The 72,089-nt window shown below is 40.1% G+C and overlaps 1 protein-coding gene and 1 pseudogene across 1 annotated transcript; one reads left to right on the top strand and one right to left on the bottom strand.

The window, feature by feature from the left end:
- Window positions 1-6,929: 6,929 nt before the first annotated feature.
- Window positions 6,930-14,651, top strand: PGRMC1 (progesterone receptor membrane component 1). Its single transcript, XM_008156834.3, has 3 exons — window positions 6,930-7,348; window positions 10,641-10,796; window positions 13,384-14,651. The coding sequence occupies exons 1-3, from the start codon at window positions 7,024-7,026 to the stop codon at window positions 13,485-13,487; spliced, it is 585 nt and encodes a 194-aa protein (XP_008155056.1). The 5' UTR covers window positions 6,930-7,023; the 3' UTR covers window positions 13,488-14,651.
- A 5,101-nt stretch (window positions 14,652-19,752) lies between these two features.
- Window positions 19,753-27,586, bottom strand: LOC129149384 (A-kinase anchor protein 17B-like; annotated as a pseudogene).
- Between the last annotated feature and the right edge of the window lie 44,503 nt (window positions 27,587-72,089).

The following is a 72,089-nucleotide window of genomic DNA, read 5'->3' on the forward strand; positions in this document are numbered from 1 at the left end:
GGAAAGACCTTTATGTCCTTGTATTGGCCATTCATTGCCTGCAGGTTGCCTTGAGAAGGAGGTTTGACTTTGGGCTCTCTTCAACCCAGTGCAATCTCAGGAAGAATATTCTTGGTTGCAAGCTCTCAGCCACTAACACTTTCAGCAATCGGGGAGCAGGGGAAATGAGTGAGTGCTTGTGTCTAGATAGTCCACTACAGTGATAAACCATGTTAAAAACTCTGGACTTGATTTCATTGACAATATGGAGTTATTAAAGGGTCTCCCCAGAATGGGGCATGCTGTTTGGCATCTCAGTGCCTTTGCTCGGATTGCTTCCTATACCTCTGTATTTCTTACCTAAATTGGAATCACTTGGGCTGCTTGTACACTTGCTGGAACTGAAAATAAAATAGCCTAATAGTGAACAGCAAAGAGTTTTAGTGGTTGGGATAATTAAGGTCTAGTCTCTTAGCAAGTTTATTATAATACAATGTTGTTGTCTATATTCACCGTACTGTGCCTAGTCTCTAGGGCTAATTTACTATTTATTGCAAGTTCATACCTTTAAACAACATACGTTCTGTTTCCCCATCCCCATCTCCAATTCCACCCATGAGTGAGATCATACAGTATTTGTCTTTCTCTTGTCTGACTTATCTCACTTAGCATAGATCCATGGCACTTAATAAGTGTTCAAACAATGACAGCTATTACTAAAGATGAAGATTCTCAAGCTTTGCTTTAGACTTAATGCATCAGAATCTTTGGGGGCTGATCCTAGGAATAGACATTTTAATAAGTACCCTCTCCCTCCACCCCAATTATTTTGATATTCACCAAAGTTTGAGAAACATTGGTTTCCCTAGAAAACTCATCCCTTCTTTGTCTACCTGGTGAACATTTTAAAGACTCAGCTCAAAGTCACCTCCTGTGTGAACCTTCCTAGATCAGACCTCCCATGTTTCCTTTTAGTACCTTCCCTTGATGACGTGCAGACCTCAACCACAGTTACATTTTGACTGTCTAACACCTCTTGCTAGATGGTGAGCTCCTTCCTTGAGGGACAAGACTTTGCATCCCTAGCATCTGCCACAGAGCATAGCATAGAACAAGATTCAATAGAGGATGGTCAAATGGATGTGAATGGACAGCCCCCTTTTGAGTCTCTTTAAAATCTCATTACCAAGAATTATCTACTCTAGTTTCTGAAATTGAAAATATGGAATCCATATACTTTTATTACTAAAGACATGGCAATTTTATATTTTTAAAATATTTTAAATTTTCTTTTTAGATAGAGAAGAAGGGACAGAGAGAGAGATAAACATCAACGCGAGAGCACCCTCATTACCAGGGATGGAACCAAAAACCTGGGCATGTGCCCTGACTGGGAATTGAAATGGCATCGAAATGGACACCCAACCAACTGAGCCACAACAGCTAGGGCAGCAACTTTAGAGTTTTGTTTTGTATATTTTAAAAATTTGAACTCTCTTTAGCTGTATGTCCTTCAGAATTTTTCTGTGGATGTATATTTAAAATAATGGGTTTTCATATTCAAATCAATTCAAGTCCACAAATATTTATTGAGCACTATTCTAAGTAGAGGGGGATACAGCTGTGAGAGAAATAGACAAAAATCTCTGTTCTCTTGTAACTTATATTCAAGTTGGAGGAGATAACCCACAGGTGAATAAATGATATTGTATATTAGGAAGCAGTAAATGTGATAGCGAAAAACAAAGCCAGGGAAAGGGATGGAGAATTGAAGGAGGGTGTTTTGAAATTTGAAAGCAGTGAAGACATGATCCATGAGGATATCTGGGGAAGAGCATTCCAGCAAAAGGAATCACAGACACAGATGAATTGGAATGTGCCTGATTGATTGAGGACCAGCAAGGAGGCCACTGTGGCTGGAGTAGAGTGATGAAGGAAGGAAGTGGGAAACAGAGGCCCTAAATTCCTAAAGGTAAGGGTAGGGTGGGGCAGTACAAATTCTGTAGAGCCTTGCTGGCCACTATAAAGACTTTGGGCTCTTACTCTGAGTGAGATGGGAACATTTTTGTATAGTTACATTGCTTTCAGTTTTTTGCTGCTATATATTATGTTTTGTGGTTTTTCCATACAAATCTGAGTACTTCACTAGGAAAAATTTCTAGAAGTTAGATTCCTTGGTCACAGGTTATGAATAATTTGAAGCTCTTGATGTATATTGCTAAAAGCATTTTCTAGAAGTTCTGTATCCATTTATAATATACTTTAATTCAACAAATATTTATTAATCTCCTAATACATGGCAGACGTGGTCTAAGGGCTTAAATACATTGGTGAACAGAATGAATCTTTCATTCTAGAAATTTTACTCTCACCAGTATTTTGTCAGGGTGCTCCTCCTGCTACATGCTTGCCAACACCAAGTATTGCCATTCTTAAAAAGCTTTAAGAAACAAAAGGCCAAAAAAATACTCCATTGATATGAATAATGACAAATGGTATGTTGTTAATATGTTCCTTTGGATTTATATGATTACTGGTGAGGTTTAATTACTTCCCACATTTTCTAGCTAATCAGCCAATTGGCTTATTTCTCTTTAAAAGCCCTTAAGAACCTTTGAATATAATTTAAAGGAGGCAGGAAGTTCAAAAACATTAGGAGACTTAACATATATCTTGGGAAATAAGTAATCCTCAGGTCAAGTACATAGGCTTTGCAAATTGATTTGAAGCTAAAGAGCATGTAAAATGCAACTCTCATGTTCTGAAGGACTCGTCAGGAGCACCTTGCTCTCTTCCAGAGAACTTGAGAACTGCCACTCTGGAAGAGACCTTTCCATCTAATATAGTGACGTAAGGCAGAATGGTGGGATGCTTTTCTTGGGCAATCTCAGCATCCCAGTGTTGTTTAATGTAAAATCTGGTTTGAAAGCATTTATATTTTCAAGCTGTATCACTTCTCAAGGTTTTAAATTGCAGACATTTCCTACCTTCTGTGTGAAGCGGGATGTCCTTTCCTCTTACTCCTCCAAGGGACTACAGACTGTAGCAGAATGGACTCTGGACTGTGATAAATGAAAATTATAAATCTCTCCAGCCTGCTATAAAAAGATTTCCCCCTTTAAAAAATTGAGATGTAATTTTAAGTGACATGTAACATTGTGCAAGTTTAAGGTGTACAACCTATTGATTTGATAAATTTATATTGCAATTTGGTTGACATTGTAGTCAGCTAACACCTCTTGTCAGTGTTACATAATTATTTCTTCTACTGGTGGAAGCAATTCAGATCTAATCTCTTAGCATGCTTAATATTCATAATAGTTTTGTTGTCTATATTCACTGTACCATATATTAGAGCTCCAGGACTTATTTATCTACTAGTTGTAAGTTTGTACCCTTAAGCAACATCTTTCCAGTTCTCCCACCCCTTATCCCCTGGTAACCACCATTCCACTCTGTGGTCTTTTTTCCTGTTCTTTTTAAAAATGTTTTATTGATTTCAGAGAGAGTAAGGAAGAGGGAGAGAGAAATAGAAACATCAATGATGAGAATCATTGATTGGCTATCTCCTGCATGCCCTACATTGGGGATCAAGTCTACAACCTGGGCATGTGCCCTGACAAAGAATCGAACTGTGACCTCCCAGTTCATAGGTGGATGCTCAACTACTGAACCATGCCAGGCCACTCTGTGGTCTTTTGAGTTATTATTGTTGATGTTATTAGATTCCACATATAAGAAATATCACATAGTATTTGTCTTTCTCTGTCTGACATATCTCTCACTTTTAATAGTGGTTGCATTTGAGAAGAGAGAATCAAGGGTGAGCAGAGGGGCTTTAATTTGTATTTTGTATTTTTCTAGAGTTTGAATTTTACTACCTTAGAAATAAATGAGTATGACTTTTAAAAATTCCAAAAGGGGTTATATGGGTGGGAGCTAAATGGCTTGTTCTACTTCTTCTTCTTCTTCTTCTTCTTTTTTTTTTTTACTTTATGTCTATCTTTGTTAGAATAAAAACTGATAATTGTTTATTATTTTAAGAATTTCCCAATTTGGTAAAACAAAAATGTGTGTGTGTGTGTGTGTGTGTGTGTGAGAGAGAGAGAGAGAGAGAGAGAGAGAGAGAGAGAGAGAGAGAGAGAGATGTCTGCAGGAATATAAACCAAACTGCTAATGCGTGGGCCAGATTTAAAGATTGTTTGGGGAGTGGGAGGGAGAGATGAGTTTCATGCTTTAAACACATATGTATTGTTTAAGTTTGTTATAATGAACATGTATTACCATTCTACAGTTTTTCAGAAAAGAAATAATAAACTATTCCCCTGAAGTTAAAAGTGACATATGCTCATTGTGGAAAATGTTGAAAAGTATAAATAAGAAATTAACAATCACAACAGTTAGCATTTTAGCATGTTTCCTTTCAGGCTTCCTTCTATGATTTTTTTTTTACATAGCTGAGTTTATACTGTATATAGTTTTGTATCCTGTTTTGCTCTTTTAAGATTAAAAAGTAATTCTCCCATGCCATAATAATATTTGGATGGCTGTATCATACACCATTTTATGGTTTTGTCACAATTCAAGCCAATTAATTATCTATTTCTTAAAGTTGAACACTCAGGTTCTTTCCAGTTTTTCCATATTAAAAATGATTCTCTAGTGAGCATCTTAGTAACAAAATCTTTGTTGCATTTCTGAATATTTCCTTGGAGTGGATTCCTTGAGGTGGAATTACTGGATCAAAGAATAGCTTTCTAGAAGTGGAATTAATGGATAGAAAATATTTTCATGGATAACAAAAGGTTATACTAATTTTTACTCCCCCCAATAGTGTGACAAGAATATCACCACTCTCTTGCCAGCATTGTATATCATCCTTGTTTTTCTTTTATCTCACCTATGGGAAAGTTGTCAGTGACAGTGGTATCTCCATTTTTCATTGCTATCGAGACTAAACATTTCTCATATGCTTATTCACCATTGTTATCCCCTCTCTGGGAAATACTTATTTCTATTTTTGCCCACTTATTGACTAGAATCTCCTGGATTTTCTTATCAATTAAAATGAGCTCTTAAAAGAGATCTACATTTTGTCATATTGATTGCAAACAAAAATATTTTTCACAAGTTTGTTGGTTTGTAAAAATGTCTTGGCCATACAGGTGTTTTTTTTTTTTTTAAGGTAATTAGATCCTAAGTGCAGCCTTGAGTTTGAGCCTGTTTCCCTTTGCTTAAATTGAAGAGCTTTTTAAAATATATTTTTATTGCTTTCAGAGAGGAAGGGAGAGAGAGATGGAACATCAATGATGAGAGAGAATCATTGATCAGCTGCCTCCTGCACGCCCCCCACCGGGAAATCAAGCCCACAACCCAGGCATGTGCCCTGACAGGGAATCCAAATGTCACCTCCTGGTTAATGGGTCAACGCTCAATCACTGAGCCAAGCCGGCTGGGCTGATTAAATTGCAACGTTTTGACAAAAGATCTGAGGGTCATTTCAGATAATCCTAAATTTAGATCTGGGGGTTGGGGATGGGGAGGATGATTGGGCCGATTTAGAGATCCTTAAGCTCACATGAACTTTTAAATGATTTAAGAAGATGAGGGGTGGGGGTAGGGATAGAAACAGTTTGTGCCAGAAACTTTGAGAATTCTGAGGTAAGAAGCCAATTGTCTCAAGGTTCCTGCGTGTTGGGAGGGGGAGTAAATGATGAGCAATCGAACAGAATTCCTGATGGAAAAGTACAGCTCTGGGCTGCAGATGTGGGCATGGCTTGGTTTTAATTATTTGGCCCCCTCTATCCTTTCCGTTCCCCTCCCCCTGCCACAATAAAGAAGGTCAGAAAAGACCAAAGGGTATAGGCAGCTTCCATAAGGCCTTCTCCAGTGTAGCCGGTTAGCACATCAAAGGCTAGATGAAATACCCAGAAAAAAAGAAGGAACCAAACCTAGGATCATTCCAAACGCCAGCCTTCGTCTGGGCTTCAATACAGGGTTATTGTGACTTGCCAAGGGTAGCTCGACAGAGCTCAAATAGAAGAACGCTGCCAGACACAGAAACTTTCCTCATTATTCTAAGCGCCCCCCCCCCCCCCCCGACTTCCAACCACACAAAAGAGCAGCGACAGAACGTTGTTTACTGATGATGCCTTGGGACTGAGCAAATTAGTGATTGTAAAAGGGTTTAGGTTTTCAGAGTAAATCTGGTGATCGATCTGTTTTCCCAGATATTGGGAGGGTTGTCAGCAGGGGGGCTGTGCAGACTTCAGCTATCCTGGGGGTACTTGCCCCACAGTATCTGGGGGGAGGATTGGGAAAAGGCCGTCAAAGAGAGCAAACGGGGGTTCCCAAAGTGAAAATGGGTTGGCTGGGTCTTGAAGGTGCAAAAAGGAGCTCAAGGAGTGAGGTTCCTGTCTCCTATAAGAAAGCCTCGTGGTGGTCCAGGAGGATGGCTGGGGAAAAAAAATGAGGCTTCGGAATAGAAGGCAGGGGAGAAGCCCAAAGCTAGGAAATGGAGTCGGTGTTTGGCGTGCATCAGGTGGTGGGAGGGGGGGGACGGGAGGGACGGGGGGAGAGGTGGGAGGGGGCGCCCTCAGACAGAGCCCAGTAGAGCCAAGACTCTCCGAGGGGGTCGGTGTGTCAGGAGCTAGCAGGGAGCTCGGGAGGACTGCACGCTGCATCCCGGTGAGCCCGAGGATGGTGTGAGGATGGCATCAGGGGGGCTCCCGAGCCTCGCAGGTGGAACTGAGGAGTGGGCTCAGCTATCTCAGCCGTGGAGGATGCTGGATGCCACTGGGGGAGGGGATCCACGATCCACAGGAAGATGCGGGGCCTGAGCAGCGCGCATCCGCAGCTTTGAGACAGACAAGGCTGGGACACTCCGCCCACTTCGGCCCCGCCCCCTCCCCGCCTGGCCCCGCCTCCTCCCCTGCCTAGTCCTTGTTCGCCTAGCCCAGCGCGCCACTAGCTCTCCGAGAGGGTGGAGAAAGCCTCAAGTTCCGGAGCTTTCCCAAGTCCGGCCCGACATTTGCTCCAGCGATCATGGCTGCCGAGGAAGTGGTGGCGACCGGCGCCGACCCGAGCGAGCTGGAGAGCGGGCTGCTGAACGAGATTTTCACGTCGCCCCTCAACCTGCTGCTGCTCGGCCTCTGCATCTTCCTGCTGTACAAGATCGTGCGCGGGGACCAGCCGGCGGCCAGCGGCGACAGCGACGACGACGAGCCGCCCCCGCTGCCCCGCCTTAAGCGGCGCGACTTCACCCCCGCCGAGCTGCGATGCTTCGACGGCGTCCAGGACCCGCGCATACTCATGGCCATCAACGGCAAGGTGTTCGACGTGACCAAAGGCCGCAAGTTCTATGGGCCCGGTAAGGCGGTCGGCCCCCGGGACGTGGAAACAAAAGAAGGGGGCCCGGCACGGGGATGAACCCGGGAGGGGCGAGGGGAAAGCGGGGCGCCCCCCGAGAGGCATGGCGACCGAGTCAGTGAGGGCGGGCAGGCGGAGAGGCGGGCGGTGGGGGCTGAGCGGCTTCCCCCGGCTCGGGGGTGGGGGTCGAGAGGTGCTCTAGGGCTGCGGGCCTGTGGGGGCCAGATTCCCCGCCCCTGCCAACGCCCGGGTGGGGGTGTGTGGAGAGTCTGACGCGCTTAAGCTGGCGGGGGGGGGGGGTGAAATGGCGGGGGGGGGCGCTGGAAAGGGTGTGGGGGGACACAGCAGAACGCAGTGTTAGGGGAGTTTTGAAGGTATTGGATTTGGGGATTCCTGGAAGGAGGGGATGGTGTTGTCTTAAGGGTGGCATGGGGGATGGGGGAGTGGGGCAGTGGGAGGAGGGACGCCCAGCCTTGGAGAGAACGTGAAGGCCCTTGATGCCAGGAGTAGCCATGGTGGAATGTGAGGGTGTGGGAGAAGGAAAGGGAGATGGGATTAGCAGCAGGTAGAAGCTTCGTGCGTGGGGGTGTGATGTGAGTGTGCGCTGTGTGTGCATAGTCAGTGTATGTGGCTTGTCGGGAGTATGTGGGTGTGTGTGTGCGCGCGTGCGGACACGGAATATGGCATGTGTCAGGTATGTTTGTGCATGTGTTTGGTATGTGTGTGCACGCTGTGTTTAGCGGACAGGGAAAAGCTGGAAGATGAACAAGGGAGGTTCGTTAGGAAGAAGAGAGCTGGGTGAGGGAGGAATAAAGGCCAAATGTGGCGGACAATGGGAATGTAGTAAGATGAGAAGGTAATACCGTAGTCTATAGCAAGAGAGAAAGGACTAGAAGCCAAAAAAATTAAAAATGGAGTGAGGGAGAAGTGGGAGGATCCTGAGAAACAAAGGGGGTAGGGCTATGAAGGCTACTGGGTATGGGGATTCAGGAAAAGCCAACCAGAAGAGAAATGAGGGTGGAAGACTGCAGAGCTGTTGTAAGGGGCAGGCTTGAAGGGGCCTTAGAGGTGAGGCTTTTCAAGCCCAGTTGGATCAGAATCACCTGATGAGCTTGAGGAAAAATATGGATTTCTGACCTAATCACCATAACAATGAAAGATCCCCAGGAATCTGCATTTAACATGCTACTTCTCCAGGCCAATTCAAGATTCAGCCTGGTTTTATAATAAAGAATACATATTTGCAGTGGAGGAAGAAGAGATTTCAGCTCCTCCAACATGGACTCCTCTAAAACCAGGGAGCTCTGATATACACACTGACCACACTCTCTTTCCTGCTGCCCTGGAGAGAGAAGAGTATAGAAGGCAGTAATCTGGCCATCTCCACTCCCACTTTGTTTTACTCTCCCAGTTCAACTAATCAAAATCAGATGTGTTAAAATTCTTAAGGAACTCTCCCATTTAGCAGTTTTTCCTTGTGGATCATTTAGATCTACTTTCTGCAGACGTGTAACTATCAAAATAATTTGAAGACCACACCTATATTATTTGTCACTTCTGGTGGCACACCTAGAGGCATTATCAATAAACACAATCATGTAAATAACTGTTATTACTGAGCTGCACCATAAAGCAGTCAAAACACATGCATGTGGGGCATCATCATATGATTTTAGTTTGCAAAGTCGAGAGGAATGTAGGCCTGTGCAGAAAGCACAAAACTAGGAGTCGAGCAACCTGGGTTCGAGCGCTGGTTGGGTCATTGACCAGCTGTGTGACCCAGTGTCAAGCACTGTTCTCTCTGGGCCTTAGTTGTCCCTCTTTAAAATGATGGCCCCTGTGAGATCTCTACATCTCTATCCTGCACTGTCATCCTGTAAGTCCATGAATATGTGACATTGTGTGGAAAGGATACTTCATATTACAAAGGATTCCTAGGAATTATTCATTCTAGTGCCTCTTCTATGCATGGCACTTTTGTAGGTGCTGGGACTATGGCAGTGAACACACACACACAAAAACACTCTCACAAATCTCTGCTCATGGAGCTTACATTCTAGTTAATACACATTCTTCCAAGTCCTTTAATGCTCCTCTCAGACTGTGGTTAAGTATTCTGTGAATTTCTGAAATGGTGAGGTCCAAACCAGTACAATTGGCCTATTTTTAAGCACTAGGTGCTACTATTCCCATTAGAAAGCTATGAAGGTTTTTTTTGTGTGTGTGTTTTTTTACCTTCTCTGGTGGAAATAGTAGCATATAATCATGATTTAAAATAAACATTTTCTTTAGAATCTTATTTGCATTTCAAAGTTGACCATAAATTTCACCTAATTTGTAAAAAAGAAAAAATCCTGGTGGATTGAGGTTTCAGCTGACCAGGCCATATTGAAACTTGACCCATACTTCTATAAACTTTAATGTCAGGTTTGCTACTCAATCAACCTTGTGGAAATACATTGTTTAAAGTACACTGGATTCTTTTCATTTATTTGTACAATATTTAAACAAGTCTAAATATGCATTTTAAGTACCTACACAATGATTCACTACTCTCTTAGATGGAATTATTTTGAGGTATTGATTCCGCCTCTATTTTCCATGAAAGTTTTAGGATTTTTAATCTTCCTTCAAACCCAGAAAAAACAGAGTGACAGATTATCTCTGTTCTATTGCATCTTTATTGACAGTGAAGATTATGTAACATGTGGATAGATTTCTAAACCACTGATAATCTCATAAAAGAATTTATCCTGCAGATGCCACATGTTAAATGTTTAATACATTCTTGCAACCAAAGATCTCTGTCGACATTTATAAGGAAATGTTCTCATTTACTAAAACCTTAGTGTTTATTATCTTAAGAAACCATAACTTTCACCGGTGTAGCTCTGGTGCCTAGAACAGAGCCAGGCTCCGTTTTCAATCTCTTAAAGCTGAATTATGACCTGTGTATTATCTTTTATTAGTCCCTCCCAGCCCCCCTGCCCCCCCCGAAGGTCATCATTTATAGCTTTTTTATTAGCTATTTGAAAATAACAGGAAATGAATGATAATGTATAATATTTTGATTGTTTTAGTTATTTAAATAAGTTTAATAACAACAGGCCTTGTAGTATCCACTACATAATGATCAAAGTATCAACATCACTTACAATTTCCAAATGAAATTGGATATTCCAAAAAGGGGCTTTCTATGTTGATGGGTAAGGAAGCCATTTTCTGTGTATGAACCACAGAGAAATTGACTGTCTAATAAAGATTCTGTCTTTGGTTTTGTTTTGTTTTTAAAGAGGGGCCATATGGGGTGTTTGCCGGAAGAGATGCATCCAGGGGCCTCGCCACATTTTGCCTGGATAAGGAAGCTCTGAAGGATGAGTATGATGACCTTTCTGACCTCACTCCTGCCCAGCAGGAGACCCTGAGTGACTGGGACTCTCAGTTCACTTGTAAGCATTTTTTTTTTTAAGTTGTGGCTGGATCAAATTTCGACCAGTAATGGGATTCACAGCAGTCCAATAGTTATTACTAAATAACCTGAAACTTGGGAGCATTTTGATAGGCTCCTGAATCTTGGACGGATCAAGTTCATGGCTTGAAGTAAATGCAGTAGTGCTGAGTCACTTGCCATGACTGCATACCAATTTTTAGCTTGTTCTCTATGGAATCTCGGGTTTCTGGTTTTTTTAGTTTTTGAAAGGTTTGCACAGATTCCACACTACGATTTGGTGACTGATATGAGGGGAAAGGAGAGCGGCCATCATAGCTACAGAAAGAGGGGTTTTCATAAGCCCTCTCTTGTAGAACTTGCTGTTTAAAAGCAACCCACATTTCTGCTGAAGAATAGGAGACTTGTATTCTATAAAACAGCTTCTCTTTGAATCTAACTGAGCCTAAATATAGGCCTCATCTACAAATAAATGATGCTTATAATGTGCCCAGCAACAATGGTGTCTGCATTTTTAAAAAGAAAAAAAAGGAGACACTTGTTTCCTGGCTTCTGCTATGGGCTGAGGTCTTTGGGGGAGAAGTAAGTTTGGAGGTTAAGTTCAAATTTTGAGCACTGAGAAATTGGTTTTTGTCAAACCTAAGTGTTTAAAGATACCTTTAGCAATATTTCATTGCTAAGAATTTGATAGTAATCTTTCCCAGCTTTGAAACAGTATATAAAGACCATGATCATTTCTTTAAGGAAAATTTTTTTCATTTAAAATGTGATTTCCTATTTGCTGTTCCCTATAATCAGCTAAATATTACTGATTGTATTGCTTTTTCCCCCTAAATCCAACCGTTTTCTTTAAAACTAATGCTGACTTCAGCGAGAGTTCTTAGTTAATAATTAGTCAGATAAGGCTCTACCTTTAGAGTTTGGATCCCAGTCAGATTAAGCATAGCTTTCAAAAGGCTAGAGGCAAGTCTTTTTACTTGGAAAACATAATTCAGCTATCTAACATAGTCCCTCATTTTTTGCATCCTCAAGATGCCTTTGTAACAATAGGTTCTTCTATATGAAACCAATGAGCTGTAATTTATAACTTACAAAGCTCTATTTTGTAGGGCTTGCCTTCATCAGTGGAGTAAAAAAGTGTGGTTCCCATCCCCCCTTAAACTAAGCTTAGTCCCAATTGTTGTTGTGAAAGTTCAGCTATACTCAGGGTTGCTGTGGATTCCCCTTAAGGCATGTTTCTCAAGCACCCGCAGCTTTTATTTGTCTTGCACAGTCCAAGAACCCTAGGGACCTTTATAATATGTTCAGATAGGGAAGTTCCAGTTGATCCTGGTGATTATTTCACACAAAAGCAGCTCAGATTACCTGGTTAGACAGGTTGGTACTCCTTTAATTCCTACCCATATTCGGAAAGAGGAGGCTCAGTCCTCTTGGCCTCTGACATTGAGATGATTAACCCTGTGTTAGCTTGGCCACAAGGAACCAGCCATTATGGTGGTGGTTTGCTGACTCTATCTCATCCCAAGTCTTTTGCATTCCAGTTTATCCTCTTAAATCTGTTTTCTCCAACATCTCCAGTGCTATGCCTCCTTTACCACTTGCTTTAACATTGTATAGCTTTTTCCTCCTTTTGGGGAAAATTTTCGTCTCCTGCTCTCATCTCCATCCACTAGATATTATCATTCATTCCCTGCACTGTCAAACAACCAGTGGTTGTTCCTAAGCACTGCTTCATTTCCTCTCTGTACCTCCTTATTCCCTACAATATGCTTCCTATCCCCACAATTTGATTGAACTTTATCAGAGGTTTCCAAGGACCTACTTACCAATACTAATTTATCCAGTCTTTGTAATAAATCCATCATGTTCCCCTCCAGAGTCCCCATTTCGGTTCATAGAATCTCCAATTTTTACTTCATTAACTCACATTTACAGTTATCCTTTAAATTACCATATGTTCTTCCCTTTCCCCTCCCACACCAATACCCCCCTACTCCTGACTCTTGATCCTGTGCATGCTTGCCGGCCTCTTGGTCACCCTGTTTCTGGTCTCTCCTCTACTGTCATCTCCCCTCAACATGACAGTGATACCACTGTTGCCAAAGCACTATTTTACCTTGTCAGACCTTTGTCATAAACCTTCAGTGCCCTTTGCCACATATAGGATAAGTCCAAACTCATCAGGCTGGCTTTCCACATCCTTTATACTATTTCCCCACACTGCTTAGACAACCTTGCTCCTACTCTACTCCTGCCAACTTGGTCTCTTTATTGCTTCCCAGGTATGTTCAGTCTCACCTGCATGCTTTTGTATGTGGTGTTCTCATTTTCTGGAAATCCCTACCCAAATCCTCCTGTACATTTTCTAAAGCATATTCTAACTAATTCATAAGGAGCCTTCTAAACATTTGTACATTCATTTGTATACTCATTGCACACTCTGTCAGACGTTGCTGTCTGTTTTATATTTGTCTTCTGAACAAAACTCTAAGAAGCCCAACACATTGCTAAGTAGATTGTAGGCCTCTAACCAATACTTTAACATGAAATGTGGTAGTGATTTGACCATTTGTGTTTTTTCTATCCAGTCAAGTATCATCACGTGGGCAAACTGCTGAAGGAGGGGGAGGAGCCCACTGTGTACTCAGATGAGGAAGAACCAAAAGATGAGAATGCTCGGAAAAACGATTAAAGCATTCATGGATGCATATCTATTTTTGTATTTTGCAGAATCATTTGTAACATTCCAGTCTGTCTTTAAAATGTGGTGATTTCAATATTTAGAAAAGTTTTGAACTTGCTGTAAATTTTTTTAATTAACATCACTAGTGACACTGAAAAAATTAACTTCTTAGAGTGCATGATGTTTGTGTGTCATAAATGCAGACAGTGAACTGCAGTGCTGTAATACAAATGTTAGTACTGTTTTTCTTCTATCTGTAGTGAGTACAGGCTGAATTTAAATTTGTTATTCCTAAAAGATAGGTAAGACTTGGGTATTTCCCCCAAACACGTAGAAATGCAAAATGTGCAGAGTCCTTCAAGCACTAAGAACAAAGGATCAACTTTTAGTCATGATGTTCTCTAAAGACAGCAAATTCCTTATTTCTCAATTGACGTAACTGCATGAATTCCATCTCTAAAGCAAATCTGCAGTGTCCCAAAGGTTTTGATCTTTATTCAAGAGAGCTGTCCAGTGAGAAAATGAAATCTCAAAGCTGGTCTTAGTTGGAAGAAATACATTAATTGTTTCTAGACGGCATCATTGTCCTCCTTCAGACACTTGGACACCCTCACTAACTGTTCTCTACAGTGAGGATTAAAACATGATCTGAATATTCAAAAGGAAGCTTTGGGGAAAATCATCTGGCTTGCCTAAAAATATAAATACATGAAGAACATTATAGGGCTATCTTTCTAATCTCCATGTTCATGGTGGAGCAATGGTTATTTGACATGAGGGGCATGTAGATCAGATGTTTGCTCTACTAAGAGCCTTCACACACCCCTGAATAATGAGAAAACAGTGCACATCACTAGCCAAGTGGTTTTTGAAGTAAAGTATATTCATAAAGTGGTAACAGTTAACTCTTTTGTCACAAAACTAGAGCCACTGCAAGAGTAGTAGTCAAGTGTCAAGGTCTTTGATATTGGTCTTATGGTTAACAATAAACTTAGCTAAGTAGACTGTACAGTTGTATGACTTTGTGTTATGTGAACAACTAGTGAAGTTTTAAACTCTTGTAATTGTAGTTGAATAGTATTTTCCTTGTATTTTCTTGTGAACCATGTTTAATGGTTTTACCTCAAATCAAAATGAAGTGCTTTAGTCAGTTAATAAAATGGTTTTACCCAATATAGTGTGGTGGGTTGTTTTATTTAAAAAAAAAAAAAACAAATATAAGGAACCAGATTAATCACTTTACTTTAGCTTAAATATCAAGAGTTTCACTTTTGAGTGATTTTTTTTTTTTTTTGTATTTCAGAAGGAACAAATAAAGGGGCAAAACTTCATAGAATCCTCCCACCACATACCAAATATCAGCTGTTAAAATAGTGGATTGAATTGATTTTTCGTGATTTGTAAATTCTGCCTCTTTAAATAAGAACTTTCTAAACTCAAAGGCAGACCTCTGCCTTAGGTCTATATATAGCAAGGATATAAAGGGATAATTTTATTGAAGGGATTGCTACCAAATGCCAAGGCAGACTTTTGAGGTTTTTTTAATCGATTTTTTTGTTCTTATTTATGAATTCATCAGTCACTCCTTGTATGTGCCCAGACTAGGGATCAAACCGGCAACCTTGGGGTATTGGGATGATGCTCTAACCCACTGAGCTATCCAACCAGGCAGAGTTTTGTTTTAATGTACCATCTGATCAGTTAAGTAGTCAAGAATCCTTAGAGTAGCAAAGTTCATTCACTTCATGTCAAAAAGGGGATATTAGATTTGCATATACACTGAGTGGCCAGATTATTATGATCTCTGAATGCATAATAATCTGGCCACTCAGTGTATATTCTATATAATAAAAGGCTAATATTCAAATTGTCCCCTCAACCAGGAGTTCGACCAGCAGGCAGGCCAGCCAACCGCCCATGTCTCCTCCCCCTGGCCAGGCCGGGCCCCACCCATGCACGAATTCATGCACCAGGCCTCATATATATATATATATATACACACACACACACACATACACACTGAGGGGCCAGATTATTATGCGTTCAGAGATCATAATAATCTGGCCACTCAGTGTATAATCAGTTGTATAAACATACACAACTGATTACTCTGAATATTAGTGTTTTGGCCTTTTAATGTTTAATGTTGACAGTTTTCTTATAAGAGATGTACTCCCTGAATGAAAGAAGGTTCACAGCTTTGCATGTTTTTGTTATTAAACCATATTATTACCTGGTTTTTTATTTAAATGTGCCCTTTTCCCCAACTAGATTTCATACAACAAATAATCAAGTTGCCTGTTTTGTGCCAAGCAACCTGTTTTACCACTGTATGTTTTGGAGAAGGGAGTGGGAGACGAACTTGGGCCACCTTTGCAGCCTGAAATCCCATTTAGATGTTAAGATTAGGCTACTTATTTTACAAAATTAAATGGGTTTGTCTAATGCCAGGTTAAAGCTTCAATCCCAAGTAGCCTTATTTCCCTCCATTCAGAACTAAATCAACATTGTATTAACTACATGTAAAAAGATATTATTGTAAGTTAGGACTTGAATCTAAAGACATTACACATCCAGTTCACATATTCATAAGCCATTTTATGTAAAAGGCAATTCAAGAAGATGAGGGAACCACTATGGGCCAGTGGGGAAAGTGTCAGGTGAACATGTTTGCTCTCCACCTGCTTTTGTCCAACTCCTACAGAAACACTGTTCTCACAATCAGCATCTCTGGGTCTAAAGCAACATTTCCTAAGTGTTTTCAGTATCTACACAAATTTGTGACCTCTACATAGTGTCACATTTACCTTACCTCAGAGGGCAAATTCAAGATCTAGAAAAGGCATCCATACAGTCCTTGCTGTTTCAGAAAGAGCTCTTGGAACCCAAAAAGGACCCTTTCAGCTCTCAAGTGCCCAGATTGGACACTCTGCCTTCCTTATATAAATAACTAGAGGCCTGGTGCACAAACTCGTGCACAGGTGGGGTCCCTCAGGGTGGCCTGCAGGGATTGGGCCCCAGCTCGCATCTCCAGCCTTGCAGCCCAGCAGCCCTGCCTGGCACCCCGCCTTGGCCTGGCGCAGCCCCCTCACCTGCTCCACCATCCCACCTGCGGGGCAATCCATCGGAGCCAGGGCCCCCCTGTCTGGGTCCCTCAGTGCCTGGGAGCTTGGCAGCAGCCCCGCCCCCACCACTGCTGCTGGTCGCCATCTGCAGGGTGATCGGGCCCTGCTTGAACCCACCTTGGCCTGGCGCTGCCCGCTCACCTGCTCCACCATCCCATCGCGGTCCCACTCATTGGGGCGCATTGGGGCCGGCAGTGCCTCCACTGCCGCCCACTGCCAGCACCACTTTGCTGACACCTCCTGGTGGTCAGTGCATGTCATAGCGAATGGTCAAACTCCTGGTCGATCTCCCGGCCACCAGAGGGGACAATTTGCATATTATGCTTTTATTATATAGGATACTTAGAGGCAGTTTGCTGTACATTTCATGTGAAAGAACAGTTAACTCATGAATGGTCAAGGACTGATTACTAAGGCCCCAGCTCACACCCACACCTGTTTTGGGACACTGCATAACTGTCTAAACTTTGCACCAGACTAGAGACCCAGCCCACACCCACACTTGTTTTTCAACATTGTATAACTTTAATACTTCCACCAATGGCTGAAGGGATGAGATGAGATTCCATGAAGTCCTTTTGCTACCTTTCCACAGCACTGGTAAAACTTTGGTTGAAGGAAGAAGAATCATAAGTTCCAATATCCCAATTTCAATTTATCCAAAATGAAAATAAAACTGTGGTTTCATGATCTCTGAAAGTCAATTTCCATTAACTAGCATCATAAAGGGAAAAGTTGCATAGAAATAATATTGAAACTAGAGATGTATATTTTCATAGAAAAATGTTGTTATAGTGTCCTGGCCAGTGTGGCTCGGTTGGTTGGGTATTGTCCCATGCACCGAGAGGTCACTTGTTCAATTCCTGGTCAGAGCACATTCCTCAGTTTCAAACTCGATCCCCAGTAGGGGACATGCAGGAGGCAGCCAATCAATGTTTTTCTCTCTCCCTCTTCCTTCCTCTCTCTCTAAAATCAATAAAAACATTTGAAAAGAAGAAAATGTTATTGTAGATGTCCAACATTGCAGCCAATAATATGGTAAATGAACCAAGATTCTATTCACTATAACAATTTTATTTTTAATCTATCTGAAAATTGAATGTGTATTATTTCTTTAACATTACAGATGGTTAGCAATATTAATTCAAGGCAGCATTCTATAGGTAGAAACTAGCATGGAATTACCAGCATTTATTTAAAAGTTAACATTGAAACTGTATTGTAATAAATACAAATACATTTATTTGGTTCATATTTTCAAAATTACCAGTTTCCATGTCTTTCTACCTGAGCAATTCAAACAAACTGACAAAAATACCTTGACAAATTTTGAGCTTTCTTAAAACACTATCAGAAGTACATACAATGAAAAATATGAGAACAGTTTTAAAGTTCAGGCCCTTACTTCATAGGACATAGAAAAAAGATATGAGAAAACACTTTTGCCCCAATTAAATAACAGCATAATAAAGAATAACAATGTTAATTAATAGAAAGTAATAATAGTATTTTTAGTTTTGTTCCATTCCCTACTAAATCATTCAGTTGAAAAGTACAATTATTATCTTCCACATTTAAGTCCTACACAAAATAAGAGGTTTAGTCAAATCTAGAATGTTATAACAAGACATAAAAACCCAAGGTTGTTCCAAAGTAAACATAAAACCAGCATTTTTATTTTCTTCTAGGCCCCAGGATGGTATTTAGTTAGCAAACAAAACAAAACAAGACAGAAATTATTACACAGATCTAACTTAGCACCAGCTCTATTATACAAAAAATGCACATGCTGTTTTAAACTTTTTTTTATTATTTTACGTCTTTATGAGCAGCAAATTATTTCCATGACTAAAATCTCTACAAAGAAAAATGATCAAATAAGAAATTGAGGTGTGTTTTCTTTTTTTGTTTTCTGGAACATAATCTGCTTTCCATTATAAACCCATAACCTTGTTTCAATGGCAGGGAACATGAGAAAATAAACAGGCAGGGTCTCATATTAACCTGGTTGCAGAAAGTTGTCTGACAAAATACAAGCCATTAATAGTTTTAAAAGGCTCCTTGGACAACAGTACTTTGAACATTAATAGTCAGTGCCAGTCTTCAGAAGAGAAAAGGCATTCGCCCCATGAGCGATTTTTCAGATTTGACAAGCCAAACCTAGTTTTGATGGTAGAATCACTGGCTTAAAAGTGAAATTGAAGAAAAGAGAGCTAACAAATAATTTGTTATCTTAATAGTAAACATAACCTGTTTTGCTACAGTCACTTCTGAACTTTTGCATGGACTAGCATACTTCTATTGAATGTGACTAGAAGATATCAATGAAACAACATATCAATAATGCCTAACTCCATGGCATTATTGAGGATTGAGGAGTCACTTGTTACTGTTTTTAAAAAGTCATTTTGGGACTATCCAGTGGCTCTCACTTTAGATAAATGAGAAGATTTTCTAGCCCCTTCAGATATCAGGTTGCTCAAGAGGCTGGTTATGAATACATGTTGTGCCTCATCACTCTGGGCAACCACATTGATTGGCATCCTACCTTAGCTTTACCAGCTGGTACTGTTTTATCAAGTTAGGACTATTGCAAATGGTATGAAAATGTTGCCTTCTATACTTTTGCAGATGAAAATCACCATTTTCTGCTGCTGGTAGTCTGATCCTATCAATGTCTTCAGTTGCTGAGTCAGGTATAGTTTTGTTGGAGATAAAAGGTCACCTACTGGCCCTGAGGTTCTAAATCCAACATAAGGCAGAATGAATCAGTTAAGCTTTCAACAGAACATGCACATTAAGATGTAAGTCTTTATGAATCTGTAAAATATTTCAATGTAAAAATAGCATGTTCAAGAACTCCAAAAACAGTAGATAAAAAGATAAATTGCTTAAGAATTTACAAATCTGGTACACATATAACTTTCCCCAGGTAGAAAACTATGGGCATTGCCATTGACTCTTCCTAACTCCATGGCATTATTGAGGATTGAGGAGTCACTTGTTACTGTTTTTAAAAAGTCATTTTGGGACTATCCAGTGGCTTTTTACAAACTGATGTCATCCAACCCTGAAAGGATTATGTAACCTGAAATGGAATACTGTCATGTCTTCTCTTCCCAAGTGCCATTATTGGTGCCCAAGGATCTTTCAATATTTCCTTTTGCAAGTCCCCCCACCAAGCACCACTGGTTGTATCACTTCAATCCTGTTGCTTTTCTAGGCTGGAATATCATAGGTTTCTTCAAAAACAACTCTGCTAATAGTCCACTGTCCCTTTAAGCCTAAAGGACAAATCTGAGCCCCTTTTTGATTCTTCTTCCAATACTTTGTTTTTAGAAGGAAAACTCTTTGAGTACTATGAACATATTAAGAAGATTAATTTCCTTCTGATGGGTGCTCATGAAAACCTCTAATGATATGAAGAAGTCTATGTTCTAGCTGTTGTCTCATTTCTTTTATACATAGTTGTTTCTAGATGAAAGTTAGGAAAGTTTGTTGTACATGGTGTTCTGACGAAATCAAAGAACACGTGAAAAGATCCTTATCCATTGTTGTCCTCTTTGAAGATAACTAATATTAAATGATGACCTTATGATAGCTAAAGGGTCAAAGAGGCTATCTCAATACTTCTTGATGTTAATTTGCTCTTTCAATGACACCAAATTAAAGTTATAGTTGAACTGTAGAAATGTCTGCTCTTAGATCAGGAAGTTTTGCAAGCACATTGTTTTATCAACTTTCAGAAACTGGATGTTTTGTATTTCAAAAGCTTGCCAACACACCTGCAGTGATTTTGACCTGTTTTATAGTTTGGCAAGAGAAACAAGGTTTTTCATTTGACCTTGCTCAAGCTTTTAAATGTTTCTCACTTGCTCTTGTTGTTGCTAACTACACAGCTATACTTAGTTTTAAATGTTCTTTTTGCAAATTGTTTATTGTGAATAAGGGTATTCCTGATCTAAGAGACCTTCAAAGTATAAAGAATTATTGTAGTTGTTTTATAAATAGCTTCTATTTCCAGTGTGCTTCTGATTGTGACATCTAATATTATAATTATCAGAAGTTGGCCTGGAATATGTAGAATTCTCATGTCTTGTGACTCTTCTTACATTCTGGTTATATCTTGCCTTCCGCATAGTCTGTCTTCTTTGGGAAAAACGCCTTGAATAGAAAGTATTAGTAAATTTTGATGATTTTGGAAGATGAAAGGACCTGTAGTTCACTCTCTGGTAAAATGTATTATTACGGAACCGCCTCCTCTTTCTTGTGACATTGCCTCGGAGGGAACCGGAACTGGACTTGTGGTAGTTGCCCTGATCAAACATGTATTTGGGGCCTCGCCTTTTCTTCAGTTTGATGTTGCTGTTCTCAACTCTCATGAAATTGTTTTCACCCTCAAGCCATGAACATCTTTGTTCATACTTGAACCTCTTGACTGATTTCCTAAACTGGTATTTAGAGTGTTTCTCCTCCCCAAAATGTTTACACTTTGAATACAAGGTCGGCTGACTTGATCTAATTTCTTGATTGTTAGTGATGACTTCAGCATCGAGAGATCCTCTTTCGGGTGCATTTTCATATATGGCCACAGATTTCTCTTCCTCCTCTTTGTTTATGATGAGGGTTTCATTGAAGCATTCAGAATCACTACTAATTTCCTCGAGGAAATCTGCCAACTTCAACTCTGCTGACATTTTGGGTGAGGAAAATTGGCTTTGACTTCCGGATTTGGAATCTTTGACCTGGTAAGCATGGGTCTCTTCCAACAGAGGGCCCTTTCCATCAGTTGGGGTCAATTGATCATCAGCTTCACTGGCGCTGTCCTTGCGATGATTTTTAAACTCCTTAGAACATCCTTTGGCATAATATACTTTTGCTCTATTTTGTGGCTTTTGCACAGGATCCTGAGTATGCAGGTTTTGCATTTGACTCAACCTGGTTGAGTCACATTTGTACTTTCTCAAATTGATTTGAAATCCATTTCCTGTAGCATGGACAGATCTCTGCCACTGACGTGTGCTTGTTGGGTGACTTGGTTCTAGGCAGATAGAAGGATATTTTGGAATGTGATGATATTGGTTTAATAGAAAGTCAATAAGGTCACATGTTTCACGGTTTTTCTTGCCATGGTCTTGCTCAGTTAATCTGGAAGGATAGTTATTAGAACTGAGGTGGTCTTCCTTCTCAGGAGGCTGACCTTGAATTAATGCAATTTGCAAGGAATTCTGGTCAAAGTCAAAAATGTCAGTGCATTCATTGGTGGATAATTGTCTAGTTCCCTTTTTTCTGACTGAATTATTTCCATTTTTTCTACAATGGAGGGAAGATTCATGTAACTGAGCCCTATTTCTTCCCTCCATATTTTGTTTTCATTTATGATCTAAACTGGCAACCTGTATCTTGGTTCTTTCTCCTGATTTTGAAGATATTTGGTATTTATCTTTTCTTTCTTTAGAGTTTCCAATGTATTCCCCAGACCATGATTAGCTCCAGGGCCTGCAACATCTACTTCTTGTGGGTTAAACTGTGTGGATTCCTTCAAAGAAAAAGGTTAAAAGTCTAACATAAAAAAACTAAACAGATTAAAATGTTCGAAGAAAATTTGGATTTCTGACATTTTTGTAACAGGTTTCTAATACCACCTAGGATCAATCCAAATTAGGAACACTGTTGTACTAGGAATCAGGAGGTATAAAATTAAATGTCTCGGTCTAATATGAGCTGCTTTTACTAGATTTGTGCCCATCTTTATGTTACAAGGCACCACAATTTACATACTTTCAAAGCACATGACCCTTTTGTTATTTGTTCACAAACTGGGGATATGAAGAGGAATAAGAAATGCTCTATAGCCCTCCCAGAAAAATCCTAGAACAACAACAAAAACAATTGTTGAGTGAAACGTGTCTACAAGAGAGTCAACTGACTTGAAAGGTAACCTGTCTTCTTTCTGTTTTTCATTCCAGTTTTTCCTATGGATTGCAGGTGAGGGTGTCTCTGCCTGCCCTCAGTCAGAATCAACACAGCGAGTAGAAAATGTGGCCAATGACAATGGTTCTATCTGTGGTGCTATCTGCTCTGCACAACTGCAGGGCAAGTGAAAGGTGCTGCCCACAATCCCACCCTGCTGGGAGAGTTTGTACAGTGCTTCTACTGACACCTGGTGCAAATCATGGCATAGTGCTTACCCATTAACTAGGATTAGAATGTGGGAATTGCATAATCAGTATAAGGTATCAATGGGGCCAAGAATTAGGCATCATTCACATTTAAAGAGAAATTCTTCAGTGGTCATTAAGGTAAATTTTAAAAGATCCAGCTACCCTTATTATAAGTGGAAATGCAATATTTTTCTGATCCTGATTTCACGGACTGTTCACATTAATGAGAAGAAGACTGAGATTTCAAATATACATTAAATCAACTCAACTAATGCCATTTACCCTTTGTACAGTATTTAAAAACACTGAATACGGCCCGGCCAGCATGGCTAAGTGGTTGAGCATCGACCTATGAACTAGGAGATCACAGTTCGATTCCTGATCAGGGCACATGCCTGGGTTGCAGGCTCGATCCCCAGTGTGGGGCAGCTAATCAATGATTCTCTCTTATCATTGATGTTCCTATCTCTCTCTCCCTTTCCCTTTCTCTCTGAAATCAATAAAAATATATTTTTAAAAAACAAACACTGAATATGGATTTTTAAATGAACAGCTTGGGAGCCTTTCTGTAAGTGGAGGGAAAAGAAGTTCCAAAATTGGAAGTTTCCAAATAAAACAATTGCAGTGTGATATGAGAAATTCCTTAGCAAATACTTTAGGACTAATTGACATGAGCTTGCTATACAAAGCTATCTGTTCAAGGCTCTCCCTTCTCATTCAAACTGTTGCAGATAAATGGACATGTAAAGTTAATGGAAGACTACAAAACTAACACCCACACCATCCATTTCTTCCCCCTGGCATTTTCTGTTACATCCATTAGGAACCTAGAAAAGTAGATACACTGGCTATACTGCCCTGGGTAAAACTGTCTCGAAGTTTAGCAACACAACGTGTGTGTTACAGATGGCAAGGGTAAGACACAATTCCTTGAGAGAATTTGGGTACACCTTTTGGAAACCCATGATTGGGGTTACTAGAGATCAGCCTATTGAAAAACTGCAATATGCCTTCCATAGAATCAATTTTAAACAGGTGATAGCTTAACTGGAAGAGTTGTGTCTCCTACCAAAACTGAACAATGAACGAATGGGAAAGAGCCTTACTGCAATTTTCCTCAGGAGCACCAGTAGCAATCAAATGGCCTCCACCTGCCTTGAACCAGTAGGAACTTCCTCTCTTCCCACTCCTCCGAAGAGTTGGGCTCTCCAGGCAGCTCAGCTTTGACTCTGTCCCACTTCCTTTGCTGGTGTCTGTCCCTTCAGGGGGTCACCTCCTGACCCTGGCCTTCTTCCTCTCTTCCTGGGCTTTCCTCTCGTCCTTTCTTTTTCTGGACAATGATTAAAGGGCAACCATTCAGAAGGTATTTATTTGGCATCTGCTCTCTTTCCCACTCCTTTCCCACTGTGGGTGAGGAGAGAAGAGGGCAACATGGACAAATAACAAATCATTTAGGTTTGCAGGAATCTCTCACTGCTAACCCCAGGACCTGGCAGAGACAACTAAAGATAAAAGACACTCTGATGCATCCATCAAAGGAGAAAGACACATAATTGAGTTGATTAATTAGAAGCAAGTACTGGAGACCTTACACTGACAATACCAAAAAAAAAAAACAAAAAACTACAGAATTTGAAGGAGGGGCCTCTAGCCTCCACTTTCTCAAACCACAGTCAGGGATTACTGGACCAGCTTTCACAGTAATTATTTCATTTTTCTTAAGATCAAAACCTTCCATGAGCTGGTTTTACATAGGCAAATAAAGGTAAGTCAAAGCACTCAGAAAACCTTAAGGGTGAGAACTGTCCTTCATATATATTACAACACAGTACACTATCATAAAAAAACATACTGGCTTAGAAGATTTTGGGCTTTTTTTTTTAAACTGCTGTTTTCTGAAAATGTAAACTGTTTTGGTTAGGCCCTATGGAAACATGGGGAAAGAAACACAAAAAAGGACAATTATCTGAGTGAGAACTTAGCCCAAAAGCTGGAGGATTATCTAAACTGCATGTTCGGTCTAGAAATTTTGGGGGAATACTTACATTGACTAGCCACAACTTCTGGCCAAGTTTCACAGACGTGACCTCAAGTAATTCCTATCACTTCAACAGCTAAAAAACTGAGAGACACAAGGAAAGATACTCTTCATCTCCCTTTTTGAATGGCTGTAATTTACAAGAAAAAATGGAAGAATAAACATGCAAGGGGAGGGGCCAGGAGGTAAAACTGGTTTTCAGAGCCCAGAAGTTCTGGCCCATTTGCACCTTGGAAAACCTTTGACAATCCAATAGTACTTTCTAGTCTCAATCTCCTAAATTGGGAAACAATGATAAATTCAAAGGAATAAAGGTTCACAGAAAGAACTTAGGCCAACAAGAAGTATAGTCCCAATAAATCAATCCATACCTTCTTGCCTATGGGTTAGTTTGAATATTGACCGTCCCGTTGAAGAAAACCTCTTCTAGACCTGAAAAGAGGTTTGTTTATTTTTAATTAAAAAGCATTTTAGATTTGTAGGCTAGGTAAAAGTTGGTAAATTTTAGATAAATTGGTATCTTTTAAAATTTTTGGTAGGCTAGAATTTTCACTATAAAAGTTCCTGGTTCTTTTTTAAAAATCATTTTAGTTTAATAAGGCTAGTCCCATTATTTCTCATTACTTGTTCTCCCTAACAAGGATGTTGTCTTTTAAAGTCTCTTGTTTTCAACTGTTTTTGTCATTTTGGCTTTGTAACAGCACTGCTGAAAGAACTGTGCCGTTCTCCAATCTGAGCCAATTCCTGCCCCCTCCCACCTGAATGTAATCTTTCTATAAAGTCTAGCCATTCATCCAAAGAGATAAATCCATAAATCAAAACACCCTCGTTGTTAGAGTTGGTCTCCTTACCTTACAGACTTCCTTGTCTCTCTTCTTTTCTTTGCTTTCTTCCTCCAGTTCTTGTAATTTTAGCGTTTCTTGGTTTCGTCTCCTTATAGCTCCTGCACGGAAGTGTTTGGTTGTATCATACATAACCTGCCCCCAAATATTTCAAAGTTTCATTATAAAAGTTGGCCAGTGTGTCTCAGGCCACAGAAATAAAACTAATTTGGGCATGGGAAATTCAAAACCAAATGAATTGAAAATATTCTCTCTATATCCTAGTACCCATACTCTTCTACTACTTCCGCTAAGCCTTCCTAACAGTCCTGCGGGCTTCAGGATTTTCTTTGGCAGAACCTTGAGGAGCTCACTTAATTGTCACAGGTGACATCACAATGCCATCATCAGGCACAGGCTTTGATAGTCACAAACTGGGCAGTTGGGCACTGGTATATGGGTATCATTATAGTATTTGCTGCATCTTTTGTCTGACTGAGTAGTTCATAATTTTAAAATAAGTACATTTTAACCTAAGTATCTTCACAGATGACACACACATTCATACATAGGAAGCTACTTAAGCTAAAAGTCTAAATGCATGCTAAAGATTAATTTAGAGAAAAAGGAGGGTTTAGCAGCATCTTTTCCTCTGCTGGATTAAGATTTCAAGAAAGAGATGACTAAGCAGTCAGACATCAATATGGTGACATGACTAGACAGATAAGCTGAGTTTAGTTTGAAACGAAATAATCCAAGTTTGTTGGGATTATGTTTTAGCAATTTACCTGTCAGGCATCTTGAAAATATAAGTTGTGATCTCAATAATAAATAGAGAGTAAATTGTTCTCCTTGTGATTTCAAACTCTCTCTCAGCAGATTGTCAAGTAGAATAAGCATATGAGATACTTTGATAAGAGCCATGAAACATACTTTTAATGCCTTCAAGAAGTTATGGCAGAACCCCAGATTATAATAACAATCACTTTAAAACCCCAGCTGGCAGCATGCCTGATAGCAAAAGAATGTTCAAATCAGGAATATTTTTCTTCCTAAATATCCATTTATTAATGACAACACAAATATTTACATGAGCTATTGATCAGAGCCCAGTGGAGTCTAAGGAAATTTATTCTAGATGCTTCCTTCTAGCTTTTACTTAGGACCACCTGAACAGTGGGAAATAAAAGAAACTGGCTACTTCTTATCTTAATGTTACATGCCAGAGCTTTTCCAGCATCCACTTTAAGCATCAGCTTCATTCCTCAAAGGGTCTCCATGGCTTTTATGAAGTCAGTTGACTCCCGATACTGTACAAAGGCCTCAAATGTCTGCATGCTGAAGCTAAAAACCCCCAAAGCTTCCACCAGTCATTACTTCTCTGTAGGGGTCAAACATAGAAATATCCACATTCTTGATCTTCCCAAAATTTTCAGTGACCACCTATAGGATCTTTTCACATGGCTTCCCCCCAGTGGAACCTTTAGGCGCAAACCCCTTGCCAGGCAAGCCTTCGAAATTTGTGAAATCCAGGCTCTTATTGTGGTCCAGCTCATCAGCCCTGTCACTTGATGGGGCCTCCTGTTCCTTCGGGAAGTGCTCCTACTGTCCCTGGGCATCTGTAGCCACTACTTTTAAGTCTGTTTTCAATCCATTTAGCTTGATGATCTTCCCATGTAATTTTGCCTTCAGGATCTGAACCAAACTTTGTGTTTCAGCCTCCCCCTGGAATTGGATGAAATCCTTTGTACTCTTGGAATTGAACTGTGGTGAACTAACTGATCAGGGCAAATTGGGCTCTTCAGCTGGTCAAGAACTTCCCAGTCCAAGAAAGGACTCATAGGTTGTGTACTCTCTGGGAGCCATACATTGATAATTTTGCTATGGGCATGAGGTAGAGGTGCTGATCTGCACAGAGCTCTGTTGCCTCAGCGTTATCATACACCACCGTCACTGTCATCGTATCCTCGGGCAACCTTGGATGGTGAAAGGGAACATCTTCAAACAAACCGAGCAAAACACAAATTTGGACTTTGAATAGTGCTAGCATTTGCTGGACTTAGGTCAAACTGAGAGGGGATACTATACGGATATTTAAGACAATAGCTTTCATTTGTTTAATGTGCTTTAGAGGTTTCAAAGAGTTTCCATACCATATACTGTCTCAGTTTCCTTAACTGTGAAATCAAAATAATAGGACTTCAGGGATGATGAAATAGGTGAGTACATGTGAAATCCTTAGAATAGTGCCTGGCACACAAGAGGTTCTCAATAAACATAAGCTATGGCTATTGTTTATACTACTTTATCTCATTTGATTCAAGAAGCAACCTGTGAGTAGGTATTTTCATGCCTGTTTTACTGATGGGAAAATTCAGGAAAATTAAATGAGTTGCCCATACATTAAGACCCTAAGATTCCAAATCTCCAATCCTATATAATAAAGAGGGAATATACAAATTGACCATCACTCTGCCACAAAGATGGCGGCGCCCACAGCAGAGGTGGGGTTTCCATAAGACAAGATGGCTGCACCCACAGCGAAGGCCGAGTTCCCATAAGGAGCCTTAACGAGCAATCAGTAGGGACCTGAGGCTGCACTCTCCCTATCCCCCGCATGGGGCTTGACAGGGGACCTCAGGTCGCGCCCCCCACCCTGGCGCCAGGCCAGGAGACCTCAGGCCACACACCCTGCCCAGCAGGGCTTGACGGGGGACCTCAAGGCTCACCTCCCACCCCGGCCCGGGCTGGGGGACCTCAGGCCATGCCCCCCAACTCGGCACCGGGCCAAGAGACCTGAGGCTGTGCCCCCCTGCCCAGCGGGGCTTGACAAGGGTGGGCCGCTGCATCTGGATCTAGCCCAATGTGGGGTGGGGGATGGCTGGGTCTGGGTCTCGTGCAATTTTGAGGCACTCATGGGTAGGCGAGGACTTGACTCTGGGTCCCGTGGTGCGCCCCAGACTCTGACAAGAGGAAGATTTTAATATACATTTTACTAATTTTCTTTCATCTCTGACACTTCTATTATAGAGAAAGGGCAAATAGCAATATTAAAATATTTCCTCTAATTAATCCCCTTTTAATGTGCATGAATTTCATGCACCGGGCCACTAGTTTTTGTAAGTCCCATAAAAACCTGCTGGAGATGGCACAGAAAGAGGGCAAAAGTAAAATACATGTAGCACCTTCGTGAACAAGCAGCTAGCTAATCATTCTAAGGTTGGTTTCTAAGTCTTTCATGCCCATATCAATTCTTATTCTTCCAGTCTATTGACTAACTAAATTGAACTCTAAGTTCAAGTGAAGAAGAGACAACCTCTTCTAATAAGTGAAGAAGTGAATTTGTCCTCTACTTTGGGACTAGAAAACTCCCAAAACACGACTGCTTGTGATCATTTCACATTAACAAACTATTTTAAGCTGTCTCAAGGTGAATATCACTAATACTGGGAATTGGGGATTTCTGCTTCTATTTGCTAACTTGAAGCAGCACTTCCCAATTTTAAAAAAGCTTTTTTTTTTTTCCTAAAAGTAGATATATTCAGAATCTATATCACCTGGTCTTCTCATTAATATAAACTTTGGGGACATTTAGACTCAAATGTATATAGCCAGATGATGGAAATTCTAATACAAAATTTACTACTAAATGTTGGTTAACATCATAGGTACACATTTCTTTAACAACTGTCCTTGAAGGACAATCCGAGTCAACTCCATTTAGGAGACAAAGTTTGCACAAACTGGTTGTTTAAAAGGCCACGAAAAACAGTATCTAAGATATTAGGTTCTAGAAATCCTTATGATAGCAACACCGAACTGAGATGATATGAGCATAAACATATTCTTTTCCAAAAAAATTATCTAAAAAGCAATTGGAAAAAAAAGTACAGTAAGTTTGGTTCAATTTACAGCATGAGAATCAACACTAAGCTTCTTTAGGAGAAAAATTTATTTGACATTCAATTAAGATATACTGAACCCCCAAATTTAGCTATAGTGGATAGGTATCTATTTATATGACCTAATTTAAATCAATGTTTTAAAAAATATTATAGTAAAGGTACACACAAAATAGTTAATCACTTCAAAGGAATCAGGTTTGTCATGTTCTCCATTTATTCCAGTGATACTGCCTTTGTTTTAAACATTTTAGAATGCTTCTCTTGGATTGCTTTCAAAGTCTGGGTTACATTCTTTAAAAATAGCCTTGATGAAGGTCAGTTTCAAAATTATTCTTCTTCTTCTTTTTCTTCCTCCTCCTCTTCTTCTTCTTCTTCCTCCCCCTCCTCCTCTTCTTCTTCTTCTTCTTCCTCTTCTTCTTCTTCTTCATTGTTATTAATCCACACCCAAGGATATTTTTAAATTGATTTTTAGAGAGTGGAAGGGAGGGAGGGAGAGAGGGAGGAAAGAGAAAGAGAGGGAGGGAGGAGGGAGAGACAGAAACATTGATGTGAGAGAGACACATCGATTGATTCCCTCCCGGATCAGAGCCATGCAACCCAGGCACGGTGCCCTTGACTGGGAATCAAATCCGAGACCCTTCGGTGCTCAGGATGATGCTATAACCACTGCACAACACTGGCCAGGGTTCAAAATTCTTTTATCATGGATTTGATATTTAGAAATCATCAAAAATTATCTAGAATCAGTAATGTTGAATAAAATGGGTCAGTAAAAGAATAAATTTCATTGGCTTATAACCCCCTCCTTAGAAGGAGATTCTGAGAAAGGCTCTAATTATCCTATCTAATAAAGAGGGATATGCAAATTGACCATTGCTCAATCACAAAGATGGTGGCACCCAGTCCCCTCAGCCCCGCTGGAATCATCCTTTTAGCCCTCTCTGCAGTGAGGGGCAAGCAGGCCTCTGCAGAGAGCAGACAACAGGGCCCCGCTTACTCCTGGCCACGGCAGTGAGGGACAAGCAGGACCCCGCAGAGAGCAGATAGCAGGGCCCTGCTTACCCCTTGCTGAGAGCAGACAGCAGAGCCCTGCTTTCTCCTGGCCACGGTTGCTAGCCAGAGAGCAAACAGCAGGGCCCTGCTTGCCTCTGGCCACGGCGGCAGGGGGCAAGCAGGACCCCACAGAGAGCAGACAGCAGGGCCCACACAGTGAGCAGACAGCAGGGCCCTGCTTTCCCCTTGCCGAGAGCAGACACTAGGGCCCTGTTTGCCCCTGGTCGTGGTGGCGAGGGGCAAGTAGGACCCCAATGAGAGCAGACAGCAGGGCCTGCGACGGCGATGAGCAGGCAGGTCCACAGAAAGCAGAGAACCACGGGGAGCAGGCCTAAGCTGTCAGTAGGACATCCCCTGAGGGCTCCCAGATTGGAAAGGGTGCAGGTCGGGGTGAATTTTGTGCACAGGGCCTCTAGTATTTTTTAATAAGTGGGTACACTGTTGGAATGGGCATATAGCTTTGAAAAATGACAACTTGAAGGACACTATTCATTTGAATATTGTGGTATAACGGTTGCAAAAATGACCCTGATTTTCCACCCATCCCTGTATCTACAGCCTTTGTAATCTAACTTTTTGAGTTATAGCTATCAAAAAATAGCCTATTTTTCCCAGCCCTTGAATGTGAACTAGTTTTTGTTTTATTTTGGTTTGCGGTGTTTGTTTGTATTTTTCCCCCAAAAGAATGTAGCAGAAGTGACAGAGAGTCAGACCTAAATCTATGTGTCAAGTAGCCCTTACTCCCCTGGAACCCTACCATGCCATGAGGACGAATCTGGGCTAGCCTATTGGCCATCAATTAACACAATTTAAAAGTACTTCAAAGTGTGAATAAACATTTCTTCAGGCTTCATTGGCCTGCCAGTCCATGACCTCTGCTCTATAGTTTATCTTTTCACAGTTATTTCTCCAGTGAGAGGACTCTACTAGTATACCTCGATTAGGAAACATTGAAGTTGTTTTTCAACTTTCCCAAGAGGACCCAATTGTTTTTTTTAAAAAAAAAAACAAAACTGGCCTCCCTTAGAATCCTCAATTCAAATTCCTTATTCCCAACAGCAGCAACAATAGCTAATAAAAAATTTGTTCTTTTTATATTTTCCCCGGTTGTTCACCAGCTTTAGATCTTAAAAGTTTATTAATATTTCATCTTAAAATACTCTCCCAGAATAAAGAACTGATTTTCTAATCTTATTTTTAAAAATTACTGAGGATCTAGTAATTTTTATGGAAAATACTTATATTCAACACGGAACTTTAACATATGCTTGGTACATATGTACCAAGAAGTAGGCTTTTTACATATGTCATGGCTTCAATACTACAGCAATTTCTGCCAGGTCACTAAAAATTAACTAGACAGTGCCTGGCATATAGGTGCACAGTAATGATAATTCCCATTGTGATGCTTTTCCCTTAAGACCTCAGTCCCATATAGAATAAAAAATAAAAATGTATGTTAGAGAAATAAAAAAAGACCTCAGTCCAAACCTAACAAAAAATGAAGAAGAAGGAGTGGGAGAGGGAGGAGGAGGGGGAGGAGGAAGGGAAGTTGGAACAGTAGAAAAGAATGAAAAAGAAAAGAAGGAAGAAAAGGAAGGAGGGAGAGAGGAAAGGGTAGATCTGTGCTTACTGATAGGAAACGGTGCCCATAATACATTTTAGAGGGAAAAATAAAAGGCAAGTTGCATAATAATAATGTGTAATATGATCTTGCTTTTGTAAAAGTAATATATTAAATATAAGCAATATATTTAATATAAGTAATAAAGTGTTGTCACCACAAAATGTGCCTTTTGGGATATTGATTTTAAGCTGATTGTTAAGAAACAAAAGACTCAGAAAAAACCTTGGACCTTCTCCCCTTACCTGTCTAAAGGAATTCAGGTAGAAAATCCTGCTTAAAGGAAGAGAGCATCCCCTTAGTATCATAACATAAACTAAGTGTGGCAGTAAGAAATCTAGCAAAGCCTATTTGTTAGACTCTCTCTCCTCTGTGTCCCATTGTTTCTGGGTAGCCCAGCAAGAATTTGTTTACCACATATTTGCTCTTTGTCTACCTATAACTGCCTGCTTTTCCTTTGAAGTTCCAGACCTCTGGCCCCTTCTCCTTTGTCCAAACTAGCATATAAACCTCAACTGCCCAAGGTGTCTTCTGGTCTCATAGCTTATGACAGCCCCACATGTAAATCTGTTATAAAATTTGGACATTTTCTCCTGTTAATCTCTCATGTTATTTTGATTATTAGCCCAGCTAGAATTTAGAAGGTGGAAGGAAAATTATATTTTGAACCCCTCCCCACACACATGCATGGGCATGTATGCACACACAAACACTTCTACATATAAAGTCTGGAAAGATGTACATCAAATTGTCAACAATATTTCCCCTGGGAAATGGAATGGGAGTATAGGACAGGAATGGACTTACCCATTTTACCTTGAACACTTCTTGTTACTTCAATTTTTGAATGTTTACAATAAACGTGTTAATTTTGTATTAAATTTTCCATTGAAAACAGTTAACTCACACAATAATAAACTATTAAAAGGAAGCAATTCACAACTACTAATATAAATATGCCTAGAAAAGGACCAAAATTGGGTAATACCGTAGCAAGTCCCTCCCCTATCAGAGATCCCCCTCTCTCTGCCATCACTGTAAATGCTGAGAGGCATCTGAACCCATAACCAAAGATTGTGTGAGTCAAGGCTGAAGCCTTGGAGATTAGAACAGGATTTTCAATAATGAAAGAGCAGCTGGCCAATTCAATATTAAATACACCATAGGCTGCAGAAGGTATTTTTTAAAATTGCTTAATTGAGACATAATTGATATATGATAACATAAGGTGCCCATGTATCAAAAGTGTACATTTTGATGAATTTTGACATATGTATACACACCTGTGAAACTATCACCATAGTTGAGATAGTGAAGACACCCATCACCGCCAAAAGTTTCCCTTGTGCCCCTTTGTAAGCCTTCGACCACCCGCAGCAACCACTGAATGGGCTGCAAAATGTTAAAGTCATAGTTGATTTATCTTATAGTAAAAACAGACAGATGTTTATGGAAAATACTTATATCCAACACTGAACTTTAACATATGCTTTCTTCTAAATCAGGACACTTTCTCAACTCCAAGCTTTAGTGTGCCAATCCCGAATCTACTTAAAGCTGCATAGGGTTCTAGATTGCTCTTGAAAATAGGTCTAAAAAGGTCTGTGCTCTTCCCCCTACAAAATCCGTTTTTAAACAAAATAAACACCCTAGCCTGGCAGCTCAGTTGTTGGGAGCCTCCTCCCAATATACCAAGTTTGTGGGTCTGATCTCTGGTCAGGGCAGATATAAGACTCAATCAATGAATGATAAATAAGTGGAACAACAAATAAATGTTTCTCTCTCTCTCTCTCTCTCTCTCTCTCTCTCTCTCTCTCATCAATCAATAACATTTTTAAATAAACATATTTATTTTATTTTTTAACTTTATTATTGAAAGTATTACAAATGTCTCCTTTTTTTGTCCCCCTTTGACCCTCTCCACCCTGCTCCTGCCCCTCCCCAGGCCTTCCCCTGCACTAATGTTTGTCCATGGGCTATGCAACATGCATAAAAGTTCTTTGTTTAATCTCTTTCCATTCTTCCCCCTTTCTGAAATACATCAGTCTGTTGCATGTTTCAATGTCTCTATTTTTAAATAATCTATTTTAAATTAGGTATTATTTAGTAGATATATAAATACACACACACACATATATATGTATATATATATATGTATATATATATATACATATATATGTGTATATATATACATACATATATATATATATATATATATATCAAAAGAGGTTAAATAATTATGATCAAGTTATTAGGCTATGAATTAAAACTGATTCTTTAGAACAACCTGATTTTCCTCTAAATTCCCTTTTAAAATGTCTGTGCTTCATTTGACAGCAATGGTAGAATTCATTTAAAATTTTCCCATCATTTTCACTGTCATATGCATTGATTACTTTATTCAACAAAGTTGTAAGAGCCCTGCTGGCAAATAATGCCAAATGCCATAGTTATAGCCCCCATATACCATCAAAAAGTTAAATTAAAAATATTTTTATTGATTTCAGAGAGAAAAGGAGAGGGAGAGAGGGATAGAAACATCAATGATGAAAAAGAATCGATTGGCTGCCTCTTACACGCCCCCTACTAGAGATTGAGCCCACATCCCAGGCATGTGCCCTTGACCAGAATTTAACTTGGGACCTTTCAGTATGCAGGCCAACGCTCTATCCACTGAGCCAAACCGGTTAGGGCAAAAAGTTAAATTTTAATAAAAGATTTTTAACTATTCCCATGTTCTATTATGTTCTACCATGACCTCCTCAATCCCCTTCCACCACCATATACACACATTTTTCTTCTCGCCTGATTAAAAGCAACACTACTCCAAGGAGGACATAGAGATGTACAAGAAACATGATAAAATTCTGAATGTTACTAATCATCAGTGCAAATTAAAATCACAATGAGGTATCACCTCATACCTGCCAGAATGGCTACCATCAATAAATCAACAAATGACAAGTGCTGGTGAGGATGTGGAGAAAAGGGAACCCTAGTACACTGCTGGTGGGAATGCAGACTGGTGCAGCCATTATGGAAAACAGTATGGAGTTTCCTCAAAAAATTAAAAATGGAATTGCCATTTTACCCAGCAATCCCACTTCTGAAAATATATCCTAAGAAACCTGAAACACCAATTAGAAAGAATATATGCACACCTATGTTCATAGCAAGCGTTATAGCTAAGATCTGGAAACAGCCAAAGTGTACAAGAGTAGGTGAGTGGATAAAAAAGCTGTGGTACATATACACAATGAAATACTATAGGGCTGTAAAAAAAAAAAAAAAAAAGAGGATCTCTTACTCTTTGAGACAGCATGGATGGACCTGGAGAATATTATGCTGAGTGAAATAAGCCAGTCATAGTAAGACACTATCACATGATCTCACTTATATGTTGAATCTAATGAATAAAATAAACTGACAAACAAAATAGTTCCAGAGGCATGGGTACATGGAACAGACTGACATTTCTCAGAGGGAAGTGAGGTGGGAGGGACAGGAAGAGATTAACCAAAGAACTTATATGCAAATATGAATAGCCCATGGACACAGACAATAGTGTGGTGAAGGCCTGAGGTGGTGGAGTGGGGACTGGATGGAGGGGATCAAAAGGGGGAAAATGGAGGGCAACTGTAATATCGTCAACAATAAAAGATAAATTTAAAAAAGCAACACTACTGAAATCACTTATTCTTTAATACCTTTGCAGAGGCAAATGAGAGCTCTTCTAACCTTAAAAATCATAGTTATTGCATAATATTTACAGTGTGCATTCCAGCAATATCTTGTGTACATAGCTTTGCCAAAGCATTTCACTCAACATGCTCCCCATGCCAGAACAATTATAACAGATTTTCAGAGAACATGGCTGCTTTCTCTAGTCATCTATTTCCTTTTCCTTGCCTCTATATCTAGTAGTAAAGCTGACTGCAATAACTAAAATAAGAGGAGAGAAAAGGAAACAGTATTGAGATGTTCTCACAAGCCTAAAATGGTTGTTTTAACCTGCAGTAAAATTCAGTACATTCTGTAGGGTTTGCATCCAAAGTCACTCCAATACCTCCTTTCACTTCAGAAGATACTAGAGAGATTCCTGCTACATCTCTGGTTTTTTATATTAGAAATATAACTTTAAAACTTTAAAAGAACTTGAGTTGTAAGCAAAGTATCCATCATCCATCCTCTCTCACTTTCATAAATATTTGTTGTCAGAGCACTAGCAAAGACATTGGAATGAGGCACTTTTTAAAAAAAATTTTAAAAATAGAACCATCTGCACAACTCAATATCATCTTTCAAAGTAGTTCTTTTTCTCTAGGCTTTTGAACCTTAAAGTTAGTCATTTTGAAAACATTTAAGAAATACAAAATTATATCAACATATTTTTATTGTCAGCAGGCAGCCTAGATGTATTTGGATCAAATCAACCTAGCCAATTGCCAAATTCCTGGCTAGTACAGAATCCTAGTAAGTGTTGACCAAATAAACTCTTGCCTGACTCTTCAGTAAAAGTTCATGGTTGAACATTCATGTGTTTTGATGCATCATTAACCTGAACTACAATTTTAAAACTGAGACTGATCATATGCTCTGACCTTGAAAAATTTTTAATCACATCATTAAAATGAGTGGCCTCGGTGTTGCAATAATAGGATATAGTCACAATGGGATCCACTAAATTCTCAAACTAAGATGGTCCTACTGAGGTACTGAGGGTTTTGGGGACAGAGGAAGAAACTCTTTGAGATCTGCAGCTATTCAGCAATGATAAATGTGTGACCATGAAATATGAGCATCCTACTGAGAGCAAGTCTCTTCTACCACTGCTCAAAGAAAATCTGCTCTGTAGAAGAGTTCAGTATGGGATATTTTGATCTTGAAATGAAGAAAACCAGCTTCATGTTAATTTATCTCTGGGCAACTTTATTTCTTGTTTCCACTTCCCCGTTTTAAAAGATCATACTAATGTTTCCTTTATGTGATAATGTTTGTGAAAGCAAAGTGTTTCCAAAGCTAATAAAGATAAATTAACCTAAAGAAAGGTTTGTGGCAAGCTTTTCTTTGCAAATACATTTACATAACTCTGTTAGTGAGTACGGGAGTCACTGCATGATGGCAAGGGAGGGAGCAATTTTTAAAAGATATTTTTTATTTATTTCAGAGAGGAAGGGGGGAGAGAGAGAGAGAGAGAGAGAGAGAGAGAGAGAGAGAGAGAGAGATGATGATGAGAGAGAATCACCGATCGGCTGCCTCTTGCACACCCCCACACTGGGGATCGAGCCTGCAACCTGGGCATGTACCCTGACCTGGAATCAAACCATGACCTCCTGGTTCATGGATCGATGCTCATCCACTGAGCCACGCCAGCTGGGCAAGGGAGCAATTTTTAAATTATGCACAGGACAATCACAGACCCAGCTGACCAGTCTTTTGATCTTTTGCCCTTTCTTTACACCAGGAACATTTTTGTTGTAAAATATATCTCTCCAGACACTTCCAACCAGGAATACTGATTTATACTTTGAATTGATTTACTATAATGATACTGAAGTAGACTCATTGCTTTCTCTTCTTCACATTAAAAACACAAAAGCTATCAGGTATTTAAAGAAATGTGGCTAAGTATATCCCATACTTTTGCCTCACTCATTGAATAGTCAGAATATTATTTGTGAGAAATGCATATCATGAAGTCATCAGTGTTACTTCCCTATTTTAGCTTCACAGTCTGAAAAGTACCAGCAAACTTCCTGCCCATGAGTCACCACCTACAGGGCAAAAGCAGACTTTACATGGAACTGTGCTTGGCACTACTAAGTATTTTCTTTTCTTTTTTTTCTTTTTGTCAAATTCATTAACTTTTAAAGATTTTTAAAATTAATTTTTAGAGAGAAAGAGAGAGGGAGAGAAACATCAATGGATCTGCTGCCTCCTGCACCCCCTCTACTGGGAATCGAGCCCGAAACCCAGGCATGTGCACTGACCAGGAATAGAATTGGCAACCTTTCAGTGAGTGGGATGATGCCCAACCAACTGAGCCACTTTGGCCAAGGCTCCTAAGTAGGTTCTGAGAGCAGCAGTATTTCCCAACCTTTTTAAAATCCCAAGGCAAGTTTATTTGAAGACAATTCCTACAGAATAGGATATTACCTGGTACCTTAAGGCAAGAATGTAATCAAGGGAGGAAAAGACTGGAGAAGCCACAACTCATGTGAATTCTTCACGGTGGACCGCTGTGTCATGACATCCTGACCAGGGAACACTATCAGAGAGAAAGAGGTATAATGTTAAAAGTGGATGAAGTGCAATAAACAATAAGGAAAAAAAAGAGAAGGTAGAATGAAGAGCTAGGATATGTAGTTATATGTATCCTTTCCTTTTATGAGGGTCCCGTTTATAGGAATTTTAAAGACAGCAGAATGAGAGGAAGGCAACCTTCTCCCCCAAAACATTCCATCCTCTCTGCCCAGAGGTCAGCACTCCAGGGTTGGGGTGAGGAGAGGAAGGGGATACTTTATCCCAGGCAAAGAGCTGGGAAAGGAGGGGAGACATGCACTCTCACCTCTTGGCTCTCAATCCCTCTCCCCTGGGACATGGTGCTGCCCCCTGGAGTTGATTGGCAGACAGAGCTCATGCAACAGTGAGTGGGCATGAGGTGGCATGGAAACCCAGTCTCAATGCCCGTTGGCAGGGTGGGAGGGCTAGAAGGGCCATGCTGGCCACGGGAGGTCCAAATGGAAGTCTCTGCAGTGTACACACTGGAGGGCCAGAGCGGGACTTCCTCTGTCCCAGGATGCACCCAGGGAGAGAGGGGAGGTTCACGTGGCACTGCCATGCCAGCCAAGCCACCCGCATGTGGCCCTGCATGTGCTGAGGCTCTGGCTACTCCTTGGTGTGGCCGATGATGGTGAGGATGCATAATTCCCCAATTACACAGTAAGACAAGAAGCTAATCAGGAATTAGAATACTTCCAGGAGCATGTTGGATATAACATAGTACTCGTATATATCCAAGTGAATACTAAATCAGAGAGTTGCACACATACTGTCATCCTGCCTCTGAAACAACTCAGCAAAAGTCCCTCTTCCTAGCAAAGGCAAGAATGCATGCTGGGAAGATAAACATGTGGCCAATTGCAGTGGCAGAGAGAAATCTCTCTCTCTCTCTCTCTCTCTCTCTCTCTCTCTCTCTCTCTCTCTCTCTCACACACACACACACACACACACACACCACTACCCACAACCATTATCTCCACATTCCCAAACTTCCATGCCTCACCTTTCCTTCTGATTCTGGAAATACACATGAAACCAGCCAAAGGCCACTCTTGTCACATGAGTGTATGATGGGAAAGCCAGATAAATGGGCCGAATGCAGGTATGATCTTTGGCTGGAACCACATGGAAAGTGCATGACCCACCAGAGCTAAGATGGTCTCTGCTGACCCTGTCCCCCTCCCACAATGTTACTCCACCTCAAATCAGCCCCACCCATTCGGATATGCATAGCTGTGCCAGCTGGTCTTTTCCCCTTGCCACTTTTCTCAGTGCTTAACAAGAGTCAGAGTGAAAATACCTTCCTGCAAGTTACTCCATGTTTTGAGTGATTCCTTCCCAAACAAACATGGCACAGACTGTGACTACTGAAATGCCCTATTCTTTTAAAAGAAACAAAAAATAGAACTTGAGGGGGTCCCAACTATGTTGTCTCCAAGAGTGGTTTTCTCAGCATGGAGACTGAGTCCTACCAATTGTGCTGCACAAGTTTATACACTTTCAACAGCATGAAGTTTCAAAGTTAGATCAGAGGTAGGCAGGAAAACAGTTCAAAATGGGCCTGACAGTTGAGAAAATGACAAGGCCCAAAGCAGTCCTCATGCTCGAACCCAGTTTTTCAATACAAGTCACTCCTCAGAGTTAGCAACACTGCAAAGTTCTCTGGTGGTGGTTGGCTTTAAATAAAATTGAAAAAGCAGTAGACCAAATGTAAAGAAGACATGGGACCCAAGGACTCCGTGAGAACTCTGCATTCAGGGATGGCAGTTTCTGCCACAGTGTGGGCCTCTCCAACTTGCTTCTTCCCCGCAACCCGACTCAGGACCAACTCGTGCCTCATGGTTGAAACTTGCTTTCCCAGTCAGATTGGAAAAGTTCAGATTGCACCTACTCCGGAAACCTCAAGCCGAGACTCTTGACAGGACCCTGAAGCCAAGGACCCCGTAGCAAGGAGAGTGTCCCGGTCCCTGGCGTGTGGATCAAATACGAGAGGGCACCATCAGTTCCCACGAAGGGGGACACCACTGCCAGCGCACCCCCGGGGAGTGGGTGCCTGGAGTTACCTCAGGTGGAGCAGCGGCAGGGGCGCCCCCTAGTGTGGCGCCAGGGCCGGAGGAGGTGAGGCGAGGTCTAGGGTGAAGGGAGAGGGCCAACTAAAGAGCCCGGTGCGTCTGTGGAAAACCTGACTCTTCAGAGGCCGGGTGTGAGGGAGATGAGGGGGGCCCTGATATCCTAAGCATCTCCTCCCTAAATCCCACCAAAGGTCCGAAGGTCCGGGGTGGCCCTGTCAGCAAGGCTCCACAACTCCGGTTAGCCAGGGCGGCCGGCTGGAGCTGGATGTGGCCGCCCTCTCTAGGAGCAGAGCTGGGGACATTTACCCGGAGCCTCAGAAGCAACTGCGTCTCCCCTTGGGTCACCGCTGAGGTAGCGGATCGGCTGCCGCCACCTCTTTCCAGCCACCGAAGTCGCGTCCGCAACGCTCTCAGCCGCTCCCTGAGACTGTGGCCCGTGAGGCCAGCTGTTGAATGGCACAAGCGTCCCCGCAGCAACCAAGTCGGCTACACAAGCATACACTCCGATACCTACGCCTCCAATGCCCCAGGCGGAGCAGCGGACCTGCGCCCGGGCGCCCCCTCTATCCTCAATTAGCCCTCAGGACCAATGGTAACAATAGACTAGCCCCGCCCTTTCTATTCCCCTGGAGCCAATCCCGGTCTCTTGAGATCCCATTCAAGTAGCCCCGCCTCTGTCTAGCGCCAAGCCAGAGCCAAACTTTATCTCTGGGAGCGGAGCGGTTGTTCCGGGTGAAGGCCAGGCTTTGCTCCAGCTCCCTCATCTCCAACCCACGCAAAAAGTTACAATGAGTGGGAGGCTGCAGCATACTTAATCTACTGACCTCCACAGACCCATTTCCTCTGAATAAACCAATATAGGCATCCCTATGTTCATTGCAGCGTTATTTACAACAGCCAATATTTGGAAGCAGCCCAGGTGTCCATCAGTAGATGAGTGAATAAAAAAGCTGTGGCCCTACCCGGTTTGGCTCAGTGGATAGAGCATCAGCCTGCGGACTGAAGGGCCCCAGGTTCGATTCCGGTCAAGGGCACATGCCTGGGTTGTGGGCTCGATCCCCAGTAGCGGGTGTGCAGGAGGCAGCCAATCAATGACTCTCTCATCATTGATGTTTCTATCTCTCTCTCCCTCTTCCTTCCGCTCTGAAATCAATAAAAATATTTTTAAAAAAAATAAAAAAGCTGTGGTACATTTACACAATAAAATACTACTTGGCTATTTAAAAAAAAAAAAAGGGAAATCTTACCTTTTGTGATAGTGTCCATGGACTTGAAGAGTATTACACTAAGTGAAATAAGCCAGTTATAGAAAGACAATACCATATGATTTCACTTATATGTGGAATCTAACGAATAAAATAAACAAAATAGAAACAGGCTCATAGATGCAGAAAACAGACTGGCAGCTATCAGAGGGGAGAGGGGTTGGGGGAATTAAGAAAAAAAAAACACACCTCATAAAGACAGATGCAGCATGATTACAAGAGGGAAAGTGGGATTAGGGGAGGGAGAAGAGAGTAAAGGGGGATAAATGGTGAGGGAAAAAGAGTTTGCATGGTAAACACACAATGCAATATACAGATAATGTGTTACTAGTATAAAATTGTACACTTGGACCTATATAAATTTATAAACTAATGTCACCCAAATGAATTTTAAAAAAATTTAAAAACCACAATGAGATATCACTCCACACCTGTCAGAATGGCTGTCATCTAGAAATCAACAAACAAGTGTTGATGAGGATGTAGAGAAAAGGAAACCCTCGTGCACTGTTGGTGGGATTGTAAATTGGTGCAGCAGCTAAGGACAACAGTATTGAGGTTCTTCACAAAAAATAACAATAAAAAAGAGCTTCTATATGAACCTGCAATTCACTTCTGGGTATTTATCTGAAGAAATCCAAAACACTAATTTAAAAAGATATATGCAGTCCTATGTTCATTCCAGCATTATTTACAATAGCCAAGATATGGAATCAACCCGAGTGCCCATTAATAGACAATTAGATAAAGAAGATGTGGTACATATGTAAAATGGAATATTACTCAGCCATAGAAAAAACTGAAATCTTGCCATTTGTGACAATATGGATGGACCTAGAGGATACTATGCTAATGAAATAAGTCAGACAGAAAAAGACAAATACTATATGATTTCACTTACATGTGGAATCTAGAAAAATAAAATAAATAAACAAGCAAAACAGAAACAAACTCTTAGATACAGAGAACAGTTGATGGTTGCCAGATGGGAGGGGGGTTGGAGGGTGAGTGAAAAAGATGGAGGGATTAAGAAGTACAAATTGCCAGTTATATAAATAGTCACAGAGTTGTAAAGTACAGTACAGGGAATATAGTCAATAATCCTATATAATAAAAGCCTAATATGCAAATTGACCTTCACTCCAACACACAAGATGGCTGCCCCCATGTGGTCAAAGATGGCCACCCCCATGTGGACACAAGATGGCCACCACAAGATGGCCAGCAGGGGAGGGCAGTTAGGGGCAATTGGGCTGGCAGGGGAGCAATTAGGCGTCAATCAAGCTGGCAGGGGAGTGGTTAGGGGGTGATCAGGCTGGCAGGCAGAAGCAGTTAGGGGCAATCAGGAAGGCAGGCATGCAAGTTGTTGGGAGCCAGCAGTTCTGGATTTTGAGAGAGATTGGGCCTAAACAGGCAGTCAGACATCCCTTGAGGGGTCCCAGATTGGAGAGGGTGCAGGCTGGGCTGAGGGACACCCCCACTCCCCATGCACGACGTGCACCAGGCCTCTAGTATTGTAATAACTATGTATGGAGCCAGATGGTTACTGGATTTAACAGGGTGATCACTTTGTAAAATATCAAATCACTATGTTGTACATCTGAAACTACACTGAATGGCCAGATTACTATGATCTCTGAACACGTAATAATCTGGCCACTCAGTATATATATATATATATATATATATATATATATATATATATATACACACACACACACATATGAGGCCTGGTGCATGAATTCATGCATGGGTGGGGTCCAGCCAGCCTGGCCAGGGGGAGGGCACATGGGCAGTTGGCTGGCCTGCCTACTGGTCGAACTCCTGGTCGAGGAGTATTAGCCTTTTATTATATAAGACATACACTGAGTGGCCAGATTATTATGCGTTCAGAGATCATAATAATCTGACCACTCAGTATAATATAATTTTCTATGTCAACTGTAATTGAAAAATAATTTTTTTAAAATGCCACTTGGAATAGACACATGCTAACATTTACTAGTTATTAACACTTGGCATAAGGAAAGCAGCTTAGATTAATGGGGAAAATTTTAAGGTACCTGTACCAAATTGAAGTTGTAAAAGTGTTTTCACTAATTTTGTCATATTTGATCCTCACAGTAACCAGAGTACATATCTTGATTTCCATTTTCCAGGGAAGGAAGCTAAGACTCATAATAGGCTAAGCCAGTCCTCCGGATACTCAAATTCCAGCTCTGTCATTAACCTTGGGCAAGTGACCATGCCTCTCGAGCCTCAGTTCTCCAGCAATAAAATCAAATGAGATGCTCTGTCTATAATTCCTCTACTCGCTGACTGAGATCAGGCACTGGGAGCCTGGGCATTTTCATGGTGGCAGGAAATAATTTGGGCACTATAGGTACTTTTTGGAAAGAACAAACTCTCTTGGAATGTCAAAGCAGACAACATGATCACAGTGAATACTCGAAGGAGGAAAATCCAAGAAAGGAAAGACAAAGAAACGCTGAACTCCAAATTTACCAATTCCCTAGGTCTTTGAACTAAAATTTCCAACTCATTTGCTTTAATAATTAAAGAATCTTCTATGCACACCTTAATTCAAGTCCGCTTTGACAAATTATTTTATCATGTTCAGACAATAATTACCACAATGAATTACATCAGGAAATATATTGCACGTCCCTGCTTATTCCATATAGCAAATGGTAGATAAGAAATTGAAGCCTAAGGAAGTCATTTGGAAGGAAAACCAACAAGAAAATGGATGCATTTTAATACTTTATGCAATTCCAGCAATGACACATTTCCGACTCCCATTAATTCATTTGCTGGAGGAGCACTGAAAGGCAGCTAATATCATGCCTGTGTTTGCTTAATTTTTTATGCCTAGTGTAAAAGGAATTTAAGATGCCAGGTGAGAAGTGGTGATCTTTAAACTGGTTGCCAAGAAACTAAAAGCTAATTCCTAAGATGTCAGCCCACTTAATAGTCTGTTCTCTTTGGAATGATTAAAAACATGTTTAATTGCAATAGAATCATTTTGGCTTACAAACATCTAATAACTTTTTCAGTAAATGGCTCTAAGTTAGAATAAATAACACTAACATGCTTCACTTAGTTCTTACAAGAATTAATTAATTAATTCAAAGGGTTTCAGAAGTTTTATAAAGTGGTGGCCTAGGAATCAGGAAACCTACATTTAGTCCAGACTGACATCAGAACCTGTGTGGCCTATAGTGATTTGTTTTACTTCTCTGGAGCTCAGTTTCTCCATCTGTAAAATTAAGGAGAATTGGACTAGGTAATCTCTTTGGATCTAACATTTTAATACTCTATTCGCCATTATTATATCAGTTTTGGTAACTTAAAAGAACAATAATTTACTTTGGGTTTTCCTAAAATTGAATTATTGAAAAATTTTCCAAAATGTCATGATGTTCCTCAGACACAGTCACTTAGGCATACTGACCCCAACAAAATTGTCCAAATATGAATAGGGAAAAATATAATACAGAAACAGAAAGAAGAAAAAAGTAGACTCTAGATCAGTGATGGGCAACCTTTTGAGCTTGGTGTGTCAAACTTCGCCAAAAAACTGAGCATAAATCGGGTAGTGTATAACTTTGAGGAAAAAACATTATTTCGCAAATGTTTCATCCTCAGGAGCAGCAAATGTTTTATCCTCAGCATGCGGCCGCCTCAGCGGCTGCGTGTCATCAGAAATGGCTACGCGTGTCAGTGCTGACACGCGTGTCATAGGTTCGCCATCACTGCTCTATATTATCAGAGTCATGAAAAAGCAAATGGAAGCCATTTCTTAGTAATTGCAGAACCATACTTTTCTCTTCCAATCTTTTTCTTTTCCATGCTTTTCTTTTCCAAGGATTTTATTACTCTGCTTCTTTTCTAAAATAAATATGGGGCTATTTCTAAAAGGAGTTGAGGAGAAATATTTTAAAAGGAAAATGGCATTATGTGGAGAGGAAGAAAAGCAGAATAAAAAATTATATGTACAGCCTGGCCAGTGTTGCTTAGTGGTTGAGCGTCAACTTCTAAACCAGCAGGTCATGGTTCAATTTCCGGTCAGTGCACATGCCCAGATTATGGGCAGGATGCTCAGTAGCCATGCAGGAGGCAGTCGATAAATTATTCTCTCTCATCATTGATGTTTCTATCTTTCTCCCTCTTCTTTCCTCTCTGAAATCAATAAAAACATATTTTAAAAAAATTATATGTACAATATAATCTCAAGTAGGCTAGAAAATAGTGCATATACTAGACTGGATGGCCATATATCAAAAGAATAATAGGCTTGTCCTTTTTTAGATGGGTACAGGCAATATATTTTAATTCTAAAATTTTAGGTTACAAATTTTTAAAATCAAATTTGTAGGGGTGACATTGGTTACTAAGATTATATAGGTTTCAAGTGTACAATTCTATAATACATCATCTGTATGTTGTATTGTGTGTTCATCACCCCAAGTCGAATCTCCTTCCATCACCATTTATCTCCCCTTTACAGTTCCCCCACCCCCTTTCTCTCTGATAATCACCACACTGTTGTCTGTGTCTATGAGGTTTTGTTTTTCTTGTTTGTTCATTTGTTGCTTTCACCTTTATATCTCACATATGAGTGAAATCATATGGTTCATAACTTTTTCTCTAGGACTTATTCCTCTTAGCATGATATTCTCAAGAGTCATCCAAGTTGTAGCAAATGACAGTATTTCACATTTTCTTATGGCTGAGTAGTATTCCATTGTATATATGTACCATGTTCTCTTTATCCAATCAAAGGACACTGGTTGTTTCCATGTCTTGGCCACCATGAATAATGCTGTAATGAACATAGGGGTGCATATATCTTTGAGAATAAATATTTTCAAATTTTTCAGGTAGATATCCAGAAGGGGGATTGCTGGGTCATATGGTAACTCTATTCTTAATTTTTTGAGGAACCACCATACTGTTTTCCATAGTGGCTATACCAGTTTACATGTCTACCAGCAGTGAATGAGGATTCCTTTTCTCCACATCCTCTCCAACACTTGCTATTACTTGTTTTGTTGATAATAGTCATTCTAACAGGTATGAGGTGATATCGCATTGTAGTTTTGATTTGCATTTCCCTAATAGTGAAGTTGAACATCTTTTCATATATCTGTTGGCCATTTGTATGTATTTTGGGGAAACGTCTGTTCAGGTCCTCTGTCCATTTTTTTTTTTTCAGTTGGATTGTTTGTTTGGTTGGTGTTGAGTTGTTTATATACTTTGGATATTAATCCCTTGTCATAGCTGTTGTTTGGAAATATCTTCTCCCATTTGTTTGGTTGCCTTTTTGTTTTGTTGGTGGTTTCTTTTGCTGTGCAAAAGCTTTTTAGTTTGATATAGTCCTATTCATTCCTTTTTGCCTTTACTACACTTGCTTTTGGGGTCAAATTCATAAAATCCTCTTTAAGATCAAGGTCCATAAGTTTAGTACCTATGTTTTCTTCTATGTAATTTATTGTTTCAGATTTTATATTTAGGTCTTTAATCCATTTTTAATTAATTTTTGTACATGGGGACAAACTGTAGTCTAGCTCCATTCTTTTGCATGTGGCTTTCCAATTTTCCCAGCACCATTTATTGAAGAGGCTTTCTTTTCTCTATTGTATGTTTTGACTCCTTTGACGAAAACTATTTGCCCATGTACATGTGAGTTTATTTCTGGGCTCTCAGGTCTGTTCCATTGGTCTGTGTGTCTCTTTTTCTGGCAATACCATGCTGTTTTGGTTATTGTCACTTTGTAGTATAATTTGAAGTCAGAGAATATTATACCTCCGGGTTCATTCTTTTTTCTTGGGATTGCTTTGGCTAGTCAGAATCTTTTTGGTTCCATACAAATCTAATGAGTTTCTTTTAAAAATGTCATTGAGATATTGATGGAAATTGCATTAAATTTGCATATTGCTTTGGGTAATATGGACATTTTAACTATGTTGATTCTTCCAATCTATGAACATGACACATCTTTCCATTTTATTGTGTCTTTTTCAATCTCTTTTAATAATAATTTGTAGTTTTCAATATATAAATCCTTCACAACTTTTGTTAAGATTATTCTTAGGTATTTTATTTATTTTGTTGTAGTTGCAAAAGAAATTGTTTTTTTCCATTTCTTTTTCTAAAATTTCATTGTTAGTATATAGGAATACAGTTGATTTTTGTACATTGATTTTGTATCCTGTAACTGTACTATATTTGTTAACTGTTTCTAATAGTTTTTTGATGGAGTCTTTAGGATTTTCTATATAAAGAATCATGTCATCTGCAAAAAGTGATAATTTTACTTTTTTATTACCGATTTGGGTGCCTTTTATTTCTCTCTCTTGCCTTACTGCTCTGGCTAGGACTTCCAGTACTATCTACACTAATAAAAGAGAAATACGCAATTGACCATCATTTCGTGATGCCCACCAGCCAATCAGGAGTGAGTATGCAAATTAACCCAACAAAGATGGCGGTGGCCCCGTCCCCAGCTGCTCCAGGCCTCTGGTCAGCACGCATGCAGGCACGGAGCAGCCGGGGGGGGGGGGGCGAGATGCCTGTTATGAAGGGGAGGGTGGAGGGCAGAGGGAGCTACAGGAGCGGCGCTCCAGCTGGAGTAAAGACTGAAGGCAGTGGCCAGAGCGAAAGCCTGGGTCCTGGGCGCCAGAGGAAAACTGGTGCTGGCAGCCAGAGGAAGGAAGGCCTATTTCATGAATCTTTATGCAACAGGCCTCTAGTGTTGAATAAGAGTAGTGAGAGTGGACATCCTTGTCTTGTTCCTGATATTAGAGAGAAAGCTTTCCGTTTTTCACCATTAAATATGATGCTGGTTGTGGGTTCGTCATGTATGGCCTTTATTGTGTTGAGGTATGTTCCCTCTATTCCCACTTTGCTGAGAGGTTTTTATTTTTCATGAATGTGTGCTGGATTTTATCAAATGCTTTTCTGCATCTATTGGTATGATCATGTGTTTTTATCCTTCATTTTGTTTATGTGGTGTATCACATGTATTGATTTGCATATATTGTACCAACCTTGCATCCCTGGAATAGTTCCCACTTGATCACGGTGTATTATCTTTTTTTATGTCAATTATGTACGTATTTAAAAAACCAATTAAATCACTATATTTAGTTTGCATTTACTTTATTTTTTATGATGTGCAGGTTTGATTTTATTTTTATTTTTTAAAATTTATCCTTATTGTTGAAAGTATTACAGATGTCCCCTTTTTTCCCCTTTTAACCCCAAATTCCATTCCCCTCTCCAGGACTTCACCCCACTATTGTCTGTGTCCATAGGTTATGCATATCTTATCTAATAAAAGGGTAATATGAAAATTAACCATCACTCCGTCACAAAGATGGCGGCACCCATAGCCACAAGATGGTGGCACCCAGTCCTCTCAGCCTCCCCGGAGTCCCCCAGTCCCAGGGGGCGGCTGCTGAGAGGGGGCAGCGTGAGCAGCCTGGCAGAATGTTTGCCTCGTCACCACAGCGACGAGGCAAGCATTCTGCTCCTGGCCGTGGATGAGCCTCTGGGCTAAGGAGAGCCTCTGGGCAGCAGGCGCGAAGTGGCCAGGCCCTGCAGAGAGCTACTGGTGCACAGATTCGTGCACAGGGCTACTAGTATGCATATAAATTCTTTGGCAGATCTCTTCCCTCCCTGCCTCCTTCTGAGGATCCTCAGTCTGTTGCATGTTTCCATGTCTCTGGATCTATTTTGTTTATCAATTTATTTTATTCATTAGCTTTCACATATAAGTGAGATCATGTGATACCTGTCTTTCTCTGACTAGCTTATTTCACTTAGCATAATACTCTCCAGGTCCCTTCATGCTGTCTCAAAGGATAAGAGATCCTTCTTTTTTATAGATGCATATTACTCCATTGTGTAAATGTGCCACAGGTGTTTTTTTTATCCATTCCTCTACTAATGGGCACTTGGGCTGTTTCTAGATCTTAGCTATAACACTACTATCAACATAGGGGTGCATATATTCTTTCTGATTGGTATTTTTGGCTTCTTAGGATATATTCCTATAAGTGGGATCACTGGGTTAAATGGCAGTTCCATTTTTAATTTTTTGAGAAAACTCCACACTGTCTCCCGTAGTGGCTGTACTAGTCTGCATTTCCACCAGCAGTGCACTAGGGTTCCTTTTTCTCCGCATCCTCTCCAGCACTTGTTGTTTATTGATGGCAGCCATTCCGGTATGTGTGTAGTTGTATTATCTTTTTAATGTAGTACTGGATTCAGTTTGCTAATATTTTGTTGAGAATTTTTGCATCTATGTTCATTAGGGACATTGGCATATAATTTTATTTCTTTATAGTGTCTTTATCGGTTTCTGGAATTAGGATAATGCTGGCCTCGTAAAATGTGCTTGGGAGTCTTCCCCCCTCATGAATTACTTTTGGAATAGTATTAGAAGGATAGCTGTTAGTTCTTTGAATGTTTAGTAAAATTCACCTGTGAAGTCATCTGGTCCAGGACTTTTGTTTGTTGGGAGTTTTTTATTACTGCTTCAATTTCATTGATCATAATCTGTCTATTCAGGTTTTCTGATTCTTCCAGATTCAGTTTTGGAAGATTGTGTGTTTCTAGGAATTTATCCATTTCATCCAGACTGTCTAATTTGTTGGCATTTAGTTGTTTGTGATATTTTCTTACAATTCTTTTTATTTCTGTAGACTCAGTTATTACTTCTCCTTTTTCATTTCTGATTTTATTTATCTGTGTCCCCTCTTTTTTTTGAAATGAGTCTGGATAAAGATTTGTTAATCTTTTCAAATAACCAGTTCTTGGTTTCATTGCTCTTTTGTATTGTTTTTTATACTTTATTTCATTTTATTTCTGCTCTGATCTTTATTATTTCTTTTCTTCTACTCACTATGGGCTTTGATTGTTGTTCTTTATCAAGTTTAAGTGTAAAGTTAGATTGTTTATTTAAGATTTTTCTTGTTTCCTGTAATAGGCCTGTAATGCTATGAATTTCCCTCTTATGACTGCTTTCACTGTGTCCCATCAATTTTGGTCTGTTGTGTTCTCATTTTCATTTGTTTCAAGGTATCTTTTTATTTCTTTCTTGATCTCATTGTTAACCCATTCATTATTTAGTAACATCTGATTTACACCCATGTCTTTGTGTGTTTTTCAGTTTTTTCTTTTGATTGATTTATAGTGTTATATCACTATGGTCAGAGAAGATGCTTGATATGATTTCAATCTTTTCAAACTTATTGAGACTTGTTTTGTGTCCTAACATGTGGTCTATCCTATACAATGTTCCAGGTGCACTTGAAAATAATGTATATTCTGCTGCTTTGGGGTGCAATGCTCTGAAGATATCAATTAAATCCCTCTGATCTAGTGTGTCATTTAAGGCCGCTGTTTCCTTGTTGGTATCTTGTGTGTTTCTGTCACTGAAAGAGCCTCTGGCAGTACTCAAGTTGCATGAGGTAGGTTTTTAGTGAGTCACCAAGTAGGGGTGAGTGGTGTTCACCAGATCAACACAGGTTCAATCTCAGTGCCAGTGCTTTGTTCCAGTGCACTTGGAAAATTTTCCAGGGTATGCCAAGTCTAGCTGCCACTCTCTGGGTGCCTGCACTCCTTTATGGTGGGGAAGGATCTCAGGGATTTGTCAGAATGAGGCCTGTAGTGTTTATCAGGCCCAAACATACCAAGATTTGGTTGCATGAAGGGAGGGCTCTGCCCTGGTTGGGTTTGCCAAGAAAATGGCCCCCATCCTAGAGCTGTACAACTCAGTCTGTACAGGATTCTACTGGGAGCCCAGCTCAACAGAGTGGGGCTTCCAGGAGTAGAGAGGATTAGACTAGTGAATCTCCCATGAGAGGAAGGTGTCAGTCAGGCTGGGAGATGGTGAGAAGAGTGGGCCTCACCCCAGAACCACACAACACAGTCTGTCCTGGATTCTGCCCAGACTCCAGCAGGGCAGGGCCACCAGGAATCAGCAGGTTGGGGCCTCCAGGAGCCCAGAGGGTGAGGCTAGTGGATCTTCCATGAGGGCATGTTGGGTAGTTTTTAGCAGAAGAATTGCCAGGATAAAGAGTATATTCATTTTTGGTAACTATTTTTTCCCCCCAAATATATTGCTTTGAGGTAAATATGTATTCATATTCAACACATAACTTTGTACCTATTTTTAAAAAATATATCTTTATTGATTTCAGAGAGGAAGGGAGAGAGAGACAGAAACATCAATGATGAGAGAGAATTACCGATTGGCTGCCTCCTGCATACCCCCCACTGGGACCAAGCCCACAACTTTGGCATGTGCCCTTGATCAGAATCCCCTCAGTCCACAGGCCGAGGCTCTACCCACTCAGCCAAACCAGCTAGGGCAATTTTTGGTGTATACACACACACACACACACACATACACACACACACACACACACACACATACACACACACACACACTAGAGGCCCAGTGCACAAAATTCGTGCACTTGGGGGGGGTTCCTCAGCTGGCCTGTGCCCTCTTTCACCCTCTTCCAGTCTGGGAGCCCTCAGGGGATGTCCAACTGATGGCTTAGCACTGCTGTGGAGGTGGGAGAGGCTCCTGCCACCAACTCTATACTCACCAGCCATGAGCCTGGCTTCTGGCTAAGCGGCGCTCCCCCTGTAGGAGCACACTGACCACCAGGGGGTAGCTCCTGTGTTGAGCATCTGCCCCCTGGTGGTCAGTGTGTGTCATAGTGACTAGTCGTTCCACCGTTCACTCTATTTGCATATTAGCCTTTTATTATATAGGATTCTCTCTCTCTCTCTCTCTCAATATATATATATATATATACTGAGAGGCCAGATTATTATGACCACCCCATCAGTACTTCGTTGGGACACCTTTTGCCTTCAGTACTAAGGCAATTCTTCTTGGCATTGACTCCACGAGATGTTGAAAGGTGATGCGAGGAATCTGACACCATGCCTGATGAATAGCACTGTCCAGTTCTGTGAGATTTGATGGTTGTGGAATCAGCTGCCTGATGGCTCTTTTAACTTCGTCCCACAAATGCTCAATTGGATTGAGATCTGGTGATTGTGGGGGCCACCTAAGCAAGGTAAAGTCTCCCTCATGTTCTTGAAACCACTCCTGCACAATACGAGCACCGTGGCATGGCGCATTGTCTTGGAAGAAGCCATCTCCATTGGGATACGCCATCAACATGATAGGATGAACTTGATCAGCAATACTTAGGTATGTTGTGCTATTCAGATGTTGTTCCACATGAATTAAAGGGCCCAGATCATGCCAGGAAAACATGCCCCAAATCATAACACTACCCCCACCAGCTTGAAGGGTTGCACTCATGCATGTGGGGTGCACGTTTTCATGCTGTTTCCGTGAAATTCTCACTCTGCCATCTGCATGATGCAACTGGAAACGTGATTCATCGGACCACATGACTTTTTTCCAATGCTCGACTGTCCAATCCTTGTGTTCCTGTGCGAATTGGAGGCGTTTTATCTTGGTAACTGCAGACAGCAAAGGTGTTTGAACAGGCCTTCAGCTTCCATATCCCATACGATGCAGTGTAGGGCTAATTTGCCTACAAATGTCAGGTGGTCATAATAATCTGGCCACTCAATATATATATATATATGTATATACACTTATATAATTTCAGAGAGGAAGGGAGAGGTAGAGAGACATAGAAACATCAATGATGAGAGAGAATCATTGATGGGCTGCCTCCCACACTTCCCCCACCAGGGATCGAGCCTGCAACCCAGGCACATGCCTCAACTGGAATCAAGCCAGAACCTCCTTGTTAATAGGTCAACGTTCGACCACTGAGCCATGCCAGCCAGGCCATTTTTGGTAACACTTTGTTATAAAATAATTTCAGACTTACAGAAAAGTTACAAAGACATCCGTATTCATTGCACCCAGTTTTCCCAAATGTTAACAGTTTGTTATTTGATTTGTTATTTCCTTTCAATATATATGAATATTCCCTTTTTTTCCTGAGCCATTTCAAAGTAAAATTTAGGCATGATATTCCCTTAACCCTAAATACTTCAGCATGTATCTCTCAGAACAAAATATTTCTTTTATATAGGCATGGTGAAATTGCCCTGGCCTGGTAGTTCAGTAGGTTAGAGCATCGTGCTGGTACATCAAGGTTGTGGGTTTGATCCCCAATCACAGCACACACAAGAAGCAACCAATGAATGCATAAATAAGTAGAACAACAAATCAATACTTCTCTCCCTCTCTAAAATAAATCAATACAAAAATAAAATAGTATCAGGAAATTAATATTGATAAAATACTATTATCTAATATACAGGCCACATTCATAATTCTCCAATTGTACAAATAATAATATTCTTTGTACAAATAGAATAGTGGTGGTTTCCAGGATGTAATTCAGGATCGGACATTGATTTGTTAGTTCTAGCTAGCCTCCTTTAATCTGAAATATTTGTTATTTTTAAATATTACAGTTCCTCAGACTGTCCTTGCCTTTCATGACTATGACATTCCTTTTTTAAAAAAAAGAATAATTTATTGAGTTTGAGAGAGAGAGAAAGGGAAATATCTATGTGAGAGCAGAACATCAATCAGCTGCCTCTGCATGCCCCCTGCTGGGGACTGAGCCTGCAACCCCAGCATGTGCCTTGACCAGGTATCTAATCAGCAACCTTTTGTTGCAGGGAATGATGCCCAACCAAATGAGGCACACCGGCCAGGGCTCTTTGCATTTTTTTTATTATTATTATTTTATTTTGAAGCAATCACAAACTCACAGAAAAGTTTGAATTACAATAGAGAATGTCTTGGGGTTTTCTTTCTGAACCATTTGAGAGCTAGTTATTCACCTGATGCCCATTATCTCTGAATAATTGTGTGTTTTTTGTTTTGTTTTTTGCCAACAAGGATATCCTATATAATAATCCTATATAATAAAGAGGTAATATGCAAATTGATCCTCATGCCCTCACACAAGATGGCCACCCCATGTGGTCAAAGATGGCCACCACAAGATGGTTGGCAGGGGAGGGTAGTTGTGGGCGATCAGGCCAGCAGGGGAGGGCAGTTGGGGGTGACCAGGCTGGCAGGGGAGGGCAGTTAGGGGTGACTAGGCCAGCAGGGGAGGGCAGTTAGGGGAGACCAGGCCAGCAGGGGAGGGCAGTTGAGGGGGACCAGGCCTGGAGGGGAGGGCAGTTAGGGGCGACCAGGCTGGCAGGGGAGGGCAGTTGGGGGCAATCAGGCTGGCAGGGGAGCAGTTAGGCGTTGATCATGCTGGTGGGGGAGTGGTTAGGGGGTGATCAGGCATGCAGGCAGGCGAGCGGTTGGGAGCCAGCAGTCCCAGATTGTGAGAGAGATGTCCGACTGCCGGTTGGACATCCCCCGAGGGGTCCCAGATTGGAGAGGGTGCAGGCTGGGCTGAGGGACACCCCCCCCAGTGCATGAATTTCGTGCACCGGGCCTCTAGTTTTTCTATATAATTATGACATAACCATTAAAACCAGGAAATTAACATAAATGGATTGCTAATATCTAATTCTCAGGTCCCAATCAAATTTCATCAATTATCCCTAAATGATCTATCATCACAAAGAATCCAGTTCAGAGCCATATGTTGCTTTTAGATGTCATGTCTCTTTCATCACCTTCAGTCTGGAATATTTCATTGGTCTTTCAATGACTTTCAAGATCTTGGCACTTTTGAAGCCTACAGGCCAGGTATTTTGGAGAATGTTTCTTGATTTGGGTTTGTCTGATTTTTTCCTCATGATTAGATTCAGGTTACACATCTTTAGAGGGACTATCACAGAAGTGACACTGTACTCTGCATTCTGTCAGGTGGAGCATGATTTTGATGTGTCCTATTACTGATGATGTTCACTTTGATCACTTGACTAAAGTGGTATGTACCAGGCTTCTCTACTGTGAAGTTATTCTTTGTAATTAACAAATATTTCATGGTGAAATGTTTCAATACTGGGTAAATCTTCTGTCATCCAACTTTCAATTTATTCATTTGTTTACTTATATCAGTATAGACTTACAGTTTCCTATTTTATCAGTGGGTTATAATCCATTACTATCATTGTTTCCTTTGATGCTCAAGTTGTCCTAGATTTGGCTACTCCCTCAAGCCGGCTACTGTGTTCTCATTCTTTGAGCACTTCATTACTTTCTGGTACAAGATGTTCCAGGCTCATCTGTACTTTCAATCAGCCATTTTTCTGAGGAGCCATAGCTCTCGTTAGTGGAAACTAGTATTTAGCAGCCAAATCCGGGCACTAGGTGCAGATATATTGGTGTGTTGCTGCTTGCTGGCCCTCTCAGAGTTTCACTTATACACTTTATTCAAATGCTTACACACACATTCACACATTCTATCTATCTATCTATCTATCTATCTATCTATCTATCTATCTATTCTAATATATCCCATCCAACATCAGAGGGTTCATAATAGTTTTCTTTTTCTGAATTTGCAACAATCTATGACAATGAGAAAATTAGTTTCCATTATTCTTTATGTTTAACCATTTATCAATACTCCTGTATGTAGCTGTTCTGGAAGGTTTCTTTACCTTTTTAAATAATAACTACCATTCATTGGCCGCTTAACATGTACCAAGCACTGTTCTATTTGCTTTACATCAAAAATTTTGTTTCATTCTCAGTGTACCCTGTGAGACAAGCATAATTATATCCATTTTAGAGAGGAAATTGAGGCATAGAGAGGGTAATTTTCTCAAGATAAGATAGCTTGGGGAAGAGCATTCTAACAGAGAAAACAGTAAATGCAAATGACCTGAGGTAAGAGTCTATCTACCATGTTCAAGGAGGAGCAAGGAGGCTTGTGGACTGGGACTGAGGGAGGGAAAGGAAGACTAATAGATGATGAGGTCAGAGAGGGACTTGGAAGCCAGACTGTGTAGAGGCTTGTGGGCCATGATTTTACCTTATCTTCAGAACAAGAGGTGAGACACTGGAGAGTTATAAGAAGAGGAGTGACATAATCTGACATACATTTTAAGAGGGTCACTGTACCAGGCCAGCATGCCCTCACCTGGAATCAAACCAGTGAGCTCTTGGTTCATGAGTCAACGCTCAACAACTGAGCCACACCAGCCAGGCAATTTTGTGTTTTTTTAAACAAGGATCCACAAATTATATAAGCTTCAGGCCCTACATATAGAGTATGGTCCTACTCACACTCTATATTCAACCAGCAAGTCCAGATGGATATACTGTCACAATATATCCATAATTCAACCCCTTCCTCCCACCTCAACTACTACTATTCTGGCCCTACCCACTCTCATTTGGATTACTGCAATAGTTCCTGACTAGTCTGCCTACCTCCTCCCCATCATATTCCCTTCTATGGTCTATTCCCAACATAGCAGACAGAGGGATCTTTTCATAAAATAAATTATATTATGTAACTATGCTGCTCAAAACTTTCCAATAGCTTCACATCTCACTCAAAGAAAGAAATAAAAAACAAGCTCTTTGACACCTCTCCTACCATTCCACACCAGCCATACCATCCTCCTTGCTGTTCTTCAAACACACTTCACAAAATTCCCCTTCACAGGTTTGCACTGGCTTCTGCCTCCCCCTAGAAAGTTCTTCCTTCAGATATCCACATGGCTTTTTATCTCACCTCCTTCATGTCTTTGCTTAAATATCACGGTTTCAATGGGCTTTACCTTGGCCTCCCCATCAAAACTTTCACCCACTCACTGACCCATCCTCCTCTGCACCCTCGATCCCATTTACCTTGCTCCCTACTTTTTCTCTTTCCCATAGTACATATCACTTTCTAAAACACTAGGCAGTTTATTTATTAATTATATTTATTATTTTTCACTTCTTCCCTCCTTCTAGAATGCTCACAAGCACAGGAATCTTTATTTTACTCACATATGTATCCTCAATACTTAGAATATTTCCTGGCACCTTGTAGGCACTTAGTATTTATTGAATGAATGAATAAATGAATCAAAAGTGGTCCTAGTAGGGGAAAGAGAATATACAAAGATCCACAAATGAAAGAGTATATGCCTTATTCAAGCAATGCAAAGACTTAAAGACAAAGATAAAAAAGGAGAGTGGCCCAAACTGAGGCTGGCAAGGCAAGCAGGAACCAGAGGAGGAAGAGCTCAGTAGACCAGAGTAATAATACTGAACTCCAGAGCAAGGAAAATCTGTTGAGGAGTTATAACCATGAGAGTGGTGTGATAATAGTTGGGAGAGATCATTAGCAGTTGTATAGGAAATGAACTGGTAAGGGTAGGGGAAGATTGGAGAGACCAAAAGAAAAAGACCGGTTAATAAGCTATTGGACTAGTTCAGCCAGTGTGGCTCAGTTGTTGATCTTCAAACCATGAATCAGGAGGTCACGGTTCAATTCCCGGTCAGGGCACATGCCTGGGTTGTGGGCTCTATCCCAGGAGGGGGTGTGCAGGAGGCAGGCCATTGACGATTCTCTCTCATCATTGATGTTGTTCTCTATCCCTCTCCCTTCCTCTCTGAAATCAATAAAAACATATTTTTAAAAAATTTTTTAAAGAAGTTATTGGACTATAGTTGATAACATTATATTTTATAACTGAAACTTGCTAAAAGAATAGAATTTAAATGTTCTTACAAAAAAGGTTAATATGTGAGATAATAGATACATTAACCTGGAGGGGGAATCCTTTCATAATGTATATGTATATCAAATCATCCTGTTGTAAAGTGTTAATAGTTTCCAAGTTTATTAATTATACTTCAATAAAGCTGGGGGAAATTATCATACAGTAAAATGTGTTTTTTAAAAGAGCTTATTGGGGCAGCCCAGACAAGAGGTGATGGTGTCTCAAGCTAATTTGGGTGGTGGCAATGGACATGCAATAAAGTGGAAAGATAATAAAAATATATAGAAAGTAGAATCTGACAGCTCTAATGATGAAGCAAAAGAAGAGGGTCTTTGATGAGAAGCATGTGGTCATTTGGCTCACTGCTACTAAAAGGTCAAGTGAACAAGGACTAAAAAATGTCTATTGGAATTTAGTGACAGGGAAGTAATTAGCGATCTTGTCAAGAGCATCCCCAAGAAATGGAGATGGTGAAAGTCAGCCTGAGTACATTGACAAGTGAGTGCAATCTGAGGAAGTGGAGGCCACTTGCATATCTACCATGCATCAAACACTTATAGGCTCTCAATGTATGCCACTTTCTTCCCTCCTTTCCTGTGATAATGACATTGCACAACTGCAATGGTATTACTAATTAAATAAACTCTAGGTAAAGAAAGTACATGAAATTAAAATAATACCATAAGTAGTTAAATATTTACTATTCCTTTTATATCAGATTAAATAAAACATTAAATTAAAAATAGGTGAGAAAAGCAGCTGGTATTGAATATTCAAGCTCCAAGAGGAACACATTAATGAATCATTTTTAAAGCTGGACAGCTTCACACTTAATTCTGTTCAAAAAATAGGAACACAATCATTTCTCAATTACCACTTTATAAAATGAATATACTAGTTGTACCGGTTAATAATGCGGATTTTTTTTTCAATAGATGGAGTTACACTTATGTTGATATATATACGATTTGATATGTATGCTTTTTTGTTGTATTGACAACAAGCTTTAAAACTTCATATGTCAAATTTTCTGAAGGTGTTAACATCATAGATATTTTTACACTTAAAAATGTCACATTTCTTGCCAAAAAAGAGCATTTGTGGGAAGTTTTAATTCATTACTTTATTTTGAAGAAAAGTGCTGCTGAAAGGAATCGTATACTTCGGAAAACTTATGGTGAACATGCTCCATCTCAAGATACTTGTGAACGCTGGTTTAAACACTTTAAAAGTGATGATTTTGATGTGAAAGACAAAGAACGTCCAGGTCAACTGAAAAAGTTTGAAGACCAACTATTATAAGCATTATTGGATGAAGATGCGTGTCAAACTCAAAATCAACTTGCAGAAAGATTAAACGTTGCTCAGCAAACAATTTCAGATCATTTACAAGCAATGGGAAAGATTTTAAAGGAAGGAAAATGGGTGCCACATCAACTCAATGAAAGACAAATGGAAAACCGAAAAGTCATCAGTAAAATGTTGCTTCAACGGCACAAAAGAAAGTCTTTTTTGCATCGAATTGTGGCTGGTGATGAAAAGTGGATTTATTTTGAGAATCCCAAATGCACAAAACCATGGGTTGATCCAGGTCAACCATCAACATCGACTGCAAGGCCAAATCACTTTGGAAAGGAGACAATGCTCTGCATTTGGTGGGATCAGGAAGGTGTGGTGTATTATGAGCTTCTAAAACCAGGTGAAACCGTTAATACTGATCGCTACCAACAACAAATAATCAATTTGAACCACACTTTGTTTTATTTTTAATTTCTTTATTAATTAAGGTGTTACATATGTGTCCTTATTCCCCTATTACCCCCCCATCCCCTCACTCCTGCCCTCACCCCCCTGTTCTCTGTGTCCATTGGTTAGGCTTATATGCATGCATACAAGTCCTTTGGTTGATCTCTCCCCCTTACCCCCACCCTCCCCTACCTTCCCTGAGGTTTAATGGTCTGATCGATGTTTCTCTGTCTCTGGATCTATTTTTGTTCATCAGTTTATGTTGTTCATTATATTCCATAAATGAGTGAGATCATGTGATATTTATCTTTCTCTGACTGGCTTATTTCACTTAGCATAATGCTCTCCAGTCCCATCCATGCTGTTGCAAATGGTAAGAACTCCTTTTTTATCGCAGCATAGTATTCCATTGCGTAGATGTACCACAGTTTTTTAATCCACTCATCTGTTTTTTTTTTTTTTGTTTTTTTTTATATTTTTTATTGAGGTATTATATGTGTACATATCTTACCATTACCCCCCCACCCCACACCCACACATGCCCTCCCCCCCCAGAGTTTTGCGTCCATTGTTTATGCTTATATGCATGCATACAAGTCTTTCATTTGATTTCATAACTCCCCCACCTCTCCCTAACTTTCCCCCTGTAATTTGAAAGTCTGTTTGATGCTTTACTGTCTCTGTATCTATCTTTTTGTTCGTCACTTTATACTGATCTTTACTATCCCTAAATGAGTGGGATCATGTGGTATTTTTCTTTCATTGACTGGCTTATTTCACTTAGCATAATGTTCTCCAATTCCATCCAGATTGCTGCAAATGATGAGAATTCCTTCTTTTTTATGGCAGCATAGTATTCCATTGTGTAGATGTACCACAGTTTTCTGATCCAGTCAACTGCTGACGGGCACCTAGGCTGTTTCCAAATCTTAGCTATGGTGAATTGTGCTGCTATGAACATAGGGGTGCATATATCCTTTCTGATTGGTGTTTCTAGTTTCTTCGGATATATTCCCAGGAGTGGGATTACTGGGTCAAATGGGAGTTCCATTTTCAGTTTTTTGAGGAAGCTCCATACTGTTCTCCACAGTGGCTGCACCAGTCTGCATTCCCATCCACTCATCTGTTGATGGGCACTTCGGCTGTTTCCAAATCTTAGCTATTGTAAATTGTGCTGCTATGAACATAGGGGTGCCCCCATGAACCATGCTTTGATCGTAAATGATCAAAGCAATTTTGCTTCATGATGATGCATCATCACACACTTCAAAACCAGTTAAAGACACGTTAAAAGATCTTGCCTTGGAAGTATTAACCCACCCGCTATATTCACCAGACCTTGCTCCTTCAGATTACCACTTGTTCCAATCAATGGCACATGCACTTTCTGAACAGCACTTCAAAACATACCAAGAAGTAGAAAATTGGGTCTCTGAATGGTTTGCCTCAAAACAAGAAAAGTTCTATTAGGATGGTATGCACAAATTATCTGAAAGATGGGGGAAATGTGTAGCTAGCAATGGACATTACTTTGAATGAAGCACTTTTGATGTTTCTCTTGAAATTATTGTGTTTTCCTTGGATTACAAAATCCAAATTATTAACCGGTTAATGCTTAATCCGCATTATTAACTGGTTAATACTTAATCTGCATTATTAACCAGTTGATAATTAATCTGCATTATTAACAGTAATAATGTGGATTTTGTAATCACAGAAAACATTTCAAGAGAAACATCAAAAGTAATGTCCATCACTAGCTACACATTTCCCCCATCTTTCAGGTAATTTGTGGATACCGTCCCAATAGAACTTTTCTTGTTTTGTTTTGTTTTTTTAATTAATTTATTTTTTAAATTTCTTTATTGATTAAGGTGTCACATATTTTTCCTCATCCCCCCATTCCCATCCCACACCCCTCCCCACAGATGCCCCCAACCCCCTGTTGTCCTTAACCATTGGTTAGGCTCATATGCATGCACACAAGTCCTTTGGTTGATCTCTCCCCCCTCCCCCAACCCTCCCCTCCACTCCCTCTGAGGCCCGACAGTCCAATCGATGCCTCCTTGTTTCTGGGTCTGTTCTTGTTCATCAGTCTATGTTGTTCATCATTTCCCCTAGATGAGTGAGATCATGTGTTACTAGAAATATACTTATAAGAACAGAATGTGAGACGAGCAATAATAGTTATGCTGACAGGCAAATGAATCAGTCTGTAGTGACTTTCTTTCTGGACCAACAGTTCTTTTGAGACCCAATTTCAATGTCCACCAGTTCCTTATGTGTACATGTCAGCACTGACCCCTCAGCTCTGGATGGTGGACAAATGGTGGTAATGCAGGTCCGACTCCCTCTGGTTTGGTCTCGCCCAGACCCAGGGGGCAGCCTCACCCGGACTCAGGGGCACACGGCCTCACCCGGACCTGGGACCCAGAAACTTTTCTTGTTTTGAGGCAAACCATTCAAAGACCCAATTTTCCACTTCTTTGTACGTTTTGAAGTGCTGCTCAGAAAGTGGGTTGCCATCAATCAGAACAAGTGGTAATCTGAAGGAGCAATACAACAAAATAGCATACATATCAAATCGCATATATATCAACATAGTAATTCTATCTAGTGAAAAAAATCCGCATTATCAACCGGTACACCTAGTAAATTTCTGATTAGTGTGCTCCCAAAATGGAAATGGCCTTTTAACATTATAATAATAACTGTTTATTGTAAGAAATTTAGGCATTAACCTAGTATATAAAGAAGAAAGATGATACAGAGTTTCAGTTTGCAACATGAAAAATGTTCTGGATAGATAGTAGTGATAGTTAGATAGCAATGCGAATGTACTTGATGCCAATTCTATAATACATGGAAGGAGACTTGACTTGGGCTGGTGAACACACAATACAACATACAGATGATGTATTATAGAATTGTACCCATGAAACCTATACAATTTTATTAACTAATGTCACTTCAATAAATTCAAATAAAAAACTTAAACTCTACATTTAAAAATGGATTAAGTGGTAAATTTTATGCTATGTATAGTTTATGCACTATTTTTAAAATAAACAATTTTTAAAACAAAAAGAAGAAAGGAGATATTACTCTCTAATACCACTGCTTAAGTTAGCATATAGAATCCATTATTAATATATTCATTCAACAGATATTTATTGAATGCCTGCTATATGCCAAGCACATGTCTAGGTGCTAAGAATACATTTGTGAGCAAAACAACATCCTCCTGCTTGTGGAGATTACTTCTAATGGGGGAGAAAGAAAATAAACAAATGAACAGGAAAGGGTATACAGGGGTAAGCTGAAGTAGGTTTACAGTTGTGAGTATGCAAAACAGAATTTATTCTTTATATTATTATTTATTAATTATTGTATTATTTATTTGTATTATTTCCATATGAACAACTATAAACCTACTTCCCCCAACTCTTTATTATGTCAGATTATGACAAACCATATAGAGAAAAATAAGGCAGAGAAGAGGGATTATAAGTGATGGGGGTTGTAATTTTATACAAGGAAGGCCTCGCTGATAGTGACATATGAGCAGAGACTGACCAGGAAGAAATAATGGAGTGAGTCATGCATATATCCGAAAGGAGAGTGTTTCAGGCAGGAGGAATAACCAGGCTAAAGTCCCAATGCAGAAGTAGGTTTGGCATGTGCAAGGAACCACAAAAAAAAAAAAACAAAAAAAAAAACCAGTGTTGCTGAAATGTAATAAATTAGGGGAATGGAGTAAGACAGAAGGTCAGCCAGGTCAGTATTACTCAGTGGTTGAGCCTCAACCTATAAACCAGGAGATCACAGTTCGATTCCCAGTCAGGGCACATGCCCAGGTTTCGGGCTCCATCCCCAGTAGTGGGTGTGCATGAGGCAGCCAATCAATGGTTCTCTGTCATCAGTGATGTTTCTATCTCTCTCTCCTTCTCCCTTCCTCTCTGTAATCAATAAAAATACATTTTTAAAAAAGAAAGAAGATCAGAGAGGTATAGAGGAGCACAGATCAAGTAGGTCTCTGAAGGCCATAGAAAGGACTTTGGACGTTACTCTGAATACGGATGGAAATTATTAGAGAGTTTTAGTTTTAAGCAGAGGATGGACCTGATATGACTTCAGTTTAAAATGATCACTTTGACTGCAGTATTGAGATTAGACTGAAAGAGGGCAAGACAGGAAGTAGGGAGAAAAATTAGGAGGCTATTGCAATAATACAGGTGGAAAATTATGGTGGCTGAGGCCAGGGTGGTGGCAGTGAAGATGGTGAGAAATGCTCAGTCTTTGTACATATGTTTAAGTAGAGACAATAGCATTTGCTGAGGGACTAGATATGAGCAGGGGTAGATCTGGACTTCGTGTGGCCTTAAGCTTATACAACTTGGGGTGTTCTCTGTTAAGAAAAAGGGCACAGCCAGGCCTGAGTGGTTCAGTGGTTGAACGTCAACCTATGAACCAGGAGGTCGTGGCTCAATTCCAGTTCAGGGCACATGCCTGGGTTTTGGGCTTAGTACCTAATAGGGAGCGTTCAGGAGGCAACTGATCAATGATTTTCTCTTGTCATTGATGTTTCTATCTCTCCCTCTCTCTTACTCTCTGAAATCAATAAAAATATTTTTTTAAAAAGAAAAGGGATACAAAATGAGGTGCAAATTGAAAATTTTAAATAAGAAAAGAAATCACAATATAGGTTTTAAATATTTATTTTTCAAAAACAGTTTACATTCACTATTATTTTGTATTAATTTCAGGTATACAGCATGGTGGTTAGACAATCATATACTTTACAAAGTGTTTCCCCTGATATTTTCAGTACCCACCTGGCACCATACATAGTTATTACAATATTATTGATTATATTTCTTTTTTAACTCTCCATATTTTTAAAATATATATATATTTATTATTTTTTTCTTTTTTAATTTCTTTATTGATTAAATATGCGCCTTCATCCCTCCATTAACCCCCCAACCCACCCACCCCACACTCGTGTCCTCACCCCCCTGGTGTCTGTGTCCATTGGTTAGGCTTATATTCATGCATACAAGTCCTTTGGTTGATCTCCTTTCACCCACCCTCCCCTAGCTTCCCTCTGAGGTCTGGCAGTCTGATCGATGCTTCTCTGCCTCTGGATCTGTCCCTGTTCGTCATTTTATGTTGTTCATTATATTCCACAAATGAGTGAGACCATATGGTATTTGTCTTTCTCTGACTGGCTTATTTCACTTAGCGTAATGCTCTCCAATTCCATCCATGCTGCTGCAAATGGTAAGAATTCCTTCTTTTTTACTGCAGCGTAGTATTCCATTGTGTAGATGTACCACAGTTTTTTAATACACTCATCTGCTGATGGGCACTTAAGCTGTTTCCAAATCTTAGCTATGGTGAATTGTGCTGCTATGGACATAGGGGTGAATATATCCTTTCTGATTCATGTTTCTAGTTTCTTGGGATATATTCCTAGAAGTGGGATCACTGGGTCAAATGGGAGTTTCATTTTTAGTTTTTTGGGGAAACTCCATACTGTTCTTCACACTGGCTGCACCAGTCTGCATTCCCACCAGCAGTGCAAAAGAGTTCCTTTTTCTCAGAATCCTCACCAACACTTGTCGTTTGTTGATTTGTTGATGATAGCCATTCTGACAGGTGTGAGATGATACCGCATTGTTGTTTTGATTTGCATCTCTCGGATGATTAGTGACTTTGAGCATGTTTTCATATGTCTTTTAGCCTTCCTTCTATCCTCCTTCGAAAAGTGCCTATTTAGGTCGGTTGCCCATTTTTTGATTGGATTGTTTATCTTCCTTTTGTTAAGTTGTATGAGTTCCCTGTAAATGTTGGAGATTAAAGCCTTATCGGTGATGTCATTGGCAAATATGTTCTCCCATGTAGTGGGCTTTCTTGTTGTTTTGTTGATGGTTTCTTTTGCTGTGCAAAAGCTTTTTATTTTGATGTAGTCCCATTTGTTTATTTTCTCTTTAGTTTCCATTGCCCTAGGAGCAGTATCAGTGAAGAAGTTCCTTCGGCCTATGTCTGAGATTTTTCTGCCTGTGGATTCCTCTAGTATTTTTATGGTTTCCCGTCTTATGTTTAAGTCTTTGATCCATTTTGAGTTTTTTTTGAGTGGATGGTGTAAGTTGGTGATCTAGTTTCAATTTTTTGCATGTATCTGTCCAATTTTCCCAACACCGTTTGTTGAAGAGACTATCTTGACTCCATTTTATGTTCATGCCTCCTTTGTCAAATATTAATTGGGCATAGTGGTTTGGGTCAATTTCTGGGTTCTCTAATCTACTCCATTGATCTATATGTCTGTTCTTGTGCCAGTACCAGGCTGTTTTAAGAACTGTGGCTTTGTAATACAGCTTGATAACTGGTATTGAGATCCCACCTACTTTGTTCTTCTTTCTCAGGATTGCTGTGGCTATTCGGGGTCTTTTTTTTATTCCAGATGAATTTTTGGAAAGTTCTTTCTAGATCAGTAAAATATGCCATTGGTATTTTAATGGGGATTGCATTGAATCTGTAGATTGCTTTGGGTAGCATGGACATTTTTTTTTTCAACCTCCCCACCCCCGCCTTCCTCGGCCGCCCCTCTCCATTCATCTCTAGCATGGACATTTTAATGATGTTGATTCTACCAATCCATGAACACGGTATGTTCTTCCATCTGTTTATGTCTTCCTCTATCTCTTTTTTCAGTGTCCTGTAGTTTTTCACGTATAGGTCTTTTACCTCCTTAGTTAAGTGTATTCCTAGGTATCTTAATTTTTTTGGTGCGATGGTAAATGGGATTGCTTTTTTAGTCTCTCTTTCTATAAGTTCACTGTTGATGTAAAGAAATGCCATAGATTTCTTGGCATTAATTTTGTATCCTGCTACATTGCCAAATTTATTTATTAAGTCTAATAATTTTTTATGGAGTCTTTAAGGTTTTCTATGTACAATATCATGTCATCTGCAAATAAGGACAGTTTTACTTCTTCTTTTCCAATTTGGATGCCTTTTATTTCTTCTTCTTGTCTGATCGCAATGGCTAGTACCTCCAGTACTATGTTGAACAGGAGTGGTGAAAGTGGGCATCCCTGTCTTGTTCCTGTTCTTAGGGGAAATGGTTTTAGTTTTTGTCCATTGAGTATGATGTTGGCTGTGGGTTTTTCATATATGGCTTTTATTATGTTGAGGTATGATCCTTCTATTCCCACCTTGCTGAGTGTTTAAATATATTTTTATTAATTTCAGAGAGGAAGGGAGAGAGAGAGAGAGAGATTGAAACATCAATGATGAGAAAGAATCATTGATTGGCTGCCTCCTGCACACCTCATACTGGGGATCAAGCCCACAACCCCGGGATGTGCCCTTGACTGAAAACAAACCAGGACCCTTCAGTCCGCAGGCCAATGCTCTTTCCATTGAATCAACAGGATAGGGTATTGATTACATTTCTTATACTGTATTTTACATCCCCATGACTATTTTGTAACTATCAGTATGTACTTCTCAATCTCTTCATCTTTAACACCCAGATCCCCAACCCCCACCCCTCTGGCAACCATGAGTTTGTTTTCTGTATCTATGAGTTCATTTCTGTTTTGTTTGTTTGTTTATACTATTCTTTAGGTTCCACATATAAGTGAAATCATGTGGTATTTGTCTTTCTCTGACAGGCTTATTTCATTGGGCATTCCCTCTAAGTCCGTCCATGCTGTCACAAATTTCCTTCCTTTCTATGGCCAAGTAATATTCCATTGTATATGTGTGCCACTACGTTTTTATTCACTCATCTATTGATGGACATTTAGGTTACTTCAATAGCTTGGCTATTGTAAATAACACTGCAATGAACATAAGGTGCATATATTATTTCAAATTAGTGTTTTTTATTTCTTCAGATACATACTCTGGGTCATAAGACAGCTCCATTTTTAACTTTTTGAGGAAACTCCATACTGTTTTCCACACTGGCTGCACCAATCTGCACTCTCAAGTACAGTACATGAGGGTTCCCTTTTCTCCACATCCTTTCCAGCACTTATTTGTTGTTTTATTGATGATAGCCATTCTGATAGGTTTGAGATAATATTTCATTGTGGTTTCAATTTGCATTTCTCTGCTGATTAGTGACATTGAGTATATTTTCATATGTCTATGAGCCATCTGTATGTCCTTTAAGGTCATTTGCCCATTTTTTAATTGGATTGTTTGTTTTTTTGTGTTGAGTTGTATGAGTTCCTTATAAATTTTGAATATTAACCCCTTACCAGATGTATTATTGGAGAATATGTTCTGCCATTCAGTGGGTTGTCTTTTCATTTTGTTGACAGTTTCCTTTGCTGTGCAAAAACTTTTTAGTTTAATGTAGTCCCATTTCTTTTTCTGTTTGTTTGTTGGTTTTCCTTCCTTAAGAAGATATATCAGAAAAAAATATTACTAAGACAAATGTCTAAGATTTTACTGCCTATGTTTTCTTCTAGAAGTTTTATGGTTTCGAGTTTCCTATCCTATCCTATAAGTCTATAATCCATCTTGAGTTTATTCTTGTATATGATGTAAGAAGATGGTTTAGTTTAATTTTTTGGCATGTATCTGTCTAATTTTCCCAACACCATTTATTAAATAGACTATTTTTACCTCATTGTATGGTCTTGCATTCTTTCTCAAATATTAATTAACCATATAGGCATGGGTTTATTTCTGGACTCTCTATTCTGCTCCATTGATCTATATGCCTGTTTTATGACAACACCATGCTGTTTTGATTACTATGACCTTGTAATATAGTTTGATATCGGATAACATGATATCTCCAACCTTATTTTTCTTTCTCAATATTGCTGGGCCTATTTAGGGTCTTTTGTGGTTGCACATCAAGTTTTGGATCATTTTTTCTAGTTCTGTTAAGTATGCCATTTGTGTTTTTTGTTTGTTTGTTTTTTGGGGGGTTTGTTTTGTTTTTTTGTTTTTTGTGTTAAGACTTCGAAAAGGCTGGTTTGTTTGTTTGTTTGTTTGTTTTGTTTTCTTATCCTCACTCAAGGATATTTTTTCATTGATTTTTAGAGAGAGTGGAAGAGAGAAAGACAGAGAGAAACATTGATGTGAGAGAAATACATCAATTGGCTGCCTCCTGCACAAGCCCTGACCAGGGCCTGGGCCAGGGAGGAGCCTGCAACTGAGATATGTGCCCTTGACTGGATTCTGAAATTGCTAAATAAAGGGTATGCACATTTTCAGTTTTGGCGTATATTGCCAAATTGCCCTTAGTTGACTTTCTCAACAGTAATAGGTGAGAACTGCTCTTTCCCCAGACCTTTTTAAGAACTGAACACTAATAATTTTTAACCTTTGTCACTCTGGTAAGGTTTTAAAATAGCAATGTTATTTTAATTTGCCTGTCTCTGGTCATCAGTAAAGCACAACAACTGTTCATGTTTATTTCCATTTGTACTTCTTTTGTATTACAAACAAGGACTTTGCCAATTTTTCTATTTGAGCATGTGTCTTCTTTTTATTTTAATCAATTTGTTAGAAACCTGTCATATAGGTTGCAAGAATGTTTTCCCAAAATGTTGTTGACTTGCAACATAATTTGTGGTGTCTTCAAAGCATTTGGTTGTTTTATATAATGTGGTCTAAGCATTCATTGTTTTAATGGTTTCTGCTTTCAATGTAACATCTGATTTTTTTTAACAAGAGGCACAGAAATAGATTTTATGATTATTAACTGAAAGCTTAAAGAGAGCACGTTCTCTTTTCATAACTAAACATACATCTACAATTGGGACGAAATTGCCCATCCCCACCCCCAACTTTCATCAAGACTTTTCTTTTTATATTATTGGCAAAAAAGACTGCCTAATTGCGATTTCTATGTATTTAGTTAATGTTTCTGTGTATTTACCTCACAATGCCCAGGGGCTAATGGGAACATGTGCTTTCTCTGACAAACAAGAGAAAAAAACACCAGTAAGACAGTCCATTATGGGCTTTTTAAATCCTTTTAAAAAATATAACATTTCCAGCATACAAATTACATAAAATGGTAGCGATTCAGTTTCCTAGCTTCAAACGCATTTCAATTCATTCCATTTTATAAAGCAGACTTGAAATTAAGTCATTCCATTCCAAAATATTTTTTGATCATGAGGTTGTTGTGGTTTTTTGTTTTGTTTTTTTAAAAAAAAGCTCTTAAGGTAAAATGTTTTTGCCTTTCATGCATGGGTTAGAAACCACTACAGGTCCATTAAATGAAATAGCTTCTATAGTATTTGAATACTGCAAATTAAACTTTCTTTAAACCTAAAAGCTGACACAGAAGAGCTTCAGAATTGTTAATTTTCTTAATGATCAACAAATCAACTCCAAAAAAATGCTGTCAATTACCCAGAGAATAGAGTTCACAATTTGTTTGTTCGTTTGTTTTCCCACAATAGTCCAGGTGTTTTAGAGGTAAATATTGAATTCAGTAAGTGTCCAAAGTAAGGAAAACCAAATAGAGCATCCAAGCTACAAAAAAAATTTGCAAAAGCTTTCAGATCACAAAAAGCTGTGAAGTTGTTAAAAATATCATAATGCAAAAACAGATACTTCAAGCATTCCTAATAAGGAAGCAAAACCAGGAAAAAGAATATTCTCTATTTATTTTCCTCATACTTGACTGAATTGGCTAATTATGAGATTATCCCATTCACAATAGAATTAAATAAAACCCATAAAATATCTCAGACTAATCAAGAATTGAGCAGGAGGACCTCTATAAAGAAAACTATAAAAACATCTTGTGGGACATAAAATAAGACATCAATAAATGGAAATGTATTTTATTCTTAAACTAGAGGCCCGGTGCATAAAAATTCATACACTGGAGGGGGGCGGTCCCTCAGCACAGCCTACCCCCTCTCACAGTCTGGGAGCCCTCAGGGGCAGTAGACGACGCGGCAATCAGGGGAAGGCGATGTCCCATCACACCTCTGCTGCTGCCACTACCGGCAGCACAAGCCTTGGCCGGCCCTACTTACCTGAGCCTCGGGCGGCCCTGGGCAGCTGGACAGCCACCATCCAAGGCTTGCCTGCACCTCAGGCTAGCCCTGGGCGGCTGGGCAGCCAACATAAGAGGCTTGCCTGAGCCTCAGGCCCAACCTGGGGGGCTGGGGGGCTGAGGGGACTTGTGGTCAGTGTGTGTCATAGCTACCAGTCGGACAGACACTTAGCCTTTTATATATATAGACTAGGAGCCTGTTGAACGAAGTTTTGTGCAGTAGACTTTTCCTTCACCTGGCTGCCGGCACCAGTTATCCGCCAGCAGCAGTTTTCCGCCAGCAGCAGTTTTCCTCTGGCCACCCGCCGATCAGAGCGCCTCCCGCCAGCACGATCGGCCACCCCGAGAGGAACTCCGATCGGGAGGCGCTCCGATTGGGCTGGTGGCCAGAGGAAAACTGCTGCTGGCGGAAAACTGGTGCCAGCAGCCACGCAATCGGCCACCCTGAGTTCCTCCGCAGCGCCGGCCTAAGCAGCGCCGGGCCGTTTAAGCCGGTGGGAGGAGCGGGGGTCGGGGACTCGCGAGCCCCCGCCCCCCCCCCCCCCCGCTCCTAACGCCAGACAATCGGCCACCCTGAGTCCCGCCCCCCGCGCCTCCAGCTGGCCCAATCGCGGGCATAGTGGAGTGATGGTAATTTGCATATTACCATTTTATTAGGTATGATGATAAGAGTGAGATTGATGATTTGCACCTGTTTTCAGTGTGAAACCTACCCCTCCATCCCAGAGCTCTACTATTGAGGCTGGAATATGCCTGTGTGGCTGGCAAAATATAAAAATCTCCAACCAAGACTGCATTTTAGATCCT

This window comes from Eptesicus fuscus, chromosome 1, assembly GCF_027574615.1.
Source record: "Eptesicus fuscus isolate TK198812 chromosome 1, DD_ASM_mEF_20220401, whole genome shotgun sequence".
NCBI lineage: Eukaryota > Metazoa > Chordata > Mammalia > Chiroptera > Vespertilionidae > Eptesicus > Eptesicus fuscus.

Bases quoted from the DNA above. Each gene is read 5' to 3' on its own strand.
- PGRMC1 (XM_008156834.3), top strand. From the start codon at position 7,024: ATGGCTGCCGAGGAAGTGGTGGCGACCGGCGCCGACCCGAGCGAGCTG. The intron at 7,349-10,640 runs GTAAGGCGGTCG...TTGTTTTTAAAG, and splicing joins CCGCAAGTTCTATGGGCCCG to AGGGGCCATATGGGGTGTTT. The intron at 10,797-13,383 runs GTAAGCATTTTT...TTTTCTATCCAG, and splicing joins CTGGGACTCTCAGTTCACTT to TCAAGTATCATCACGTGGGC.